The following is a 72089-nucleotide window of genomic DNA, read 5'->3' on the forward strand; positions in this document are numbered from 1 at the left end:
GAATGCAGGAAAAAAAAGCTCTATGTGGTCTTGTGATAGTTTATATGTTAGAAAATACTTCAGAGGAGATTCAACATTGTGCCGTTGGCCCGCATCTCGTGGTCGTGCGGTAGCGTTCTCGCTTCCCATGCCCGGGTTCCCGGGTTCGATTCCCGACAGGGTCAGGGATTTTCTCTGCCTCGTGATGGCTGGGTGTTGTGTGCTGTTCTTAGGTTAGTTAGGTTTAAGTAGTTCTAAGTTCTAGGGGACTTATGACCACAGCAGTTGAGTCCCATAGTGCTCAGAGCCATTTGAACCATTTTTGAGATTCAACACAAAGCATACTTGCCAGAGCTATGTGCCTGACTGATTGCATATTGAAAATTATCCCAAAAGCACACTGTCTGAGAAAAAATTGCAAGTTTCGGTCGCCTTGTCTTCCATTTCTACTTTCGACTGTATACCACAATCAATTACTTAAGAACCAACTGCACTCTGAAATAAACAAATAATTTCGTTATATATGATTGAAATAACTCAAAGCTTGATGAAAAAATATTATAAGAAAACGTTGGGGATGTGAAAACATCCTTATACTAACGTTTTCGACACAATTCGCAGCTTCTGCATTGGATAAATGGGACATGCTTTCCACAGAAGAATTCTCATTGACAACATTCTCCACGCAATCAGTAGCTTCTGCAGTGGGCAAATCGAGCACGGATTCCAGGACAGAACGCTAAAAACAAAAATATGGACCTGTATTACAACACTGCTTAGACCTATGTAGCCCATTTGTGTCCGTAAGAAATAAATTCACAAAAGTCAAAAAGCATACACATAGCAAGGAAATTCATTAGCTACCTCAAATGGAGAAGCATCGTTGTCACTCAAAATCCTAACAACATGTCGTCGTGGCTGTTTATTTGGTGGCATCAAATGTGCCGGAAAGTCAAAAACTGATGGCACTGCTTCGGGTCTGAAACGTTTCTTCCATGTTCCAGGGCTCACTACGTAATCATCTTGCGGAAAAGGTTTCCGCAAAGAAAACTGCAAGACGTAGGATTAAAATCTTTCCACTTCATGGAAGTAATCCACTTCTTTAGCGGCTCTGCGTGCTTCTGAGGAAACCTGTTCAAAAACATCGAATTTGCAAACGCACTAAGTCTGTATTGTTATCGTATTGTATCGGTAGTCCTATTACCTGTGAAATGGTAAGTCACTTTCCTTACTCCATCGTTTCGTACAATTGAAAGCGGAACAAGAAATCACCATTTCGATAATCCTTAATTCCTTATACACCGTACAGACCGAGAGAAACTTCTTGGCAAATTCGAATATGGCGGGCAATACAGACGACAGTAATCAGCTGGTAGAGCCATCTATCGGTAGGTCCGGTAGTTGAGCATCCCTCATTTCGCTAGCTTTAGACGCCTGTTGTATGACGATGCAAAGATATTACGTGACACAATAGTTCGGGCGTGTTTGCGGTGGAGAAGTGGGTACATTGAAGTGTGGATGATGTTGTTTGTGGTTTTAGGATATAGCGGTGAGACGGTAGCAACATGAAGTGCATCACAACAAAAATGAAAAATAAGTATGGTGTGTAATGCGTTGTTTACAACCACATAATTGAAAGTTCTATAATACACGAGCCTGTAGTGTCAGTAATTTAGTGATATGCTGTCTGCGATGTATATTAAAACAAAGTAGTCTGATTTCATTATTTAGTTGCAGTAAAAACGATGTATTTGAATATGTGCTGTTAATTATTTATAGACTTCTAGAAACCTAGGTTTCAGCCCAACTTTTCATACACAAAGCAGAAGACTGAACTGATGGTCAAGAATAAGTGTGACGCATACAAAATGTGACAATGTCTCACCTTTATTTATTTCGTGTTGCTTTATTCGGCTTGTAATATCGTCACGAGATGGCAGAGACCTGTGCCCATGTAATTTTTTTCCTACGATATTTGTTGTCACTGCTCACACGACAATAACACGAAGAAACACATCGATTATTAAGGGGGAAAACCTACCTAGTAAGTAATAGGCGTAGTCTCTTCAAATTGCTGAAACGTCAAGATCATTTAGTACAAAGGAATGAGACAACATGCATGATAACGAATTTCTGCTCAACAGAGTTTTAAATAAAGTTCTAAAGATATGACTTAGAAATAGCATGACTGGAAGTGTGTTAAAAAAACTCGAATTTTTATGTGAGATCGAGACAAGGTGCAAGTGGTTTTTGGTTACAGGTATGCAGAAAATGGAACTACACATTCAGTTGGTCACATGCCGTTGGCAGTGAAACGCATTAGAAAGAAACTGGTACTTTAGGCTTTAGTGTGAAACGTACATAACAATCGAAGTGCTTATTTATAAAATGAATGAGGTTCGAAGCTATGTATATTTTGAGTTAAAAACGAACACTGTGGTAGTATATACATAATTGGTAATGCATAAACACAAACGTAAACTCATATGCTGAAGAAAGTTTACGTAAACCTCAATTTACGAATGTCACTTTGAACAAAACAAGTTGCTCTGGCGAAAATGGGTACTTTAAACATTAGACAAATCAATGGGGGCCTTCAGTACATATTTATAGTTCTTAAAGTGTTTATTAAAAACAGCAAATAATGTTAGTAAATAGTCCCTATTCTTACAGTACACGGTTTATATGGGTGTCATTTATTTAAAAATATGATGATTGTGATTTACACTAATTATTCTAGGGAGTCATAATTATAAACAATGTAAAGACTTGTTAAGGAATTAGTTATTAACGTTCATGAACAGACATTCAGCTTCCAGACAACCTTTATAGACATAAATCCATTTGCTTTATGGAACTATGCCCTTTATATAGTCATTCATATACAATGTATCCACAATTGGTATAACTGATTTGGTACTGGTGGACTACATTTTGCTTTGTAATTATATGCATGTATGCAACTCTATTTCATGAATATATTACAGGCAAGATGTTGGGCTCATGGAAGAAACATGGAATGATAAGAAACATTTATTTTATAATGCTACTTTTTTTGCATGATAAATATTTTTCCAAGAGGTATGTCCTAAAGGGAAATCCAGTTAGTGGCTACTGGGTGCCAGCCTGGTTAGTGCACACATTTGAGTGTTACTTTCTGACAGACTTTACTAAGAAAGCAAATGTATTGTTCTGTACAAGCTGCTCAGTGTATTGATTTCCTTTTTTCTCATCAGACATGTGTGACAATGGTATATGGCCATGAACATGTCAATATACACTTTGAATTTTTGTGTGAAGGAAAGTCGAGTTGAAATATAAAATACCACTGTGGAAGTAAATATGATGCCTGTGATAACAAAAAAGCTGTTTAAAAATATACTTCTTTTGCAAAATTCAATAAAGGACACGGAATCAAGAATGTATCTACCGTGGCCTGTGACTAGGAACTGATGTGAAGTTTGGCTTAAACGATTTGAGAAAACCAGAGTGACAAATCAGATACATAATCCTGAATTGTCTTCACATGAACAGTTTTCCCTGCAGTTTAATTGTTTTTTTATTGAGTTTCATTTACCATAATGGAATTAAATCAGCCAGAATTATTTCCACATATGTTTGAAGGGGGCTTGATTTAATAACTTTTTGTTTGTTTGTACCACCCTGCTGATACATAACCTGTTGTCTAGTTACATTTCAAGAAATTTTAGGGTTATCCTTTTATATTAAATCGTGCAGTCCAAAACACAGTTAAGTAAGTGTATCTGATTTACTTTATACATGTTTGAGTGTGCTTCAGTCAGTATGTTTTACAACAAAGAGATAAAGTTTCAGTCGTAAATCTTTAAGGCAAATGCAAGACGCAAATGATTGCCTGCTCAATCCAAGCTTGAACTCTGTATTTGTAATGACCACACCAAGTACAGTATGTTAGACCCTAATTTTTCCTTCATTTTTCTTCACACAATTCAAATGCTACAATACAAAACCTTATTACATATCACTATTGCTGCTATATACATTAGATTTAGCAAAGTTCTGTTGAACTGCACCTCACAGAAGATATTGTAATAGGTGGAAAAATTGGTTGCATGATACCGAGCATGGTGGTGCAGTGGTTAGCTCACTGGACATCCATTCAGTAGGATTATGGCTCAAATCCCTGTCCAGCCATCCAAATTTAGGTTTCCGACGATTTCCCTAAATTGCTCCAGGCAAATGTTGAGATGATTCCCTCGAAAAGGCTTAGCTTATTTCCTTCTCCATCCTTGAAACTACTCAAGCATGTTCTCCCTTTCTAACGACCTGGAAGTCGATGGGACATTAAACCCTAATCTTCTTTCTTCCCCCTCCACCGTGTTTCTTTTTCTTTCTTTTTTTCTCAATAGTTTGGTGCTGTTGTGTGGCAACAGCAGAAGTGCATCATCATTGAAATTACCTGTCCAAATGCAAATAATACTCATATGGAAAAATGATCATATGGCGTTGTTGGCCGGGAGACCCCATTCGGGTAGTTCGGCCGCCGTATTGCAAGTCCTTTTTAGCTGACGCCACTTTGGCGACTTGCGAGTCAATGATGAAGGAGGACACACAATATTCAGTCCCCTGTCGCGAATAGAACCCGGTCCCCCTCCGTGGTAGGCGGTAATGCTACCGCTATGCTACGGAGGCGGACAATACTCATATAAATTGTATTTGATCATGCAGTGGCTATCAAGGTAATGAGCGTTGTGGCAAAAATTATTTATTCTTGGCCTTCTCTCCAGCTGAGTATTATTTCACCACCCAACATTAGTAGTTTACAGTTATGTTTAACATGAGCCATAGGATAACTGCACTCTACTCCTCATTCATTCATACTTACTTTTTTCATGGTCACTTTTGTGTTCCAACAAAATATACATCACAATAGGAACATGTTGTGAGAGAGAGAGGGGGGGGGGGGGGGGGGGGGGGGAGGGAGGGAGAGAGAGAGAGAGAGAGAGAGAGAGCGCTACTGGATGGATTATGGCGTACATTGAATCTTGATTCACTTAAGTGTGATTTTTAAAGTTATTTTGATTAAAATTTATCACAATTTCAATCATATTTTTAGTATTTCAGAACTGTGGATAAGTAACTTTGTCTAATTTTTAGAAAATCATTGTAATTTTTGAAGTATACTGTGTGAAAACATATTTCATTTATTTATCTGATGGGTGTGAACCCTATAATTCTCATCTGAGAACAGTTACCTATTTAGTATTCATACAAATCTTGAAGTAGAGGAATAAGGCATTACACACTTAAATATCTCCAATTAAAACTGTTGCAGATCACCTCACTGGGTTCAGAGGTTGGTATACCCCAGAAGACATGGTCGTCTGTCAACGTGACTTCGTACATGCACACACCTTTGGTGGTTTTGTAAATTGTTAGAGCTGCAATTCTCTATACAGGTAGAATGGCCACTGGACTGCGTTAGTGTCATTCATGTCTAGTGATGTTACTAGGCTTGGTAGGGTGTATGAAATGTCAGACGTTGAGTGATTACTGTGAAGGACAAGGAAGTGCCACATACTTGGCTGGGATAGTGTTACCAGCACCTGACAGAGTTTTAAAGGGGCCTCATTGTGGGACTCTATTTGGCTGGCTGGTTGAATCATGCAGTATCCAGTTTTGTGGGGCATTCGTATGTGATAATAGCCCCATGTTAGACAGGCGTATTTGTCATCAAGGCTCTGCTCAACCGTGTCTGACTACAGAACGGAGATAGCCGTATTGTGCACCAAGCATATTATAGCTTCTTCACATCTCTGCCTCCCATCAAAGAATGAGTAGTGGAGTCTCTGAACATTCTGTTTCACTCCACATCATTGATCGAAGACTAGCAACAGCCAGACCAGGGGAGTTACTGCCCCAGGCAAAGGCTGCTGTTAACACAACACAAATGACTGTATTTGGAGTGGTGCTATGACCGCGAAACATGGATTGCTGATTAATGGCGTTGCATTGTGTTCAGCAGTGAATTGTGGTTCTATACTACCCTGTAAAACCTCCGTCAGTAAGTAAGACACCATTCTTACAACATTTTGGAGAGTTACAGCAGTGTTACTCCCAGTAAAACGGCCATCAGGTATGAATTAAGGTAACGACTGGTAATGATTGAAGGGAATCTGACGGCACCATGATATGTCGCAGACATCCTGTGCCCTCATGTATTACCTCTCATATAACAGTATCATTGTCCCTGTTTTTCAACAGGACAGTGCTCGTCCCCACAGGGCACATGGCTCCATGAACTGTCTGCATGATGAGCTATTTTCATGGCCAGCAAGACTCCCAGCTCTGTCCCCGATAGAACAAGTGAGAGAGTAACTAGGATGTCAACTCCATCCCAGTGCTAGTATCCAGAATGCTGAGGAATACTTACACAGTGGTGGGCCAGATTGCCTCAAGATAGGATATACTGGCTTTATGAGACACTTCCCAAACACATTAGTGCATGCTTCTTGGCCACAGAGGGTGCAATGTCATATTGATAAGTGGGCTCATACTGCCAAGTTATTAATAAACTTCAGTCAATTTTATAATCACTGAAATAACATCACATACCCCTTTAACACATGTGGTTTCATTTTGTTTCCTCCTCCCCATCTGAGTGCTTTACTTTTTTTCTTTCAGGCAGTGTGTGTTGATATATTGATTTGTTTGGTTGTGAGACTAGTTCTTAATATTTTTGTAATATTGTAATCAAGCTCAGTTACCATATATTTGTTCAGTATGAGGCTTCTAAGCATGGGGATTCCATATTTATGTCTTCAGAGGCAAGAAGACAGAATTCAACTGAAATCCTTGAATAACACAAAAGATAATAAATTTAATTCATGGGAGAAATGGAAGTATGCAGCACATGAAGCAGGCACTAGATAATACAGATAGTAAAATATGAGACTGGTAGAAAGTAGGAATGACAGGGTAATAAATGCAAAGCTGTTAAACCATCCTTGTCTAAAAGAAAAATATATGCTGTGTGTAGGAAAATCAAAGAATCCTTTGGCGATAAGAAAAGCAGCTGCACCAGCAGTGTCGTGCTAGTACTGAGAAAAAGAAGAGAAGCCTAAAATACAGGATCTAGGAGGGCCATGTGAAGACAATATTATGGAAGTGGATGAAGAGATGGATAAGTGGAAACTGCAAGAAGAATATGACAGTACGTAAATGTCTGGGTCTAAACAAGGCACATGCTGTAGGTGAAATTTACACAAAATTATTAAGATCTTTGAGAGAACCGACCATTTATCTTGACTGTAGCCTTGTACGGAAGTGAAACAGTATAGACAAGAAGATAATAAAGTTTTGAAGTGTGCTACTATAGAAGAATGCTGAAGAATCTGATATGGGTAGATCATATAACTACTGAGGTGGTATTGAATAGAATTGTGTGTGGGGGGGGGGGGGGGGGAGATTTGTGGCACAGCTTGACTAGAAGAAGGGATTGGTTGTCAAAAGCATGTAGATTGCAGTATTTATTCGGAGATAAAGAGGCTTGCACAGGATAGAGTAGCAGGGAGAGCTATATCAAAACATTCTTCGCACTGAAGACAGCAGCAGCAACTGTAATGAACACAGTAAATCCACTTCGTAATTTATAATGAAATGAGTGGAAACAAATTCCCTTAATATAGCTAAGAATGAGGCATTACGTATTTATATGACTTCTTCATCTAACAGGAGGATTTGTACTTGATATGTGGGGCAACCACAGCTCTAGTATTGCATTTCAAATGATAATACCACAACAGCTATTGCAGTTTAATCAGTTGAAATGTAACTGAGTGTGTTTTATTTTGTAGTGGGAAGTCATACCTTTGTTACAGCAAATGTTATGTGAATATGTGATGGCCTCTGAGCTGGTGCTAAACAGGTATAGTGGAACTTTTAGTGATAAAATGAAAAGGGTTGACACCCATGATGTATTCGGCCTTGATGTGCAACTAATCATGCTACTTTTCTCTGTATCTTCTTAATACTCTTATTTGTAAGCATATCATTTGTGGACTGTGTTCTTAAAACTGGGATGCTCAAAGTGTTTGCTTGAGAGCCGAAGTGTTATTCTTCAGAAATTTGACAGAAAATCTCTGGACTATCACCATTGCAATGTGACTCTTAGTTAAAATACTGTCTTACCAATGATACACATCATTGTCAATTCTAGTCCATATTTCCCAGTTTTTCATTGCTAAATCTCTTGATCTGATTTTTTTAATGGTCACATGGCAGCCATATTCAATCATGAAATGGTGATTTTGATGACTCCTTGGTGTTGTTTTGCTTATATTGCAGTATAGTATATTGGTTTGTGTTTATACGGTATTGCATAGAAGATTTAAGATACACGTTTGAGGTAATCATGCCAGCTTTATGCTTCATAATTAATATTAACATTCATAATTCATTAATATTTACAATTTTGTACATAAATACTCATCAGCCATGAATTATTCTTCCCACAAACATTTCATTTTTAAATAGTTTTTATGCTTTGTGCAAGGGACCTTTTTTATAGTTGACAGGAGTGATGTGGTTGGAAAAACAAATGTCAAAAATGTATCTCATGCAAGTGTTCATCGCCAATTCCATTTACCTAGAGCTCTCATATGAAAGTCCTTGATGATTAGCATCACCATGGTTGATTCTGTAAGTTTCTGTTTAAGTTCAGTGTATGAGTAATTAATGCTAGTGACTTCTGTTTCAAAATAACTGTTTCCATTTGCCTATATTTACCTCATGTTACTCCCCTTCGGGATCAAATTAAGTGATGTCATTCATATTTCACGATGACACACTGTGACTGTCTTTAACAAAGTGCTACAGACAGGTAATTTGCTGTGAACAACAGCAATTCTGAGATGCTTTGTAGTATTTTCTCCTGTAGCAATTTGTCAATTATGTAGCTGAGGATAAAACTGCCTTATCAATTTTTAACACCAGAAACACTCCTTGAGATATGTGAGAGATTTCTCCCATGTCATCATCTTGTCAGTTTGAAAGAACTAAGTGGTTGTGCTTCACCAATCAGTTCAGGTAACTAAATAATGAACATCACAGAAGGTTTACGGTATAAACATATGGTGTGTTCTTATGCAACCACTGAATTAATTATTTGTTCGTTCTGCCGGCCGAAGTGGCCGTGCGGTTAAAGGCGCTGCAGTCTGGAACCGCAAGACCGCTACGGTCGCAGGTTCGAATCCTGCCTCGGGCATGGATGTTTGTGTTGTCCTTAGGTTAGTTAGGTTTAACTAGTTCTAAGTTCTAGGGGACTAATGACCTCAGAAGTTGAGTCCCATAGTGCTCAGAGCCATTTGAACCATTTGTTCGTTCTAAGTGTAGTGATTTATTTTTACAAGGATCATGTCACCTTAATACAAGGAAAATGCAAATGGTATGTACAGGATGATTGTAATTAGTCTTTTACTATTTTAGAGCCCCCCCCCCCCCCCCCCCCCCCCATCCATGACAAATGAATGATTGTAGGACAATGAAACTTTGTGGAAACATTTGTAATGACATACAGAAGAGAAATAATGAATAAACCATTGAAATAAACAAATTTTAACTTCCACATGAGAGGATTACATTTGTTAATTGCATATCATGATTACATTCCAGGTTACAAACGCTGCTCAGTGTGATGACCATCTACATCCATGATAGTGTGGAAACACACTAGAGATACCATTTCACAGTTACTCACAGCACTGTTTGAATGCTGAACCATGGAATGTTCAGCTATTGTGACACAGCATGTGCACTGCTTAAAGATCACATGCGTCAATCATTCTCAGCCAGGGGAACACTAACTTTTTCAACAGTTAGTGGCACTCCCAGAAGCTATTCTCAAATTTCCAGTTAATTTGAACTTCCAAATCACGTTGTTCAACCCCGGTGCAGAAAGACGACCTTTCTGTTTTCCTCCTGGGAAAGCAGCAGCACTATAGCTGTTGTTTTGATGAAGCAGCTTTACGAGTAAAGCCTTGACCCCCTTGCCCAGACCACTGTTGACCATCTGCAACTATAATTAACACTTATGCTTGTCCTTCAACCCTTTGTCACCATACCAGTACCAGTGCCTAGTGGCAAGTCATGACACTAATATTACTAAGAAGAGACAGCCTGCAAAATGCAGGCTGGGCGTCATTCCTATAACGTTGGGTACCCATACAATGAATAGTTTTCTGCCTACACTGGCTCAAGTAGTAAAATTTTAATTATAACCACATATATATTCATACACACACATTTAATGAGCAGAATACAGATAGTTAGATGTGGGCTTCTTGAGGGAATCATCCTGGAATTGCTTGAAGTGATTTGGGGAAACCTGAATCAAGATGACGGGACAGAGCATGAGTCTCCCTCCTCAATCTGAGGTTAGTGTCTTAACAAATACCCTACCTCATTCAGTTATATGTAACACACAGTTGTCCTTTTTTTGTTCACACTTGGATTAAATTATCTTAGTTACATGAAAACTTATAATACACTATTCACTTTGTATCTCCACACTGAACACACCACAAGCAGCTGCAGATGACTTTAGGACCATGACTGTGCAGTTGCACCTTTGATATGTCTCCATGTCTTCCCTTCTGCCAATCTAAAAGACTAACCAATATCACTTCATGATAGGTTGAGATGCTGAACTCAGAAAAATGGTGAGAAATTAGTATTAACAGCAGCATCCACTTTTTGCTAATAATAATACTCTGTTACTTTATTATTATTATTATTATTATTATTATTATTATTATTATTATTATGTATTAACATCCCTGCTTATTCTTTAATTGTGTTGTATGCATTATTTAAGTGGTATGGTTTGACTGCCAATTTAACTAAATGACATTAAGTATCTCATCTCTTTGGGTAAATTATTATGCAATTTTAATACCTGATAGAAAATGCTGTGTAGTTCCTCCTCCTCATCCTCCTCCCCCCCCTTTTTTTGATAAATGTAGATCCAAACTGACTCTAGTTCCTTAATTGTGTACAGAACTATTTGTGAAAATTTTCTAATATATTTGCTGATGCCTACAACAGATTGGTAGTTGAACTGACTTAGCAAGTAACAATGCCATCTTTTAAAACTATTTTCTTACAGTGACTCCAAATACTATTTTTTGTAGTCTTCTGTTATGAACCTTTTCTGGTGTTTGAAAATTGTGCTATCATCTGTGCATCTGGTCCCTAGAAAAGAATCCTGTAGTTAAGAACTGAGTGTTCGTAGGAATAGTATATAATGACTGAAAGTCTATGTCTGGTACCTTCATCAGTTCTCCATCCTATATTACTTCTTATTTTTATTATTCATTCCTTAATCCAACTGTCTTTTGTCCATAAGTAACTGCTGAAAGTATTTTTTATGTAGTACATATGTAACAGGCATATATGATTTTAATTTCCAATTTTTACAGCAATAATCTGTGTTTTGCAGCCTTATATTACTCTTGTCACTTTTCTACTTCATCTGCATGCCTGTGTCTTCTGTTCCTTATATCTTTCTCATACTCCGGATTGTCCACTCTTCACCTGTAATTTTTAGTCACTGTTTCTCCTGGCAGCCTCTAACCTTTTCCCGGTCCCTGCCTTTCTGCCTTGTTGCCAGCAACCTCTCCTGCCTATTCCTGCATGGTCACACCATCACAGTCTTTTGTAACCGCCTTCCTATCTGCTGCCCCCCCCCCCCCCCTTTTCCACATGCGCTCTCTCTCTCTCTCTCTCTCTCTCTCTCTCTCACACCACTATTTTCTTGCCTCCACCATGGCCAAGATTGCTTCAGTACATATGATTTTAACGACATTTATTTGTCTGTGTTTATCTCTTACCTAATGTTAAAAGGTGTTACATGCCCTATCTCTGGAGCTTGCTAGTAATTGTTTTCTCTCCATATTCACACTGTGATTTATTCTTACTTTTCTATATACACAACTACTCTGTAGCAGCAGAATTTCGTACTATCCTTCATTTATAAGAATGTGTAGCATAGTTTCTGAATCGATGTGGAAGTAGGATACTCTGTCTGCTCTGTAGCATTAAGCAACTTAGCAGTAAAACTTAAGGGGCCAGGAATTGCATCCTACTGGGAATTATTTTAATCCTGTATAAAGTTATACAGGTCAGTATCTAAAGTATGCAAGAATTATGTTCCTACTAAAGAAAGATAATGCAGAAAATACGATAACTGCAGCCCATTTCCTGTACTCTCATCTGTCTAGAAAGTAATAGAATCAAGTATGAAAGACAGACTAATTAGTTACTGCAATAAATGCAATGTTTTTAATGAAAAGGAGTTTGGCTACCGGTCTAGCAGAAGTAGGATTGGCTATGACACAGTTTACAAATGTACAAGAATTTATGAAAGTAGAGCTTGAAGCTTTCAGCTGGGATGACTGGTTACAGTTACATTTTTAGATCTAACCAAGGCTTTTGACTGTATTGAGCATAAAATAATAAACAAACTGAGGTACTAGAAAGAAGAGAATAGCCAATGAGTGGTTCTAGTCATACTTGCGAAATACGGTGCAAAAGATTGTCTCTTTAAACGTAAATAATAAATCTACAAACTGTCTAGCAAAGGCAGGAATGGATATTGATTGTTAGGTTATATGGATTTAACAAACAGGATACTACTGAAGAATATGTCATCAATATGTTATGTCCTTAGGGCCCATTCATCATCGTGTAACAGCCACTGGCTTGTAGTGATGTGGAATTCCTAACTAGACTCAATTCTTATCTATGGGATTCTGTTCTTGGGATCAAATACATAAAAGTGGAACACAGTTTTCAAACTGCATAGAAGAATAATAACTAAAAGTAGTAGTCAGGCTCATTGGAAGGATTTGAAAGAAAAAAAAATTAAAAACATCATTTTCTGTCGTAGATTATGATTGTATAAGTATTTTCCCAAGGAAATGAAAAAGAGACCTAAAATGCATTCATTTAGAAAGGAATTCAGAACAGTTGCATACTACACTGATAAGGCTTACTTATTAATTCCAAGTAGAGCTTAATAATAAAATAAAAGATGGTTACTAGCACGTAACTCTAATATCTATCCTTTTTATCCAACATCTCACTCATCAATAGCAGGTGCTGACTCAGTTTGTCAGACTGGTGTAAGGGGAGACATGGAGATGTAATAGAGCTATGGTCCTAAAGTCAACTGCAAGTATGTGAAGTTGTGTGCAGTGAAAAGTTTTAAAAGACAAAATGACAGTGCATTTGTTAAAACATTGGCCTCGGAGTCTTTTGAGAGGTTGGAGGTTCTTACTCTGCCTGGCCATCATTGTTTAGTTTCTCTATAGTTTTCCTAAATCATTTAATATAAATGCCAGGCTAGATCCTTCATCGAGGCCATATTTCTGTCTATATGGCTTGTGTTTTTCGTATATTCAGCTGACACAGCCTGTATCATTGTAAAATAATCCGTGGACAAACAAGTTAATCATATTGACACTGAGTGGTATAAGTTACACAACTCTACAGACAGGAATAAACATTTAAGTTAAATGAAAGTTCTGCTTTTACACTCATAGTGTGCTGCATATGTGATGTTGCAGTGTTTTGTAAGTGTATGCCAGAGACACCCCTCTTAACAAGCATTCTGGCCAGAAAATGTTGTGGTATAGCTAGTAGTGGCCTCCTCCAGTTAATATTTTTCAGTTTTCTGTAATTTCTGTTGTTTAACCCTTTCAGTTACAAATTCATTTTTTTTCTAAAAAAAATGCCTTTGCTATCCTGCTATCCAGTTCTTTGAATTAAATTATGATTTTTCAGATTTGTAAAATATTTGAAGATGCCCCCCAAGAGGGGATCAATGCATCCCCAAATGAGGACATTGTGTTCGAGTGGGTGAAGACTAAGGCAAAAAGTCAAAGTATTTTATTTGATGAAAATACATAAATTACACTAAGCTTACTTAATGATTATACAAATAAACTATGATTTAACTTGTGAAGAATGATAGTGAAAGAAACATTTTTTTTTTCTATACAGAGGGAAGTTAATGTTACATTTTACACAATAACATTTGGTTTTGCCTTTGCAATCCAGTTTCTTCCACGTGTCAAATGATTTTTTGTCACTGACCACTGGAAGATGCCCAGTGTTGTCCAAACAAACATCACCTTCTGGACAAACTTCCGTATTGGCTCGTTTTGATGTACTTGCAGATGGCATTGGACTCTCACTAGTGGGACACCCCTTTATCCTGGCAGCTGGCTTATCTATTTTTGTCAGTACTTTGGCCATGCTTGCCCTAAAGTGAAGCAAATCAAGGGTCTTATTTTTAGGAACACCTAACTGTGATGCATTTTTCTTGTACTCAATCCATGCATTTACACATGCGATACCATTGCATGGGTAGACATGCAAATTGTCCACTTTCATGATCCGATGAATGTGCAGCAAATTGTGATCAGAATATCCATCTTGTTGACCCCTCCCATATGTTGATTGTAAATGTCAATAACTTATGGCCGGTCAATTGTAACATATTTCTTTTCAGTTTTATCCCATCTTTTACACACACATTTGTTTCCAGTTCCCACAAACTTCGGTGCCATTACCAATGGCTTGTTGTCTTACCATTGTTTTACTATAACTTATGTACCCGCAGCTCCCAGTAATATCTAATCCTGGGGTATCTCAAATTTCCCATCAGAACGTGAATTCCTATAAGCAAAAGAATTCTTTTTCTGTCGTAGGAGCAAAATTACCTACACTTCTGTAAACTACGGAAATATTTGCACATTCCACACATTTGTGCACAAGAACATTAGTGACATTTTTGTTAAAAAAATTGGTAGGGACTCTCAAGGTTATTCACTGCCTCAGAATAACATTTGTACCATTCGATAAAAGGAGATATATAAGTGACTCCTCTTTTCCTCCACCGAATATCTTTATTAGGTGTTAATTGTCCAAAATTATGATGCCACTCTAGATCAACAATGTCCATCACTGCATAATATCTATTTCAGGGTGGTCTTGTTCATTGTCATTGTTTTACGCTCCAATGATAAGGGATCTCCAGAACCTATAATGAAAAATGCTATTACAAAAGTAAAAACTCATAAAAAAGCTTACATCTGAGTAGCCCAGATGAAAAGGCAGTTAAATTCATTATATGTTGATATTGAGGTGGACACACGGTCATATAGATTTTTTGAGCACCTACATGATGGCCGTTTGGATGGGACTAGTGTTTTGTTATTATCTCAGTGTCACTTATCAGTCAGTTAGCAGGCTTTGCGTCTAGGCTACTGAGCTTACAATATACAGTATGATATAAAATGTGTAACACTATCTCCATCATTGTCCTCTTATTCAAAATTATCGCCAGGATCGTCGGATAGATCATCAATTTCAGGTGAATTGAGCTCGATAACTACTTCTTCCGTAAGTGGCCTTCATCTATGTTGGACTCGGGGCAATGTCCTAAATTTCTATGGTATTACAACCTTCCAATCACAGTGTCCTTATTTGGAGACATTTATAAAGCTATAAATATGTCACTTACCTTTCATTCTGAAAGACACCTTTAGTTTTCACCTTCAAGAATGCACCTTTCTACGCACAAATAATTTTTTTACCTAAACTCAGAAGATATGAACTGGCTGATTGGAGGCACAAAGATTACTGGAAGTGGCCGTATGACTGTGCACATTCATTTTTGTTTTGTAGTACCACACACAGACAGGAGACATTGACATTGTTCTCAAATAAACTCTCTGCTTGTGACAATATGAGGACAACAGCCACAAATGATAAAATTTAACAAATTTTTATACACTAAGCATTTATTTAGTATGTCCTTATATGAGGACACCATGACCGAAAGGTTTAATGAAATGCTGAACTGTGTTGTTGTTAAGGTCTTCAGTCCAAAGACTGATGACATACATCTCTATGAACAAAAATAAATAAATAAATAAAATAAATAATTACCAGTAGAGAAGATCAAAAATTTTTGGCCAAACTTACAGTCAAAAATACATTTACTGCAGCTGTGATTTTTGCACATTCTATTTGAGATACTGTTGTTAATCACAGTTTGTAATTAACAGGAAATAAAGTATGAAACTTCCAGGTAGATTAAAACTGTGTGCCAGATCAGGACTTGAACCTGGGACCTTTGCCTTTTTCGGGCGAGTGTTCTACTGATTGAGCTATCTGAGCATGACTTATTAGCTGCCCTCACTGCTCTACTTCTGCCAGTACCTCATCTCTTACATTCCAAACTTACGGAAGTTGCTCTGCATAGCTTGTGGGACTAGCATTCCAATAAGAAGGGATATTGCAGAAACATAACTTAGCCAAAGCCTGGGGGGATTGTTTCCAGAAGAAATTTGTCTCTCCAGCATAGTGTGTGCTTATTTGGAAGTTCCTGTCAGATTAAAACTGTACCAGACCGGATTTGAACCTTGGCGTATCATGGGCAAGTGCTCAACCAAGTGAGCTATCCAAGCATGACTCTCAACCCACAGTCACAGCTTTAATTCCAGTTGCACCTCATCTATCTTTGAAACTTCACAGAAGGTGTCCTGCAGATCATGAGACACTAACACACCCAGATGAAAGGAACTTCTGCAAAGTTTGGAATGTAGGAGATGAGGTATTGGTGGAAGTAAAGCTGTGAGAGGTTGAGTTATGTGGGGATTGCTCAGTTGGTAGCAAACTTTCCCATGAAAGGCAAAGGTGCCAGGTGCTAGTCCCAGTCCAGCATGCAGTTTTAATTTGCCAGGCAGTTTCAAATGAGCGCGCACTCCACTGCAGAGCGAACATTCACTCTGGGTGTAGAATATGGTTCGTAGGTATTGCTTTGAATAGTCAACAGTATATTGTGTTATGTGTAATTTTCATGAATAAATAAATCGAATATGAAAACACAAAAATGAGCTGATATTGTGTGACAGTATAAAATTTTGGTACTATTGTATGAGAGGCTGCAGTTTGGTTCACTCAATCATTAAACAATGTGCAGTAAATTGTCTAGATTTTGTAATGTCAACAAACTACTATGATGAAATTATAAGACAGAATTACTGGCCAGTACTTACTTTCAGCAGGTAAAATAATCAGTACTGCCGGGAGACACACATAAAAGTGTAGTAAATTATCCAACTATATAACAGCATTGGCTTACTGTCTAAATATAGTCATCTCATTCTAGGGTTGCCTAAATATTCCTGCTACACTGTGTTTGTGTCAGAGTTTCTGAGCTTTTTTCTCTCATTGAACCATCAACCTCCAGCAGTGGTAGTCAACCTGGGCCCTACTGCCCTCTAGTCGGTTTCCATCTTTCATGGTAGGCAGTAGGGGTTTCAAAAACATTTTCATTAGATTAAAAAAAAAAAAAAAAACTGACTTAAGTGTCTGGTAAGTAACATTATTATAGGCTTTAACTTGCTGGAACTCTACTTTATAATTTTTAGAAAGTAAAGTTACTTGCTTACTTTATAAATCACCAATACTGTGAAGCCAGTCAGCAGTTAGCAAATTTTAGTATTAACAGAGATACAAAAGTGAGCAGTAGGTAAAAAAGATTGACTACCCCTGGTCTACAGTGATGAACGAGATAGTGGTTAATTTTCTGCTTATAGTAATGATCAGCTTGGGAAAAAAATCCAGGTGTTAATTTGTGAGATCCTGTTACTAAACATGATTAGATATTTTCCTCGTCCTCCCTTTTTAATAGTAATTTTTTTCACTAGGTATTCTTGCTGGGAAATGACAACAGCATAAGTAGCCATGAACTGGCATATCTAATGTGTGACATGCTGTCTGATGAGGAAGCTGCTATTGAATGATGGCACCATTTCCATTGTTACTTGCAGTATGGCTATATGCACAACTGGAACTGCCAAGCAGTGTACTGTGTGCTGGTAAGTAATATTCAGCCGAAATTGGTTAATTAAGAGACTAAATGGAATTCAGTGTAATTGTGTCACAAAATTCCTAAAGCTTGTTTGTTGCCATCTCGTAGTCAGCACTCATAGTAATTATCTACTGCCAATATATTGTGAGGCTAAGTTGCTTACAGACATTGAAGAAGGAAATTGACAGTTGTTAATTTTTAGAGTCACATGAATTTTTTCTCATGAGAAATAATTGGATTTTTTAAAAGTGTCTGAGTAAATTACATGTATCACAACCTGTATTTAAGTCCCAACACTTGGATTTTTTTGCTGTTTTTTTTTAAATCATCTCATGCTAGTTGTCATCATTGCAGTACTGGTGTTTCTTATAAAAGGTTAATCCCTCTGACATCAAACATCATTGTCTATGTTGTTCTTTCAGTGCACTACAGTGGTCTGCTGGACTGGGGCTCTCAGTATGGATTTCTTGTCTGTTGCTACCCTGTCTCCCTGTACATTCACATTATGAGATGGCACTGGACTCATTTGGGAGGATCAGGGCTCAAATCATATCCAATCATCTAGATTTAGGTTTTCTCTGGTTTCCTTAGTCAGTTAAGACAAATGCTGGATAACAGAGACACAGTAGATTTCATTCACCATCATGTCTGATTAAGCTCTTGCTCAATCTTTAATGATACCATTGTCTGTGGGACTTTAAACCCCAGTCTTTCCTCTTTCCTCCCATTTTCAGTCCCTTTCTCTTTCAAGCAGCAAAGGGAAATATAAGGGATTAAACCTGTGTTTTATTGGTCAGGAATGACTACCACATTCCCTATCAATTTTGTAAGTGTTGTGATTTTTTCTACCTTTACTAGTATTAGAAACATGGGTATTTACAGAAAACTAAATAGACTTCACTTGACAGAACAAAATGAATGAAGGCAGCCCACCTCTCTGATGAAGAAGCAACTTTGAGGGTGTGTGGTTTCATAAAAAGTAGTGACGAGTGTCACTCAACTTTCACACTTCTGTACTTACTTCTAAGAGGCCACAGTCAGCACATCTACATCTACACAATTATTCTGTTTGGCAGAGGGTTCATAGAACCACTTTCTCTACCTTTCTACTTCCAAATAGTACAGGGAAAAATGAATACCAAATCTTTCCATTCAAACTCTGATTTCTATATTTTATTAAGATCCTCATTTCTTCTTTTGTAGGGGAGAGTCAATAAAATAATTTTATATTTGGAGGACAAAACACGCCACCTCGATTATCATATCTGTGACACTCTTTCTCTGATTTTGCTATAACACAGGATGAGCTGTTCTTCTTTACTCTTATTTGATGTCCTCTGTGTTAAGGATTCCATGTCATGCAGCTATACTCCAGAAGAGGATGAAAAAGTGTATTGTAGGCAGTCTCCATAATAGATTTACTGCACCTTGTAAGTGTTCTGCCAATAAAGCAGTCTATGGTTCACTTTTGCAACAACATTTTTTGTGTGATGGTTTCAGTTCAAGTTGTTAGCAGTTATAATCCCTAGGTATGTATATGAATCAACAACTTTAAAATTCATGAGATTTATTGTATAATGGAAGTGTAACAAATTTTTTTATTGCATTTGGTGTGGAGTACCTAACACGCACTGTTGCTCATATCATCATCAGCAGTAGCAGAAGCATAATACACTCCTGGAAATGGAAAAAAGAACACATTGACACCGGTGTGTCAGACCCACCATACTTGCTCCGGACACTGCGAGAGGGCTGTACAAGCAATGATCACACGCACGGCGCAGCGGACACACCAGGAACCGCGGTGTTGGCCGTCGAATGGCGCTAGCTGCGCAGCATTTGTGCACCGCCGCCGTCAGTGTCAGCCAGTTTGCCGTGGCATACGGAGCTCCATCGCAGTCTTTAACACTGGTAGCATGCCGCGACAGCGTGGACGTGAACCGTATGTGCAGTTGACGGACTTTGAGCGAGGGCGTATAGTGGGCATGCGGGAGGCCGGGTGGACGTACCGCCGAATTGCTCAACACGTGGGGCGTGAGGTCTCCACAGTACATCGATGTTGTCGCCAGTGGTCGGCGGAAGGTGCACGTGCCCCTCGACCTGGGACCGGACCGCAGCGACGCACGGATGCACGCCAAGACCGTAGGATCCTACGCAGTGCCGTAGGGGACCGCACCGCCACTTCCCAGCAAATTAGGGACACTGTTGCTCCTGGGGTATCGGCGAGGACCATTCGCAACCGTCTCCATGAAGCTGGGCTACGGTCCCGCACACCGTTAGGCCGTCTTCCGCTCACGCCCTAACATCGTGCAGCCCGCCTCCAGTGGTGTCGCGACAGGCGTGAATGGAGGGACGAATGGAGACGTGTCGTCTTCAGCGATGAGAGTCGCTTCTGCCTTGGTGCCAATGATGGTCGTATGCGTGTTTGGCGCCGTGCAGGTGAGCGCCACAATCAGGACTGCATACGACCGAGGCACACAGGGCCAACACCCGGCATCATGGTGTGGGGAGCGATCTCCTACACTGGCCGTACACCACTGGTGATCGTCGAGGGGACACTGAATAGTGCACGGTACATCCAAACCGTCATCGAACCCATCGTTCTACCATTCCTAGACCGGCAAGGGAACTTTCTGTTCCAACAGGACAATGCACGTCCGCATGTATCCTGTGCCACCCAACGTGCTCTAGAAGGTGTAAGTCAACTACCCTGGCCAGCAAGATCTCCGGATCTGTCCCCCATTGAGCATGTTTGGGACTGGATGAAGCGTCGTCTCACGCGGTCTGCACGTCCAGCACGAACGCTGGTCCAACTGAGGCACCAGGTGGAAATGGCATGGCAAGCCGTTCCACAGGACTACATCCAGCATCTCTATGATCGTCTCCATGGGAGAATAGCAGCCTGCATTGCTGCGAAAGGTGGATATACACTGTACTAGTGCCGACATTGTGCATGCTCTGTTGCCTGTGTTTATGTGCCTGTGGTTCTGTCAGTGTGATCATGTGATGTATCTGACCCCTGGAATGTGTCAATAAAGTTTCCCCTTCCTGGGACAATGAATTCACGGTGTTCTTATTTCAATTTCCAGGAGTGTATTTGCTATTTGTAAGTGTATGTTTTATTGTTTATTGTCTTTTCTTTTAATAATATCTGTGTAAGTTAAGAGTGTATTTTACCAGGTTGTGGCACTGACAAAAGTATCTGACTGAATAAAAATTGAATAAATAACATTGGTTAGTTCACTAAAATTGTGAAAATTGCAAGTCTGGCCAAGGATTGTGTGAATGAATCTGAATTCAGAAGCTGTGCAGAGCACAGTAAGTGACAAAGATTGCAAATACAGTGGCCCAGCAGCATCTCCCTCTTGTGACACTGGAAAGGTCATTCTTACCCCAAGGTCATTGGTAGAAGCACCATCGTACAAGGTGGGAATGTGAAAGCAAGTAGCATTATACATTGGCCATGTCAAATAGTGCACTATCAGTTTGTGACTGAGTTTGCACAAGGCAGAATTATGGTTTTCTGGAGAATTTGTTTGTCATAGCATGATATTTTGGCTTGTAAAGGGCATTTTTCTTTTCTTTTTAATAAGGTCTGTGTAAGTTAACAAATTTTACAAGGCTGTGTAACTGACAGAAATGTCTGATTGAATAAAAAATAAATCACTTTGGTCAATTCACTAAAATTGTGAAAATTGCAATCCCACCAAGGACTCTGTGCTGAGCATTTGGAACCTGTGTCATACAGAGTGACAACCAACTGCAACTTAAGCATGAGATAATTGTGTTCTTGTGGAGTTATCATAAGAGACCATGCAGCTTTGTTCATAGTGATCACTGAATTGTGGAGCACAGCAGTGGCAATCTGGCCTGCTGTGTCGAAAGTTTGACAATGCTTCGAGTGAGTTGAACTTCTAGCACACCTACTGTTGGGCTGGCCTCCATTGTCTAGAAACCATAAGTGCTTTGACTGCAGTTGGCATGTAAATGTTGTTGATTTTCTTCTGAGTGGCAGAAGTTTTCAGATGAGTCCCACTTCTTACTGTCTTACATTAATGGTCACATAATGTGTCGAGTGCTACCATGATGACTACATTCTAACAGTCTACACTGTTGACAAACGTAGCAGACAGTGTCGGATTTGACGTTCAATCTAGATACTTATTACTTGAGAGCACTCTAAACGGAGACTATTTTAGGACAGATTTAAAACGAACAGTAGTACCCTTCTTCCAGTCAACTTAACATGCCGTCTTTCAAAATGAGAATGTCAGACCAGATGTGTCGAGTAATATGCCAACCATCTCCTGCTTTGTTGACCTGCACATTTTCCTGGAATTTCACCCATCAAACGTGTCGGGGGTATCTCCGGTCAACAGGTTGTTCAACAAGATTGTCTGCTGTTGGTGTTTTTGTGGAGTCACATAGAGACTGTGTTCTCATATTTTCTTGTAAATACAAAATTTGTTTTAATTCTGAAAACTAACATAAGACATGTAGTGGGATGTGTAGGCTAAGATCTGCAACCCTTAACAAATATTTAGATACCGTGTGATGTCCATATTAAAATAATAGGTGTTTACTTTGATGGTGATGCATTTTATTTCAGCACTTTCTTGGTGGAAATTATTTTCATAAGAGCTCGGCACTCTTCCAAACTTCTTCATTTAATAGACTGGATTTCTCACATGACACTTTTCAGTGTTGCTATTTATATTTGGTATTGAGCAATGTGGCACACCGGTTATGACACTGGCCTTGCATTTGAGAGGTCCATCGCTTAAATCCATCTCTGGCCATCCAGATGTAGCTTTCCCGTGGTTTCCCTTAGTTGCTTAAGGCAAATGTTATGATGTTTTCTTTGAAAAGGACACAGCCAATTTCCTTCCACGTCATTATCCATTCTGAGCGTGTGATCCTGTTACTTGTACTCTTTAATGATTTCATTGTTGTTGGGATATTAAATGCTAATATTTTTCTCTGTTCCACTATGTTTAGCTTTTAAATGCACACCATCCACAGTAAACGAATGAATTCTAAATTTTCTTGTTGCTCTTCAGTGTTGAAACTAGTTCCTCTCATGTAAATGAATTAAAAAATGGTTGTAAATACGGGTTTCAAATTTATCTTCTGAGGAAGTTGAGTGTTACCTTCAGTCATACTTACTATGTTTCAAAGTTGAAGAGTAGCAGTATGATTTGATTAGGTCTCCAGTCTCTAATAGGATGGCAGGATGATTTGTCTGCCATGTTGTAAGAGAGTAAGAGTCCTCAACAATTAAAGATAATGAAGTGTTTGAATGTTAAGGCCAATATCTGCAGTTACATTGTTCATTATGAACAGATTATAACTGCTGCAAGTCCCTTGCTCACATCCAATCAAGTGGTAGACAAATTCCTGTGGTAACTGGTAGGGTGAACACTTGCACTTTTTTAGGATGAAGTCAGTTAAGAGGTATGCCTGCACAAGTAAGGTTCTGTTATTGGTGGAAGTTGATTCAGTGTTAGGGGAATGTTTAGCAAAAGACTAAGTGAGCTGTTCAATCAAAATATGAGAAGAATTACTTTTTCCTAAGATTAGTGTGTGAAGCTCAGTCCATTAATGTATTGTATTACCATCTCTTTTGCAGTTGTTATTTTCCATATCAAATACAAATTCATTAGGGAAAACCCACATTACAAAGAAGCTATATGGCTGGCTAGTAATTACCTCCAGGGAGCAAAATTCCAGTGCTGCTGACAGACACACAATAATGGTAGAAAAAATTTATACCTAATTTTTGGAACTTCATTTGGTAAGGAGGAAAGAGGGATAGGTTTCAAAGGGTTGGGAAGGAGGTGCATGTCAGCAAGACTCCAGGATGAGAGGAACCCACATGATGTGAGGACAAGAGGAGACAAAGATGAAGGAAGAGGAGTCAGAGCGAGTTGGAGGTCAATGATGATACACTAGTAAGCAGTGCACCAGCTTTTGTCAAGGGTTAATAGAACAACAGGATGACAAGAAGAATTATTGCAAGGAATAGAAATAAGACATGGAATGAATAGTGTGGTATGAACAGTGTGATTAAGAACCAAGAGGAAAGTGTTGCCCAGAGGGGAGGGGGGATAGTTTGTGATAGGTTGCAGAGTGTGCAGGTGCAAAGTACTTCCTTTACTCACAAATACACCTTGTGATTCCATTCTTATTCCAGTTGATGCAATTAAGATCATCAGCTAAGAGGAGTGTTATCATTTTATTTTTCTGGAGTTAGCTGTGACATTTTGATGCGATGACCAAACAACGGGCACTTGAATACCAAATGTAATACTTTTCTACATAACTTCAGCTTCCTTCCATTAAAATACTCCTAATAGAAATACAGTAGTGATAGTCAACCCATATGGATGACTTGTGGCATAATGTGTTGGAAATGTTACTTGCATTATAAGATGAAGTGCAGTCACAGTCGATTTTCTGCATTTCCCTGCAGGTAATCTTAGTGTTGAAGAAGATCAGGCCATAACCATGCATGAAATAAAAGTGACTTGTGGGGAGGGGACTGGGGCTCTCGCAACGAAATTTAACACTCTTATGTCATGTGGAAGAAGTATCAGGGCAAACAGAAGATTCTTAAGAGATTGTGTACTTACTGCAGAAAAATGAAAAGTTAGTTATCCACTACAGGTGCACAGAACATTTAACAACTATTTCTTGACATTAGTTTCCAAGTTGAATCAAAATTTTATTGTATTGCTGGATTCTTCTGTCACTGCTTTGTAGAATAATTGTGTATAAATCAACAATAAAAGTTTATTGGTACCAGCAAGTGCACAGAACTTTCATAAGCTGGCATTTCAAGACAGTTATGCCACTAAAGCTACAGGATGCAAAAAATCAATTTTTAAATCATTGCATTGTATAAAGAAATATCTACTCATTTGAAGATAAGTACATAATACACCATTGCTGTAGAAAGTGATCTGTTGATTTGTCTTGAAGGCATGTTCAGTTTCCATACAAATAAAAATACTTTTTAGTAAAGCCATGTGATTTTCTTACTGCCATTGCATTTGAAAGCTTTTGAGAAGCTACATACGTATTATTGCCAAACTTACAAGTTAGACATCTGGAAAACATCAATGAAAAAAGTTAGTTATTATGTAATATATGAGAGCAGTTGCAGTACTAAGTGAAAAATTGAGAACACTATGTGTATTTTTTTGACCAAGTAAAAGTATTTGTGTGGTCAGACCACACCATACACATACATAATTTGTAATATTATGCAATTAGGATAAAAGTTCAATACTGTTTCCTTTCACATCTAGAAAGTAATTTTTCAAAGTAAGAAACAGGAATCAAATTTTAATATGATCAGGGTGATGTAAAAAGACAAGGGGCAGGCTACTACATGAACCTGTCTCTTGTCCACAGCAGTGACCTGCCTCTAAATATCACCAGACATGAAAAGTGAGAGTGATTGAAGACTTAGATTTGTTGGAAGAGTCATGGTAAAGTACAGTGCAACTGTACAGGAAACCAGTTGCAAAGTATTGTTCCATTGTTTGGATCCTCATCAAGTAGGCATGACAATAGGCATGAAAAATTCAGACACATGTTGCTGGGATCATAACATAACCCATAAAAAGTGTAAAAAAATGCTTAGAAACTTTGATGGGAATCCTTGGAAGAAAGTTGATGTAGTTCTCACAAAACCCAACTGGGTAAATTTAGAGAACCAGTATTCAAAGGATACTGTGTTACCTTTATGCTTCTATCATTGTATATCTCACAAAGGGATCATGAGAATAAAATAAGAGAAATTAAGGCATGTGCAGAGGCATGTATACACTCATTCTTCCATGACTCAGTACACAAATGGAATAGGATAGGATTCGATAATATGGGTATGAAGTAATCTGAGCCATGCAGTGTACCATAGCTTGTGGATAATACGTGATGGCATAACACAGATTTCTCAAATAGAATTTGAGGAGCTTCCTTGTAATACACACCTTTATTCTGTACAGGAGTTCTTACATCAGTTTTGAGACATTTGATGCACTCAGATGCATGTACTGTCACAACACACTTTTTTTAAATGGATTTCTTATAAAAAAAAACCTAAGAAATTAAATTAAAAGATACACATTACTCCTTAGTTAATCACTCCACAGGGCTTTGATATGGATTTATGAAGTCTAGTAAAAATAGTGTTTAATTGAGATAGAAATGGTGAAAATTAAGTCTTACTCTCATGACAGTTACTAAAGACAAACAAAGTGTCTTCAAGTTAAGTAGTAAAGCACCTAAAGTGCTGTTTTCCGTAGGCCTATTCCACTTTTTGTGTTGCAGTTTTGTAATGAATATTGGAATTTCGGATTTCGGAGTGGTCTCTCTCTCTCTCTCTCTCTCTCTCTCTCTCTCTCTCTCTCTCACACACACACACACACACACACACACACACACACACACATACACACACACACCTAAACTCTTTGGGCTACTCAGTGATTTCTACCAATGATTTTCTAAATCAGTCACCCTATAAAATTTACATTGTTCAGTATAAAACTCCAAGTAGTGATCTAGGGTAAGATTCATTTCATTGGGTTCCAGAGTGCTGTAAGCCACGCAACAGCTATGCTCAGTTGAGAAAATTGTTCATAATGTTCATGAAACTATTCTCCTATTACTAAGCCAGGGGAAGCGTCACATGGTATTTTATGGAGATCAGGTAAGTGATAAAAATACCTGATAGATTTGGACATTATGCTGTGAAAAGTGCTTTTTGTGTGGATACCATTGCTTTTAGTGTGACACTAGCAGCTTGTATACGAGTGGGAGTTGGTAATCTGTGAATTATGAGACTTTAAACTCTCCAGTGTATTACCTGCATCAAGACAATCTGTGTGAGAGATGCCCTTGTTGTGAGAGAAGCTTTGACTTATTTGGAGGTGTGTTCTCCGTTGGAATAGCAGTTTCAAGAGCTTCAACTCATACTGTCTTAGTGATGTGTTGCATTCAGCTTAAACCCTACCTCACCTCTGTAATAGAGTATATAAATATTCCCTATTCTATATTGTATTCGATGGCTGTATCTAGATCACAGCATTGTATGTTAGTTGACCCAGAGCTGTAGTTTCATCATCAACACTTGGCAAATTCTTTTCATTCCTTTGTCCTGTTATTTTGTACAGCTGAGTGAGCTTGATAGTTTCAGATCACAGTGGTATGATTTTGTAGGGCTCCTCTGAATTTCAATTATAAAGTGATGATGTAATAATTCACATCATGAGGCATGTATTTATATCATTAATGATCAGTGCCATGTTTTCTGAATACTAAGAAATGCCAATGTAGAATGTTATAAACATTCTACATCTTTATTCTACATGTCTACATATTTATCCCTCAACATTGTCACCCTGGTAATGAACATGTTTCTCCCAACAAGGGACCAGTTTGTTGATATCATCATTGTAGAATGTTAGACCCTGTTGATGGAGTCACAAACTCACTTTTGTTTAGGAAACGGATAAATCAGTTGGGGCCAAGGTGGGAAGTCCTGTATGGAGGGTGATTGATGACAGTGAACCCAAGGCATCAGATTGTTGGAGATGTTGCAGCACTCCTGTGTGTGGTCTGACATTGTCATGCTGAATATGAGGGTGCTCCTTGTGCTGATGAACTTTTCGAATTTGAAACTTTATTACAGCATGCTGTTCCCAAGCACTGACATAATTACAGTACACACTGCCATGTTACACACTACAGTTCAGAGCCTTCAAGTAGCTGAGGGTTGCAACTTGTATCAGTGGACTGGGGAAGTTGACTGAGTAATATGCAGGACATGCGACACCTGAACCAATACTGAGAAAAAAATAAAAAATTTGGAGGCATAACTTTTCACCATGCTCTTAAACATTAGAAGTAGTTTTGGATCTGACCACCTCCCCTACATATACACATATTTCAGCATGGTGCTGCATGTTTGTGAATGTTTCTGCCAGAGTACTGGGTGTGACTGCCTGTATTTCTGACAGATGTTCTCATTTAATAACTGTGAACTTGGAGGGATATAGACCTGCTTTCTTAGCAGCTCTTTGACTTGTGCTACATGTCCAGATGCCTATGATAAACAGCAAAGAGATTTCGTAGGCAACACCGACAATTGTGCCTTTACCTCACCCACACTTTCTTCCAATAACTGTTGTCAACTCCTGCTGTGCAGATCTAACAATGTTCCTTTTCTCTCCAGCTTCATCACCAAGTATTGAATGCATTGTTTAGATGGTGTATGGCGACTACAAAACATTCTCTGACATGTCTGAAGGAACCACTTATTCAATACTGTTTCACGAGAAACACACACTCTTCCACAGAGTATCGATACATCATCAGACTGAAACAACACTATCAGACTGAAACAACACTGGAAGAAGTAAGTCATGCACAATACTGTGAGCACACTGAAACATGAGCCCCACACACTGCTCATGGAACATCATTGTTGCCACATTTCACAGATGCTGTCACGGCTACAAGTTACGTTAGTTAGAACATCCACCATGAAATCCAAGCAGTTATGCCCAATACCCTGGCAGCAACATTCACAAACATGAACCACCATGTTGAACTGTGTATACAGGTAGGAGTAGGGGGAGGGGGGAGGATACGTCATTTCTCAACCATGAAAACAATGTCACGTACAAATTTGATTTCATATCCTCTTTTATTAATATCCTTGTAACACTTTTGCTGGGGCCCCTTACAAGTGGAACACTATCAGCTAGACACATCACATGCAATGAACACCATCCTCATATGTGCTAAGCCCTTACCAACACAACTTTAGCACAGTACCTCATGATCTATGAAAAGAGAAAGGTTACATCCACAGTGTCATCCTTATGAGACTTTGTGATAGAAGGAGTTGACACATATTCATACAGCACATAAGCTTTCAGTAAAGACTTAAGCTTACAGCTGAGTAAAATCTGGATCTGCAGACATTAGAATGCAAGAAAGAAAATGACAGTATGCCCTTTGGAGAGTATTGGAGCTACCAATTTCAGTTCATATCCTAGCCACATTGACACCTGGGAGTAGCTTTGGTGTCTGCATACATGCAGATGGCCCTGGTAGCGGCATTCTATTAGTAGTATTCTGATGCATCTGGAAACAACTTGACAAAAGGACAACTGTAGAGTGGACAAAGGTAGTTTCTACTTGCCAGCAACAACCACCTGATGATGTTGAGCAGTTGCCTTGAGTGAATATTGTGGAATTTATATAAAATGAGCTGGTGGCAGACCTGGAGCCATTTATTCAACATGTCCCTGGGGACTGCCTGAAGTGTCACGGCAGTAGAGCTTTATCAAAGTTTTCAACCATGAGATAATACCGTGTTATTTTTAAGGTAATTTACTAGCATCTCAGTACCATCTCCAGTAAATTGAAATTAATGCAGTTAAATCAAAGAGCACTGTTGGAATAGGAAGATACTTGGACACATTTCATCAATTTGTACCCACAGTCAAACCTATTTTTTTATTATATTAATCCTTTAATGCAGCTAGTAATAATTATGACTGAAATCCAGATATCTTTTTTTTATTGAATTAGTTGTTTAATATACATTTTACCCTTTTTTCCAGGTGACGTAGGACCAGTTCTTCCACCTTCTGGCTTCTGTACTACATACAATGGGACTGTTTGCAAGAAATATCTTAGTGGCTCAGTTTGGTACAATCAGTCAAATGATAACATGGGAAACTGGTTAAATGAGCATATTGTGCAGGGTTTGTGGCAGGAAATGATTGAAGGCTTTAAAGAACCTTGCAGAAGTGCTGCTGAGGTAAGATTCTTAGGACATATATCAGATGTCCATAAGTTTATGTATGTACAACTAGTTTTTTGTCCACTGCCTCACCCGTGTACACATATGTTAAATATATTTCATGCACGTATAACATATTTCACACATAAACACGTAATTTCATCTGTATCTGTTGCAAATTTCCCTCTGCAGTTTCTTCAGAATTCTGAAGAAACTTGTAATTCTGCCAAGAAACACTGCTGTCGGTAGTGACTGTCAGATTATCTGCTGTTTTACTGCATGCAGTGGGAGAGGATGTTAAATGTATCTTCGATATTTAGCTGTGTGGCATAAAGTTTGGCCTCAAAAGGGTGGCAATGTTTTTTACTATGTTCAGTGTTTGTTCTCACTATGTGGTTGATGCAGTGAACAACCAAATAAGAGAGATAGCACTTCATAGTTTTAAAGTATTCCAAGTCAACTAATTGCAGAAAAAAATTACAATAGATTGTTTTTTGCATGTTTCTACATGTCAGCCCTCCTCATTACCACCCCCTCCCCTTGCTACCTCTATGGTAGAAGGGGCATTTACTCTCACAATATTTTCATTCTAACAAGAAGTCAGCTATTTACCAAATTTGGTTGAAATTTCTCCAGATGTTCATGAGGTATGCTTTTTTTTGTCACCCCTCTCCACGCAAACCCTCAGCCATAGGAGTGTTTGGGAGGGGGGGAAGGGTGCTAGCCAAATATCGAAGGTAAACATTGGCTGATTGTTGTGACAAGTGAGGCCATGGTGGTCCGTGACAGGCCTTAAATCTGCTGCAAGTGTTTTGCCACCTGACCTGGCACTGGCGTTGTATCCTTGTGTGCTGCACCTAGTCACCTTGCTGGACATATGGGCAATTATATTTATTGATTTATGCATACAGTGATACTTCGAGATCCCTGCCCCCCCCCCCCCCCTCCCCCCCTATTTGAATCAGTCCGTAGGGGAGAATCATCCTGGCTGTTGTGTGGGAGAATGAGGTGTATGTGGCACATCCTGCAGGGAAGTCATGGATGTGGTTTGGTATGCTGCTACTGGTAGAGTAATAGAGTAGTGGCTCCTGCTTCTGGTGCTGGAGGGGCAGGAGATCAGCAGTGGTTTGAATTCACAACTTACTGCTGGTTCCGAAGAAGGCTGTGGGTCTGACATCAGACCAGGCACAGACTGTGGGGTTTCCTACGCATTGTCCAGACCCATAGAAGTGGTTAACAATGGCTGGAGAATTGGAAATGCCAGGTGCCCATTGCCTCGTATATTGCTCTGGAGCTGGAACTTACATCTGCTGTTGTTGGTCTTTGGTGTGGGGAAAGTGGGCCCTAGTGGGACTGGTGCAGGAGTCACAATGTATGAGAACCTCCAGAATCATCTCTTGACACTGACGGTCATCTCAGTTCAATAACAGATCACTTTTGAAAAGATGAAAGGTATGGCATCATGAAAAGAAACAATGCAATTCAACAGAGGCTGCCAAATGAAGGACCTGTGGCCAGCCGGTTTATATGAACTGACATACCTGTCTGAAGATTGGATCCTGACATGTGGCTGCTGTGACATATCTGGAAGTGATGGGAAGCTCTTCCACAGACTGTTCAAATTGTGAATTAATGTGAAAGCAGACAGCTTGTTGTTTATCAAATTCCTCATCAGCACCCCTAAGGAATGGTGGTAGTGCATCTTCATTTGCATGCTGGGCTGATGTATCATCATGAGTAGTGGGAATTTAATAAGAAAAGAGCCTGGGATTCTAACCTCATAGATGTCCAGTCAAGCAGTTTTGACTGTGGACCAAATACAGACAATGGCTTATAATCTGTGACCGGATGAAATTGTTTGCCATACAGGAAAATGTTTAACTTCTGTATACCAAAGATAATTGTGAGTGTCTCCTTCTGTATCTCAGAAAAGTTTTCTTGTGTTATAGTGGGTATATTGGAGGTGAACATAATATATGCCAAACAATGCAGCTGGTAATTATGCAATAAAATGACCCTGACACCATGTGGTGATGTATCCATGACCTACACAAGAGGTAAATGTGGCTGATACAGTGTCAGGCAAGAAGTGGTGTGGAAACATTGCTACAACTTACAAAATATGATCTATGATGCCTAACTGTGTGATTTTTCCATACAATATTGAGGGAACACTAAATGAGCAGACACCACATGAATTTTTGTATTAAAATGTTCATGTACAAGCAAGTGATGGGTGGTGAGGGGCAGTGTTAATGATCTTGTAAGGGAGCCAGTTTTTGCACAAGATAATAGAGCTGTAGGTTTGTAAATAATAGAAATTCTTACTATTGCTCAGGGCACTTAATGTCACTTGCTTGGAAATAGAGTGGTAAACAGTCTTGTTACACTTCCCAGTCCTCTTGAGCTTCATTGAGTGGCTGAGAAGTAGGGATTGCTGGAAACAATTGTGACATGTCAGATCCATCAACTTCTGCTCAAGATCATGCTGCTGCTCGAGCTGCTGTTTCCAAAGTTTGAAAAACTGCTGGTGCATCGTGATCGAAACACTCAGCAGAACTGTCTGGCAAGTCCAATTGCAACACGTTTGGTTGCAGTATTAAAAGATCCCTGTGACCACTCTTGTAAGCATGCTTCAACAACACATATTTTACTAAGCACAAATTATCTTCAAATAAACCATAGTCAGTAATAGTTACTAACTTCTAGAAATACACAAAATGAATAAAACTTATGTATATGGATAGGCCACTACCTCTCGACCAATGCGGTAGTTTGTGAATGGAAGTTTGTGAATCACTCGTACATTAGTGCAGGAGAATGTTGTTTGTGGGGTTTGCCTGGGAAGCACTCAAATCCAAACAAGCTCTTAGTTCATTCACTGAAAACACAGTTGCCAGTTGAATGATGTGCAGAAACAGTACTGCAGCACTAATAAAATATTGATGATGATGTAGTTACATATGTTATCTGTATTACTAAATTGGTACCCTAGAACCCAGTATGAGTTGCAGATTGCCTGTATAATGGCTCCCAGAGACAACAAAAATTGGGTTATCACTATTTCACGTGATTATTGACTGAATTTAAAAAATTAAAATGCCGTAATAATCCATTCATTAAGAGGTATAATCTTACATTAATAGTTTAACACAATAAGGTATCATAGTTAGAAACTGTTTGTCTCCGGGTAGCACAACTAACTGCAGAACACCTGAATTATATTCATCCGATATTTGAGAATGAGAGCACTAAATAACTTCCAACAAACTTGGCAATAACATCAAACCTTCATGAAACTTTTTCTTGCTGAGACACCCTCCCCCCTACACACACACACACACACACACACACACACACACACACAAAAACAAAATTATGAATGGCAGAAACTTTTATCACTTGGTACATTTTCGATGTTGCTGCAGTCAGACTTCAGCATCAGCCATGGCATTTTAATTTATAAATTATTTACTACCAACTTTTATGAGAAACAGATTTTCCTGACAGTATCCACCTATGCCACGTAATGTACCTGCAAAATTATGTCATTGTACAATACATAGTACACAAGACAGTGTCATAAACATTGAGATGCCTGAAAAACTAGCTTTCGCTTAAAATGGAGTGCAAATTACCCAGACTGTATTCATCCAGTGTGCCAGTGGCCTTGCCACAGTAGTAACAGCAGTTCCTGTCAGATCACCAGAGTTAAGCCTGTCAAGTTTGGCTAGCACTTGGATGGGTGACTGTCCAGTCTGCCAAGTGCTGCTGGCAATTGGGGTGGACTCAGTCCCTGTGAGACAAAGTGAGGAGCTACTTGATTGAGAAGTAGAAACTCTGGTCTTGTAAACTGACTACGTCCTGCCAGTCAGTCAGTACCATTGTGCCTTCCAAGGCCTGCGCGGACCAGGTTTAGTTAGTTTTAGTATTCATTCAGTGTCTTGTAATGAGCGCACGTCACAACTTCCAACAAACTTGAAGAATAATTTCAAACCTTTCCTAAACATTTTCTCACTTAGCTTTTTTGTAATGTAATCAGCTATTTGAAGCAGTCTTTATGCATGGAAGTTCAAGTCTTGAAAGAATATGGGTTTTTTTTCGTGTTATAATAAGATAGTATTGTAATAGGATATAGTGTAGTGCTTTTCCTAAGCTAATTAACTATTGTACTACCCATTGACCCCCCCCCCCCCCCCCCCCCACCGCTGTCCCCCACACACCTGTCTCTGGAAATGCCCAGCACCTCTAGAAAAATAAGCTGTTTTGTAGTTGACAGTATTTTCTGTTCAGGATAAAATTTTCACTCTGGAGCGAAGTGTGAGCTGATGCAGAACTTTGTATGAGTGCTAGCCTTGCAAGGTACACAGGAGAGCTTATGTGAATTTGGGAAGATAGGAGAAGAGACTGATGGAAGTAAAGCTGTGAGAACGATTTGTAAGTCATGCTTGGGTAGGCAGAGCACTTGCCATCAAAAGGCAAAGGTTCCGAGCTCAAGTCTGTCCAGCACACAATTTTAATCTGCCAGGAAGTTTCGATGTTTTTTGTAGTTTACAATGTTTTCTGTTTCTGATAAGCTTAGGATGCCATTTTTTATCTCCATTTGTAGGAATAATTATCTGAAACTTGGTATTTAACCTGACATTAATCAAGAATGCACTTTATAGGTTTCATTTGTGTTTATATACTGTGTGTAAATTTTCCATGATTGATTCTTCAAATAGTCGCGCATTACTAGATGATGATGCACTGCATTCAATACTGGTAAGGTCATTACGGTGTTGTGTATAGATTGCTTTCATGTTTAGATGCAGTGTCGGGTACATATAGGGTACATGACAAAGATCTAATCCAGTGATTACCAAGCTACTGGGTATGGCGTGCATAGTGGTTACCTTCTATTAAAACAAAACAAAAAAATTAGTAACAAACAATTACATTTATCTTTTCTTTCAAACAAAGAAGATACCGTTGATCTGGATTGAATTTCGCCCAATGTTGGTGTTACGCCAGATGTGGTTGATGACAGTGAAACTGCAGTCATATTTGTAGCATTTTGTGAAATGATCAGGTGAGCTGAATGACATCAGCCATAGACAAAATAACCCTTTGTTGCTGCACTGTGATTGTATCCTTAACTATCATATGCAGAGTAAGCCTTGGCTCGTGTATCTCGACACCTCCTTTACAGTCTCTCAGACTTCACAAGATATACTTGGCTGCAGTATGAAGTGGTTCCTGGTTAGTGACAGACATGAATGCACCAGTGGTCCATCAACTGGCAGAGGGGAGGCAGATACTCCAAAGGCAAAAATGAGAAGGTATAGTGAGAACTATTTATTGCTAGGTGTGACGAAAACTACTATCAATAATGAAGAACGTCTGCAGTATGTAATATGTTTAAACATTTTATTTGTTGATAGTATGAAGCCTATGTCTTGAAGCCAAACAGCCTGAATTAATGGGAAAACTGAAAGAATTTTTTTATCAGGAAACTAAATGTTTTTTATTGTCTACCCAGAAAAACTTTGCTAAAACAGTGAATGTGACAAGTCTCTCTTAGCCTCTTACCAGATTTTGCAGAGAATTGCTAAGTGCAAGGAACTATTCACAGCTGCAGAAAATCTGGTTTTACCAGTAGTGATTGATACAGTGTCAACAACATTTGATCACTCATTTGCTCCTATTTCTAATGACACAGTGCATAGAATAATTTTTGACATTTGGCTAGTTACTTGAGCAGTTAATCAATAAATTGCAGAACAACAAGTGGTTGAAGTGACGTGATATTCATAAAGATACTCCTTTGATTGCTTATGTTCGTTTCATTAATGAGTTAACATTCGGGAGGTATTGCTTTTCTGTCAACCAGTACTGAAAACACCTACAGTTCAAAGCCTTTTTGACATTATCAATATTGTTTTTAATCAAAATGGGATATCATGGAACACGTGAATAGGAGTATGTACAGATGGAGCTCTCTCAGTGTCTGGAACTCATGGTAGATTCCAAACAAAAGTTAAATCTGTGGCTCTTGATGGAGAATGGACTCACTGCATTATACTTTTTATGGTGCTTTTTAAAGTGCTGTGTGAGGAGATGGGTGCTGAACAACACACTCAGTTGCTCTCTCTCTCTGTCTCTCTCTCTCTCTCTCTCTCTCTCTCTCTCTCTCTCTCTCTTTCTTTCTTTTCCTTTTTTTTAAGTAATAGTTAATGGCTTTCAAGAGGTAAAGAACTACACAGAACGTTTGAACTGAGGAATGAGGTAGCCTGTTTCTTAAAGGAGAAAAGTCACTCTCTGGCAGACTGTTTCAGCAACGGAGATTTTCTATTGAAAATGGCTTACCTCACTGACATTTTTTGAGAAACTAGATATTCTGAAGGCAATCAGGCAACTGCAGTGTCTTGGAATGAAAAAGTGAAGGCATTCATAAGGAAATTAGCACTGTGGCAAAACTGAATGGAAAGTGGCATGCTAGACATGTTCTCCACTGTAGTGTCGCTCTTAAAGGACACAGATAATCCCATACTTCCATTGGAGATAAAAGCCTGACTACTTCGTCATCTTGCTACACGAAAAGTTCACTTCAAAAAGTATTTCAGTGGTGACTTTGATAAATTTAATTGGATTAAAAATCCATTCAAAAATGCTCTTGGACCAGTGTCTAAATATAAAAGAGCAAGAACAATGTATTGATCTCACTTTTGATATTTCACTAAAGAGTAATTTAATGAAGTTGGAGTTTTGGATACATATTAGCAAGGAATTCCCAACACGAAGCCAAAATTCAGTGAAGATCCTGACTCCATTTGCAACAATGTACTTGCACGAGACTGGCCGTTCAGCTTTGGTGGCTGTGAAATCAAATTACCATTCAAAGCTAAATACAAGCAACGAACTTTGATTGGTTGTTTCTGCTATTACACCCGTTTTGAGAAACTTCCTTGTCAAAAGCAAGTTCATCCATCACATTGAACTTCGTGATTTAAATTTTTAATGCTCTTGTAGTCCTTGTTTGCTGAATTGTAGATATTGTTCATTTCATAGTTTTTGAATACGTGAAAATGTGAAGAAGATAAAAAAAAACTTCATATTTTTGTTATAATAATTTGTGTAGTTTTGGTTTCTGTTGCATAAAATCCTTCTACATTGAATTTGGTAAAACAAGGAATAAATATTAAAATGATTATTTTTTGTTAATAATATAGACTGGAGGGGGGTGGGTCAGATACTATTTTTTCTTCATAATGGGGACCCAGAGGAAAAAAGTTTGAGAACCACTGATCCAGAGTGAAATCTACTGAGTTTCAGTCATATTATAATTCTTATTATTAATGTATTTCTGTGACCATCTTAAGATGGTTAATTTCAAAAATTATCTTTGTAGATTTGAAAGAATTATTCCAAGTCATTAAAACAGCCTCTCTCATTCAAAGAGAAGAAGAGCATGAAAAGTTCAATGCAGTGGTGGCCACTGTCTCTTTCTGCTGCATATTGGGTATTTTGTGCTAGTTTATTTGGCGTATATGCAGTTGGCTAAAGTTTACTGTGTCCGTTTCTGTATTCAAGTGTGGTTGTTGTTGTTGTTGTTGTTGTTGTTGTTCTTGTTGTGGTGGTGGTGGTGGTCTTCAGTCCAGAGACTGGTTTGATGGAGTTCTACATGCTACTCTATCCTGTGCAAGCTTCTTCATCTCCCAGTACCTACTGCAATCTACATTCTTCTGAATCTGTTTAGTATATTCATCTCTTGGTCTCCCTCTACGAGTTTTACCCTCCACTCTGCCCTCCAATACTAAATTGGCGATCCCTTGATGCGTCAGAATATGTCCTACCACCCATTTTTATTTAGAGTACTATCTGAGTACATGGCATTGCCCAGGAATGTTTATTTCTTCCAATCTTCTATTAGTCCATCTTCTCCCTCCCTCTCTCTGTGTCCATTTCCTCCTTCCCTTCCTCTGTCAATTTCTTCTGCTCCCCTCCTCCCCCCCCCCCTCCCCTCTGGCCATCTGCTCCTCCCCAGTCTTTGTCCATCTCCTCTCTCTCTCTCTCTCTCTCTCTCTCTCTCTCTCTCTCTCTCTCTCTCTTTCTCTCATCCTCTCCCCTTCTCTGTTTCAACATTACCACCCCCACCCCAATAGGAGGTGGGTGGTTTCTACCCCTGCAGTGTTTCTTTCAAGATTGTAACTAATATAAGAATCAAATTTAGTTGAAATTATTCCAGGGGCTTAAGACAAACATTTTATCCATGGTTATGCTTGTGTACACACTGTCAAATATATTTCACATACATTTAACATATTTCACTCATATTTCAACTGTATCTCTAGTGAATTTCGCTCTGTAGTTCATTTTCATGTAGCTCAGTATTTTATGACATTGTATCTCTTCAGCTATTTCATACAATGGCATAATTGTGCAAGTATATCCAGTAGTATATGTGGCTACTCGCTGCCAAATGTATTGTGAATAGAGTAAAGAAGTAATAAGAAGTCTGTTCAAAAAATTTTGACACTTTTCCACAGTTTTTCTATGCTTACCTTTTGCGTACTGTGCATGGTATCCTTCGAAATACTTTCCTCTGCAATTGATACACCACTCCCAACACTGTTTACACTTCCAGAAGCAGTCTTGGTATGCCTATTGCTGGATAGCATGAAGTGCTGTTTGCAGATTTTCTTTTATGTTGTGTATCATTGCAAATCTAGAGATGAGGCAGCACAGTGATTTCATTTTTTATACAATAGTCACACACACCAAGAAGGATGAATGTGCAGGTGCATTATCGTGATGCAAGAGACACATTTCAGGCCATTTCCGTCTCACTTTGTCTCACAACATGTCCCGATAGTACCATCGATTAACAGTTTGTCCTTGAGCCACGAATTCATGATGAACCAATCCTTCAAAGTCAAAGAAAACCATCAGCGTGACTTTGACATTTAATTTCACGAGCTTTTGTTGGTCTTGGAGAACCTTTCCAGACCCATTGTGAAGAACCTTGGTCTCAACATCATAACCGTAGAGCCACGTATCATTACCAGTTATGATTCTCTTAAGGAACATCTCATTCTCATTTGTGCAATCCAAAATCTCTTCACAGATTGTAAAGTAACGGTCTTTCTGGTCTTGAGTCATGAGCCATTGGGCGAACTTGGCAGCAACACAATGCATTCCAAGATGCTGTGTCAGGATTTCATGACATGATCCAACTGAAATGTTACACTCTTCTGCAATCTTTCGGACAGTCAGTCTTCGACTGGCATGCACAATTTCATTGACAATGCTGACATGAGCATTGTCGGTAGAAGTCCAAGGGTGTCCTGAATGAGGGTTATCTTTAAATTCCATCCAGCCATTTTTAAACCATGTGAACCATTCGTAACACAGAGTATGGCTTAAGCACTCATCACCATTGGCTTCCTGCATCATTTGATGTGTCCCTGTAAATGTTTTCTTGAGTTTCACGCAAAATATAATGCAGATGCATTGCTCCTCTAACTATGTCATCTCGTAATTCTTAAACTGTATGACACAACATTCTACTCAATAAAACTCTGAAGAATAACTAACAGACATACAACAATGAAACTTCCAGCAGTTACACATTAAGCACAGGTGTGTGCAGGGATACCAACCGCATTTTAAGCCAACTTACCATTGGCATGAAACTACGAACGTTCCCGAATTTTTTGAACAGACCTCAGAAATTAAAATGTTGTGCACAATGTGGCAGATTTCACATATCTCAGTGTTTATGACGTCGTCGTACAATAATATATTTTTGTAGGTACTTTCAGTGGCATATGTAGATACTGTTGGCGAAATGTGTCACAAAAGCAATTAGTTGTAAAGAAGTAATAAAGTAAAATGTCATGCTTCATGCAGCAGCTTTACTGCATGAACATTGAAAAATGTAGTAAGTCATAATCTTTTTTCCTTTCACATTTTTATGGGGATTATCAATGAGAAAACATTTCGTAAAGGTTTGAAATTATGTGTAACGTTTCTCTTGTTCTCTAATACTGGATGAATAAACTATGGGTATTCACATGCCATGGGATAAAGTAATTTTTTCAGCCCCATCCCTTTACATGTGTACCAAGTTTGGTGGAAATCAGCCCAGTGGTTTAGGAGGAGATATGGTACATACATACATACATACTTACATCCATTTTTATAATATATGGTGATTACAAAATTTGGCTCAGACAGTGCTGTGAGATCCACTTTGAATGCAAAAAAATGCCTGTAATACTTAAATAAATCTGTCATTCACATGCTAAACAAGAATGTGTATACAAGTAAACAGCAGAATGTGTTAGATCAAGGAGCACACTGCAAAGAAATGAAGTGGCTAATAGCTGAATAATTGGTGGAACATTGAAACACTATCAATTTAAAATTCCACCATCTCGTCTTCCCCTTGTCACAAAACTGCATGCGTGCCCCCCCCACACACACACACACTCTCTCTTACTTTCTGTCACTGTGTGTGTGTGTGTGTGTATGTGTGTGTGTGTGTGTGTGTGTGTGTGTGCGTGTGTGCGTGCGTACGTGCGTGCGTGGGTGTGTGTTGTCTATATCTATCTGCTGTTCAGTATTTTATAGATTTTTCATCGATTTTTGTTATAATAATGGCTTCAGTGAAGTTACGACTTCTTACAGGTAACACAATTTTAGATCAGTCCTTCGAATTTAGTTGCATTAAACAGTATGCCGGCCGGTGTGGCCTTGTGGTTCCAAGTGCTTCAGTCTGGAACCGCGCGACCGCTACGGTCGCAGGTTTGAATCCTGCCTTGGGCATGGATGTGTGTGATGTTCTTAGGTTAGTTAGGTTTAAGTAGTTCTAAGTTCTAGGTGACTGATGACCTCAGATGTTTAGTCCCATAGTGCTCAGAGCCATTTGAACCATTTTGAACCAAACAGTACTGAACATCTGAGAACAGCAAAACTATTTATAAACTGTGCTTTTGTTTGACCTGTATTTGAGATTCTTACTGTTGCTTGTTACTGTCTTCAGAAATTGCTGTGTACATACGCATTCCCACAATGTGGGTTGCGGGATGGGTATCCAGTGACACTTCCTCTGTGTCAAGAAGATTGCGTGGCTGTGCGGCAACTCTTCTGCTACAATGAGTGGGCACTTATCGAAGATATGAAACAGCGAGGCATCTATTTCAAGTCACGTAGACATTTCACACTGCCAGACTGTGAAGCATTACCAGTGTACAAGAACTCGACCACACCTGTATGTTCCTATGCACACCTCACAGAAATGAAGACTGATGAAATTACTTGTAAGCAAATAATTTTTAATTCAGTGATAAGTAATAATCTGTTTCCAAACTGAAGTAACAGTGGTTCTGTCATTGCAGTTTGGTGACAAGTTGTTATAAGCAGAGTGAGCAATTACTAATCTACAGGTCATCTTCAAGCTTGTGTACTGTTTCTTAATTATATTTCTCACAAAAAGCCCTGCAGCATGAGCAGATGATTTGTTTTTACACTTGGAATAATGAGTCTGTAGTGAATGGACTGAGTTCCTAAACATTTTTTAAGGAACAGTTGTAGGGAGAATTACCAGGTTTTCATATCATATATGCGCAATATTTCGATAACCCAGTGAGTTGTCGTCATCAGGTGCGTTGATGGACTGATGCTAGGAGGCTGGAACCGAAGAATCACTTCGTACACTTGTGTTATTGTGTATTAAAAATCCCATGACTTTGCACACACAGGCCAAAGATCCTACTGTAAAATAAACCTATAATCAATTGATTACAAAGTTACAACTATTTTAGTCACTGTTTTTAAGATAATCACTATTTTTTAAAAGTAATCAATGAAGTTGACATTGCTGGCTAAGTTGTGATTAATTTTCAGCTCAGATCCAATCTGAAGCGCACAAATTATGGTTGATTTTTATTTTTATCTGGTATGCTGTTGATTGTAGTGATAAAAAGTGTATCCATTTATGCTCTGATGTCATGTGATGGATGTAAGTTAATGCAATAAATCTTGATAGACCTAGCAATTCTGCCAGCTGTGATGGTGCAGGTTCTGCTATATTTCAGAGTTAACTGGTTATCAGCTTTGGGAAGTTGACCTCTGTTCATTAAGTAACTGATGGTATAGAACTTGAACAAAATTTGGTTCTGTATTTAGAATACAGACATAACCAGGACAGGCATTTACTCTATACTGCTGCTGTACAGAGAGGGATGCTACAGTTCTTTGTTAGTTCTGATGTGCTGTGAACAAGCTTTGTCCAATACTTACAGTGATTTTTGCATTGCAAGTGTAAAGCCCCGTGCTTTTTGAGAAGAAAGCCAGTGTCCTTGATAGAGGCACTCACTAATGAACATTTTTTTAAAGAAAGAAATCAGAATATGTCTACATCTACATCTACATCTACATTGATACTCCGCAAGCCACCCAACGGTGTGTGGCGGAGGGCACTTTACGTGCCACTGTCATTACCTCCCTTTCCTGTTCCAGTCGCGTATGGTTCGCGGGAAGAACGACTGTCTGAAAGCCTCCGTGCGCGCTCTAATCTCTCTAATTTTACATTCGTGATCTCCTCGGGAGGTATAAGTAGGGGGAAGCAATATATTCGATACCTCATCCAGAAACGCACCACCGAGCGAGGTGGCGCAGTGGTTAGCACACTGGACTCGCATTCGGGAGGACGACGGTTCAATCCCGTCTCCAGCCATCCTGATTTAGGTTTTCCGTGATTTCCCTAAATCGTTTCAGGCAAATGCCGGGATGGTTCCTGTGAAAGGGCACGGCCGATTTCCTTCCCAATCCTTCCCTAACCCGAGCTTGCGCTCCGTCTCTAATGACCTCGTTGTCGACGGGACGTTAAACACTAACAACCAACCAACCAGAAACGCACCCTCTCGAAACCTGGACAGCAAGCTACACCGCGATGCAGAGCGCCTCTCTTGCAGAGTCTGCCACTTGAGTTTATTAAACATCTCCGTAACGCTATCACGGTTACCAAATAATATGAAGAAACAGAGGAGAATATCTCAGTTCTCTTTCATTACATTTAATGTCACATAATTAGAAAATGTTCAGTTATCACTTAATTTTCTCAGTAACAGAGATTCAGATTGAGTGCAGCACATCTAAAAGCAGAAGTGTTGAGTTGTCAATACATGTATGCTGAAAGAAAGATCTAGAGTAAAAACACACATACTGTATTTTGGCTGGTGGATTGGTTGGGGGGGGGGGGGGGAATGGAGTGTCAGATGGCATGGCTTGAAGGAGAGGGGCTGGGGATGGGTGGCTAGCGGCTCCGAGGGAGGCAGCCAGTTTGCTGGCTAGGAATGCAAGAGCTAGAGGTGGCGGGTATATGAGCTACACATTATTTGATTGTAGAGGTCAGTGGGGAGTGGCACATAAGACTACATGGGGATGTGAACCGAGAGACGGTGACAGGACGGAGGAGGGGGAACTGTTGGGTGGAGGGTGCGGGGCAGTGGGTTAACCGAGACTGAAGTCATGATGATTGCGGGAGCGGAGGAAAGTGGTGGTGGTTGGAAGGTTCCAGATAGCCTAGGTTGTGAAGCAGCTGCAGGAGCATTCCAGACACAACATCCATAAATTGTCCAACCTTTTGACAACTCACTTCTGCCTTGGGGCACCACTATCCATCAACACCCATTCTATTCACAGTGAACACCCCATTAACCCCTTACAGCCATACCCTGCCTAGCTCACATCTTCAATTTACCATTTCCTCCGAGACTCACAACACCCCACAAAACCCAGAATCCAAGCAAACCCAAAACGCTGTTGTTAACCTTTCCACTAAAACTTCAGCCCCACAGTAGTTCAGTCCTGTCCAAACATCCCACTTTTAGCTCCACAACCACTTTTAACCGTGTCAGAGTTGTCTAAGACCTACTCTCCTTTTCCTGATCCCTAAAGTGAAAACAAAACACTTCTTTGCCACCAATTCCTCCAATCAAAGCCAACCTAATCCTAACACTGAATAATCACCCTCTGGTCACCTTGCAGGAATTCCTTACCTTAACCTTGGCCTTACAATTCTTCCCCAGGTTCCTACCTGAGAACACTAACCGTTCATCAGAAAAAGGACTGCCCTATGCAGCCTTGAAAGCAGATCGTGACCTAAGCATTCTCCCTGCAGACAAAGGCTTCACCACTGTTGTGATGAGTCGCAGTGACCACTTAACGGAACGTATTCGCCAACTGTGTGACCTCTCCACCTACGAGCTCTGCCATTCCAGAAGTCCACCACAACCTCCAGTCCTTACTGAAATCCGTAGGCCCTTCCAAGAACTTCTCCCGAGTCCATCTCCTTCCTCACCCTAACAATACACCACGCACCCGTGTTCTACGTGCTCTCCCCAAAATTCGGAAACCCAACAATACTGGATGCCCTATGTAACTGGCCATTGGGTTCTCACTGAAAGAATTTCTGTTGTCATTGACCAGCACCTCCATCCAATTGCCTGAAGCCTAGCCTCCCACACCAAAGGTACTAACCACTTCCTTCACAGACGTTCTACCATCCCCCACCCCTTTACCTCCTGGGTCCCTTCTCATCACTGTTTCAATCCCCACTCATCACTGTTGAATGCAACCTCCCTATACACCAAAATCCCTCATGCCTATAATCTTGTCACTATTGAACACTACCTCTCCCAATGTCCTTCAGACTCCAAACCCACCACCTCATTCCTTATACACTTTACTAACTATATCCTGACTCACAACTACTTTTCCTGTGAAGAGAAGGTGTACAAAGCCACAGCACAGCCATGGGCACCTGCATGGCACCCTTCAGTGCCAACCTGTTTATGGACCATCTAGAGGAAACACTCCCAGGCCCTTAGTCTGGTTCAGGTTCATTGATTATATCTTCATGATCTTGACTCAGAGCCAAGACACCCTATCCACATTCCTTCACAACCTCAACACTTTCTCTTCCATTCGCTTCACCTGGTCCTCTTCTACCCAGGGCGCCATCCGAACCTCTGCCCACATTAAATCTATTAACACCAACAGTACTTGCATCTCAACAGTTGCCATACCTTCCACACCAAAAAATTTCTGCCCCACAGCCCAGTCACACGTGGATGCCTTTCACATAGAGAGAGTATCCCCCGAAACCTAGTCCACAGACAGATTTCCCATGCCATATCCTTACACACCCCAAATCCTTCCACCACCCCCAAGAATAAGCTACAAAGGAGTAAGGAGTGTCCCCTCATCATCCAGTATCACCGTGGACTGTAACAACTGAACCATATCCTTCTCCCACCTCCCTCTCACTCTACCCACCCCACGCAACACTTAACCCTGCCACTAACAGTCCACCCGCCAAAATACAGCAATGGCACTGTTAATCCAGACAGTATTCTGTTGGGGGCATAGGTGCTCGTGCATGCATGTGTGTGTGGGTGTGGGGGGGGGGGGGGGTGTGGAGTAATTACTCTAAAAGAACTTTCCTACAACACAAATATGGTACATCCGATTAACAGAGAATTTTTCACATGCACACAAGCTCTGTAGACACAGTTATTAGTTTTAGGTTGTCTTGTATAGATTACAGCAGAGCTGTCATTTATTTTAGATGATGATATACACATCAAGTTATGTGTTTTGAGAATGATATTCTTGAAGGTTTTTTATGAAGTAGTTCTTTCAAAAGCAAGAGGTCACATTTAATAGGTCTCCCTCTGTTCCTCACAGCTGATTAACAGGCTTGTTAATAGGATGCAACAACTAAACTGCTCATGTAGTCCCTATTGCCTTTTTCACCACAACCTAATCTGAAAGTAAGAATGCACATGATGTGTCTTATCATTTCACGTACAAATTACAAACTAGTGTGGATGACTATATTTATAATGACCACTTTACAGTTTGCCATCAGACACATTTAAAGGGCAAATATGCATGTCTGACAATACCAGACTAGCTATCAGTAAACAGAAACAAGTTCATGTTCATTCTTCTTTGACTTCATTGTTGTAAATAAGTATTTTCACAGTACTGGATATTTAGTTCATGTAAAAAGTCCTGAAAGTTAGTTTAACATGTAAACAGTCTTATGTGTTGCACAAATATAATTATGATGCTTATACTGTACCTATGCTGAGTGCAAATCTTGTTACAGATGACTGTATACGTGGAAGAGGACGTTTCTATCAGGGAACTGTGAATGTTACAAAGGATGGCCTAGCTTGTCAAAGGTGGGACTCTCAAGTACCACACACACATAACAGGCCTCCTGATGTTTTTCCAGAGGTTCAGAATGCAGAAAATTACTGCCGCAATGCTGGTGGAGAGGAACCGTCACCGTGGTGTTACACAATGAACCAGACGGTCCGCTGGCAGCGTTGTGAAATACCTGTCTGTGGTTAGTTTCTTTCTGAAATGTACATTTTAGTTGTAAACTCAAAAACTTCATCCAAATGTTGGTACATGTGAAAGGGCAGTAACCATTAGCAGATAACGTATTGTGAACTTACCATTTATGTGGAAAAGGAAAAGGGAGAAAAGTTTATATGCTATACAGTGAGCCACTAAATGTTAGAGGTTTGAGTCAAAAGTGCTCACTGCCAGCACATTATTAGGAACTTAACATGACACGGTTGTAAAACAGTGGATTTCCGATTTTATATCTTGACGCAACTGTTCTTGTTGAGGTTTTCACTGGTTAAGTACAAATAAAGGAATGATTCATAACACCATACTTATGAGGTTCATTGAACTTCAGTTATAATTTCTTGTTACTATGATTTAGATTCCACATTACACTTTAAATTCGCCTATAACAGGCTGGATATGTCAGTTCACAGGTTGAAGGGAGCCAAGGAAATACTATCGCCAGCAGGATTACGATAAATAGAGCATTTTGGTGTTTAAACCAATGTTCAGACTGAGGACAACTTTACTTTCTGTTCCTTCCAGAAATGTGGAGTGACTGAATTTATGCCTCTGTATGAACTGTGATAAATGTAATCTATATCATCACTTATAAGTAAGAGAGAGTTACAGATTATGGCAATCAACTATTTTGTGGGAGAAACAGAGCATGATTCCCAGCCTGGCTACCCAATAGCCCTATAGTAAGTATTCTGTGAATTCTTTACATAAATTCTGGGAAATGCTGAAATTGATCCCTCAAGGAGGTGATGGCCAATTCCTCCTAAAACTGTGTCCAGCTGAGCTAATGCTTAGCCCTTAATGACTTTGAGGATGCTGTGGCATTAAATTTCATCCTGCTTTTCCCGTTAAGTTTTTCCGTGGTCAGTATTGGAGTTGTGTGTATGTGTCTAAAAACTTCATTCCTCAATCAAACTGTAATTTTGTAAGTAGATTCTTGTAAGATAATCTGTTGCTTATTTTGAGCATTTTTTTTACTATAAATCCTGATTTCTATGATAATATGTACTCTCAGTATATTATTGTGCGCCCAAATTATTCTGTCATTGTCACCCAGTTCCTCCTCTAGTTGTTCTGTACAGCATTAGCAGTTTTCTACAAAACAAGATGAATATTGCAAATAAATGAAATTTATTAATGCCATGTGGTGTTTGCTGATTTCAGATAATGACACAGTAAGAGAAGAGATCGACGACGAACCTGCCATTGTGGTAATGGAAGAATTCTTCACACCTGTCTTCATTCTTTTGTTGTCGGCAGTGGGTTTAGTTGGACTGATTATTATTCTGCTACTTTTTCTGCTCTGTCATCGCCTTTACAAGCACCGTGTTGGTTACAATCCTACAGCAACTCGAGATGTGAGATATGTCTTTACATAATTAAATTTCTTTTGATGTCATTTCTTTATACACTGCCAGAAAAAAAAAATAGTGCACCTGAAAAGACTATGTCGATTTTGATCCGATGACGACATATGCCACCTGGGGGATAGTAGGTTTACCGATAATGGTTTCAACATTGTCTGCCAACAGGTAGCTCAGTGGCATAGTTACCAGAGCACAGTCTGTGTCGATTCTTTAATAGGGAATGCTCACAGCCAGAAGGCTCAGTGTGGTGCAAACATGTGGAACAAGCAGGCAACCACACTATAGAGACGCACTCATGTGTCTTATGGCCAACTTAACAAGTTTGAAAGGGGTCAGCTTGTCACCTTTCAAGTGGCAGGATGGTACTTTCAGAGAAGTGCCACACGTGTTGGACATGTTGCGTCAGTTGTGCAACGATGCTGGTATCAGTGGTCGCATAATCATTCTCACATCTGTAGACAAGGTTCTGGACATTCATGCAGTACAACCACTTGCCATGGTTGTCATAATGTATGGGCAGCAGTGGCAGATTGTACAGGTACCACAGCACAAGTAAGAGGGCTTGTTAGTCCAGATGTGTCAACACGAACTGTTGCTAACCTTTATTAGCAATGGAATTACAGGCGCACACACACTTCTAGCCCATCTTCCACTCACACCACAGCATCGACATGTACGGCTTGACTGGTGCTGTCAGAGAATCACTTGGAAGATGGAATGGCACGCCGTGGTCTTCAGTGATGAAAGCAGATTGTACCCGACGGCTTGACTGGTGCTGTCAGAGAATCACTTGGAAGATGGAATGGCACGCCGTGGTCTTCAGTGATGAAAGCAGATTGTACCTGCACGTGAGTGTTGGTCGTTCGTGTTTACAACATAGACTGGTGAGTGCATCTCCTAGAATATGTTCGTCACAAGACACACTGGTTCCAGCCCCAGGACTTGTGTTATATGCTACAACTCTTGTTTGCCTTTGGTGTTCCTGGAGGGGCAATAACCAGTGTTTGGTAGGTTCAGAGTGTTGTTTGACCTATTCTTTTGCCGTTCTTGTAACAGGAAGGTGTGTGTCATTCCAACAGAATAATGCTCTTCACACTGCCTGTGAAACTCAACATGCTCTGCAAGATGTGCAGCAAGATCCCTGGCCAGCACAATCTCCAGATTTGTCTTCAATCAAGCACATGCAAGATAGGATGTGATGAGAAGTGACTCGTCAACCCACAACCCTTATAGAACTACATGAACAGGTCAAGCAGGCATGGCATAATGTATATCAGGACAGTATTTGCCACCTGTACGATTGACTGGGTGCCTATATGTCAACACCTGCATTGCTGCCCATGGAGGCTTCACCATCCACTAATACGGGTGTTTCAGCATGGGTTGATGTCTGATACCTCATAACTGCTTGTGCTATTGATCTGTAAATGTAATTGTTTCATGTACTTTTGTACTGTTGCAACAATAAATCTTGAGTGATTTTATTTTTCTGGCAGTGTATATTCTGTGCCAGTGCTTATAATCATCATGTCTTTTACAATACCTTCTACACTTATTATTTATTATTATGATTATTACCTAAAACAGAATTTCAAAAATTTTAAACTAGCTTTTTTAGTGGAAGATGCAGTCAGGAAGTACAGACTGCATGGTGTATGGAAGTATGTTGAACATATTATGAAATATTTTTCAGCAGTGGGTGTATACTTATCAATGTATTTGTTATGAGTGCTATTCACAAAGTAACATCCATTTTGTGTAGCATGGGAAGTATGGATTGGGGGGGGGGGGGGGGCGGCGGGCAAAACAGTCACTATGCTGACTTATGCAGTGTGTTGTAGAGCTGTTATGGTGAGAAAGCCACATGTGCTTCTCATTTGCCTACGGTAACCATTCAAAATTAGAGCTACAATGCAAAATCTCCGAAATGTTAAATCAGTTCTGTAATTTGGTTTTCAGTGGCAGAAAATTTCATAGCAGTTGCGCAAAATCTGAGGCTTTAATGCGTTGTATGTTACGGGTGTAGTTTATTTAAGAGTGGAAGGACGAATGATGAGGATGATGTACGGCCACACTTTTCTCAGCTAACATGAAAATTGTTGCATCAAGTCAAACACAACATTTTTGAACATCTGCCATACAGCCTAGACATGGTTCTAAGTTATTTTTGCATGAAAAAGTGGCTGGGCTTCCAACACTTTGTCTCCGCCGAAGAACATTAAGTTGATGTGATAGTCTGGTTACAATCTAAGGCAGCAGACTTCTGTTTTATCAACTTGTTAAGGGATGCAATAAATGTTTGACTCTGGATGGTGACTGTGTAGAGATTCCTTTGTGAGATGTGATCAAATCAAACTTTCCTAAAATTGGTGTTGTGTTGCAGGAAGTGAACATAGATCTGGACAAGTTACCTAGCAACATGGCATATCATAGAACAGGAGCACAACTCAACCCAAAACTGGAGAAACTGGAATTCTCGAGAAACGATATAATTTACATAAGAGATTTAGGCCAGGGAGCATTTGGAAGAGTTTTTCAGGTAATCATATTTTTCTGAGACATTCACTATTACAGTCTAATCCTCGTAGCTGAAGAAACAATTGGAACTTGACAGAACTTATTCTACTGTGTGCACCCATTTCATGTAGTTCTTGACTCCTTGTAATTTGTGAGTTTTCTGTAGCTTCTGGAGCACATTATTTTATTTGCATTGCATTACATCAGAATAAATGAAGATCTGAGATGCTAAGCTCTTGAAGATATGCATATACATGTTGTCAGCACCTGATAATAGATGCAAAACATGTTTCATTTCTTCTGTTGGTAGTTCTCTGTTAGCAAGGTGAGGCTACCATCTCTTGTTTCCTGTGTAGTCACTCCAAATGGCCAACAGAAAATGTCCACAGATGTTATAGTTAATCTCTCAATGACATTATCGTAGTTATCTTAATATGTATGTGTAATACAAAAGTTGTGGCTATGTTAGTTTTTTTAAATGAATTTACGTTGCATAAATATGTGGACTCCATCTGTGGCCATCCCTTCGTGCATCACAGATATTATAAAGTAATACTTTCTTTAGATTTTTGTATAGCTATCAGCACATGATTACCCCTGTTAAGATCATTCTGCTGTATGATAGTAAGAGTAAAAAATATTAGTCATGCAGCAGGAAATTATTCTAGCAGATTTACACTGTTTCTTGTGGAGGTAGTAACAATGCTTCTCTCATATGATGTTTCAGGCCAAAGCTCCAGGGTTGGTGAAAGGAGAAGAATTCACATTAGTTGCAGTGAAGATGCTCAAAGATGAGGCATCTGAAGATTTACAAGTAGACTTTGAGCGTGAGGCGTGCTTGTTGGCAGAATTTGACCATCCAAACATAGTTAAGCTCCTCGGAGTGTGTGCCATCGGACGTCCTATGTGTCTTTTATTTGAGTACATGGGTCGTGGAGACTTGAATGAGTTTTTGCGTTCATGTTCTCCTAGTAATTACATTGTCAGAAGTTCTGAAGGTGATGGGGATATGTTTAGAGATGTGCAACTGACTCACGTTGACTTAGTCAATATTGCTCGACAAGTGGCAGCTGGAATGGTTTACCTTTCAGATCGAAAATTTGTGCACCGAGATCTCGCCACACGTAACTGTCTTATAGATGACAGCATGGTGGTGAAAATTGCAGACTTTGGATTGTCTCAAAAAATTTACTTACAAGACTACTATAAAGGTGATGAACACGATGCTATTCCTGTACGGTGGATGCCACTTGAAAGTATCCTTTACAATAAATACACAGTTGAGTCAGATGTTTGGGCATTTGGAGTTTGTCTGTGGGAGATATTTTCATTTGCCCTTCAACCATACTACGGAATGACACATGAAGAGGTAGTGAAGTACATTAAAGAAGGTAATGTGTTACAGTGTCCAGACAACACACCAAAGTCCGTGTATGAACTTATGAAACTCTGCTGGAATCGCAAACCACCAGCGAGACCTGGTTTCCGGACGATCTATCAAACTTTGGAAACTATTCAAGACGAAGTGGAAAGGGCACAGAATTGTCGGACAAGTTCGTTTCCACAGAGAGTCCATGTCTGATGGTTCCTTCAGAATGCAAGGAGGCATTTTTCAGTCTTTCAGTGTTTGGACTTCTTCTGTGGCCTCTGCTCTTGTAGTGAGACAGTCTGCTGAATGTGTGTTAAGTATTTGGCAGATATGTTGAATTTTGCATAGTTTTATTTAAATGTGCTCATATCAGTTGTATGTCCTCTAGTCACTCTGACCTGTTTACCATTAACTTAAAAAGGTAAGCACTTGTTTATATGTGGTGGTGTTTGTAACAATTTGTGTCATGTATCTGCATGGTGAAGTTTTGAATGGCTTTTTTATACACTGTATTTATTCCACAATCATGCATTTGTAAAATGTTTGTGTACATACTTAAGAGGGCAAATGTGATTGTAAGGTACTAAAAGTTGCAGAAATGTATTGATTTATAAATTTTTTATTCTTAATAGAATTGTGTACATTTTTAATTTAATATTTTTGTATGTCATGTAGTGCAAGTTTTAAATACATTTGGTTTAGAGACACTCTTAAACTTGAGTAACATGTAATAGCTCTCTTCTCTTGTTGCTTTCCTTCTGCTGATTGCACTTAGTAATCAGAAGAGTGTTGTGAAGGAAAAAGCAATAGTTGCCAGTTTTATCACATCAACTGCGTAACTTACATATCCTCACAGAATGCAGGATTTACAGTCGACACTGTTTTAGTAATTAAAAAACACATACCTAGTGTTTGAGGTAATGTAATGGTAAAACAATGATTATTCTAATCAGCTTAGCTGTGAAATTGGTTTCAACTCCCTATGCATATATTTTATTTCCCATAATTGTGTCTGATGGAAGCCAGATTGTTTTGCAAACCAGTAGTGCAGATGATACTTTTACAGATAAGATTTTCATGCATTGTCAGCAAATTTGATTGTTTCAGAGCTGTGTTACAGCCTATAATATTTTCACCACAAATAACCAAGCATTGTAAAGCTGCAAGCCTCAGCAAATGCTTCTCTATAGGGAACTTCCTGTTGGTATTGTGTGAAAGAAAATAACTTATGGGATTTCGGTCACGTAGTGTCAGATGTATGTATTTATGTAGGTGGTTTCTGTATTGTGCATGTATGTTAGTTAGTCTTTGTTCTGTCCTCCCCTATTGTACACAGTCTGGGTTGCTGTTTGATCAACAATTTAATGTTTATAATGGTGACATCATAACTCAGATTTTCAAGCATTGTCAGCAAATTTATGATTGTTTCAGAGCTGTGTTATAGCCTATAATATTTTTACCACAAATAACCAGGCATTGTAAAGCTGCAAGTAAAGGTACCTGAGGTATGGTGCCCCTCCAGTAACAGCATCATATAGAGCACTGAATCTTGCTTAATATTGTGTAGTACTGACAATATGTGGATGCAGGCTGAGCTGCAAAGCCGGAAACTGTAGAATGTGTATCTGAGAGACTGTGTGCTGTCCGTTAGGTTTACTGTCACGATAAGGATCTTCTAGTGACACACACATGCATGTTTCTGAGTGATAAATGCCTTTTAGTTTAGAAAAAAACTGATTAGGCCACAGATATTGACAAAATGAGATGTTGGCGACAATGCTTGACAAATTAAGTCAAGTAAATACTTGAAATTTGTTTTGAATGATGCTGAAAGACACATATAGGGGAATCTATGAGTAACAGTGTTGGAATGGGCAGTGTAAGTTGTCTGTGTTGTGATATGTTACAAACGACTGGTTTGGTGGAACTGAAAGCACAAGCTGGCAAATTGATACAGACTACACCTGGTAATTGATTAGCTGAACATAAGTGGAAGAGAGGAAAGCACTTTAATGGTTAGCTTCTTTTCAGGTAAGACTTCAGTTAGAACTATTTGATGTGATCTGTTCTGCCATGACTGTCAACTAGAGGGGAGGGGGGAGAGAGAGAGAGAGAGAGAGAGAGAGAGAGAGAGAGAGAGAGAAGGGGAGAGTGAGTGAGTTTAAGTCCAGTCTATATTCCACGCTGATGCCATATGCCTGTTGGAGACAGTCACGGCAAAGCAACTCATGACATAATGCTCTCGGAGATCATGAGCCACTGCCATCAGTTATACAGTAAATTACAGTAGTGCATACAACTGAAATCCATTTTGCCAGAGGCATGTTTCAAAGCTGGAGCGAATGAACTAATGTTCTTATGTGACATTTTTAAATGGGCAAGAAAGGTGTTCTTGCTGAATAGATGAAGGACATTTACCAATGCAATTGCAATACCACCAGATATTCTTATGAAAGTGCACAGCAATGTGGTACAGGAAAATCAGTGGGTCAACATTCCATTGCTAAAAACTTCCTAGAAATATTTGGGACAAACTTTGCATTAGGACTTGCATATTAGAGAGCATTGCACTAGGCAGATACGTTTATTCTTCAACTTGGATCAAAGAGACATTCTGTTGAAAATTGATGAGCAATGTCTGCATACAAAAATCTAAAGCTGTGAAAGCTATGGACAGAACTGGATACTCAGCACCAAAAAAAGAATCAAGATCGGATCTGTCATCAAGAAATATTGTGACCTTCTATTTTAAGATGTTCAAGGATTTTGTTTGTTGAATGAGATTTTCACTCTGCAGTGGAGTGTGCACTGATATGAAACTTCCTGGCAGATTAAAACTGTGTGCCGTACCGAGACTCGAAGGCATGGGTCACGAGTTCGAGGCTCGGTACGGCACACAGTTTTAATCTGCCAGGAAGTTTCATTTTGTTTGTTGATTAGCATTAAAAGGCAAGTCAACAACAAGAAAATATTTTTTTGGTCTCTTGGGCACATTAGCTGCTAAAAGTCATAATAAGAGACATAGAATGCGCAAGTATCGGTCCACAAAATTAATTTGATAATGATAAATATAAGGAATCGGGATTACGAAGACATTTGTGTACTTTTATATCTTCCCCAAACTCAAACTGAAATTACATTTTGAAGCTTTCGTAGCCAGTCCAAGAACTCTACAGATAATCTCATTTCAAGAAGTGAGGTGAGATTGTAAGGTACCTAGTTGGTTGCAGAAATGACCAAGTTGTTAGAACACACTGTGTTCACATCACTACAAGAGTCATCATAGGTTGATCATCATCTTCATTGCAAGCTCCTATCACTTAGTATTGCCATGTGAGCAACACTGTTCTAGAATGAGGCAGTGCCACTTACTTATGGACTGACCCAGATAAAACACTGTGCTAGGTCCTCTTAATTGCGTTGTGCCAATGTTTCCCCTAAAAGGGTTCGAGGTAAGCCACAAAATACGACAGATACAGTCTGCCCATGAGGGGAGTGGCAGCCACATTCACCTCTGAAACAGTGTGGTTGTCATTTGCAGATTCACTGATGGAAATACAAAATGTTGCACTGTGAAGCACCAGTACAATATTTATAATAATATGTCTATTGCAGACAAATAGCCATACAAGTTCAAAGAACTATTGAAGTAATACACGAAATTATAAATTTTACATATTGTGGTTTGCATAGTTAGTTATTTATTATGTCCTTTTGGTATAGAGTTCTATATGGTAACGTTTGCACATTCGATGACTCAGTTTACACTCGCACATTGTGTTGGTTCATGATATGACGTCACTGCGGATCAGGTGGTGGAAACCATGAATTGCCATTCTTGCGATCATGTGTGTCGTCTTGAAGTTTTCCTTTGCCCATGTTTGGTTCTTCTTTCTTTCCATCACAGTATTGAGCTTATGATTTGTGTCCCTATGTTGTTCTCACTTAGAGTTCCCTCTAGTTTTTTTTTGTCACTAGTTTTCTTTAAATACTACATAAAACTTTTCTCTCTCTTGAAGGTAGCCGGCCATGGCGGCCGAGCGGTTCTAGGCGCTTCAGTCCGGAACCGCGTGACTGCTACGGTCGCAGGTTCGAATCCTGCCTCGGACATAGATGTGTGTGATGTCCTTAGGTTAGTTAGGTTTAAGTAGTTGTAAGTTCTAGGGGACTGATGACCTCTGATGTTCAGTCCCAAAGTGCTCAGAGCCATTCTCGTCAAGGTACTCCCATACGCTATTTAACAGGAGCTCTTTAGCAGGAACTGCCAGATACTATGATCGTGTGTGTATGTGTGTGTGTGTGTGTGTGTGTGTGTGTGTGTGTGTGTGTGTGTGCGCGCGTGTGTGTATGTTGTCTACTTTTGACAGAGGCCTTGTTGGCCGAAAGCTAACTTTATGACAGTCTTTTTGTTGTGCCTTTCTGCGACTCAGCATCTCTGCTATAAGGTGAGTAGCAACTAACCTTTTCACTATATTGTTATCTTTGTAAATATTTTGAAAGGTAAATATTCTAATGTTATGCGTCTGTATTTGTTAGGGTTCTTGAGGTCTCATTTCCTTTTATGTAGCATTTTATTAATTGTCACCACTGTTCTGAAATGGAGGCTGCTTTTATGCACTCATTCTAGAGTTTCGTCCACATTGACATTAGAATTTGGGCTGTGTCTTTTAAATATTCACTATACAGTCTGTCAGGGCCTGCAACTTTTTTGTTCTTGGTGCTGTTAATGGCATCGTTGACTTTTTCTGTGGCCGACAGTACTCATTCCGTAGTTGTATGTGGCAATGTCTCCTGTTTGCCATTTAGTCCTTCCTTGTACATTATGTTGTCAGATAGTGCCTCCCACTTTTTCATATTGATGTAGTGTTTTTTGTATCTTTTCTAGGGCATATATGTGTTGAGTCCTCATTGCCAAATGTGGGGTCTTGCCCACTAGTCGCGCATAGGTTGCCTAAAGGATGCTGCATTCTCGGAATGCTATACAACAATGGAAGCAAATAACGTTAATAGCTTTATTTCAATAAAGCTGATTGGCAATACTTAACTTTGTATTTAGAACAAGTGTCACAAGCGATGGGCGAGGTGCAAATAGTAATGTTTTCCGCTATACACAAAGTCCAAACAAGCCATGGACATGGGTCACTAATAACTGATATTGTAGCACTCTCGGCTAGGCCGTGCTAATACTCCACCAACGTCTGGCCGAGGCTGGCAGGAGCAGTGCTTATATTCACTTCTTGCAGAGGTCGCTCCTGTCATCGTGTGATCCTTGTCAGCAGGCTATCGGCTGACATCGCATCACCACCTTCTCTGGTCTTGCATTCTTCCTCTTCGTTCCGGCACTTGTGGTTACGCCAGAATAATATGGGACTCTTGTGGCTTCCCAGAATGTTCACTTCTCTTCTTTACTTTTATAGTTTTCCTATAGATATATAGTTTTTTGGCAGAAGTCCAGAGGAATGTAAAGTTCTCTGTGCACCGTTTCAGTTGGTGTACGCGTTCTAGTACATCTTTTTTTAGCCTGTAATTTTTTTGCTCTTCTTTTGTTCCTGGGACTGCTGGTTTGTCTTAGAAATTTTCCTAACACTTATGTTGTTTCCTCTAATTGCGTGTTGTCTATTAGCATTTTAATTTCTTTTATATTATCTGATTTTGCTTCCATTTTCCCAATGTCTGTTGTTCTCAAAGGTGCTTTTTACTCCATTTCTTGTGTTTTGTTTTCCTATTCTCGTTGGATATGTTTCCGAAGTGGTGTGTGATTTGCTGTCCTGAGAGGTGCTCCATTATCACTGATTGTTCCTCTTATGGATGCCTTGTGTATTGTGCTTTTACCGTTGTGGGAGATACATTTTGGAATTGTTTAATAGGATAAAGACTTCTTCCTACAAATTCTCCACTACTGTTTTTTGCTTTGGAGTTTTGTATAACCATTCTGCAGTTTAATAATTAATAGTTTATCGTGTTTACCCAGAGCGATCAGTTGGACTATTTCATCTATTATATCGATGGCTGTTGTTTTATTGGTGTTAATTCCGGCTTCATGAGGACAGTTATTTCTCCTATGGGTCTTCCTCTGTTGCCTTGTTTTCCTTGAAGATGAGTGCAATAAAATTACGGTCGTTGCCAGTATTTGGTTAGAAATGTTTGTGTTAGGATTGCTATGTCATATCCCAGTATAAAGTCTCAGGGAGCCATGTCCATTGTACTTTTTAGGCCTTCTGTATTCCAGAGGAGGTTTTTTAAGGGTCCTACTACTTCCACTTTTTTTTACATTTTTTTGGGCAGTATGTTGAAGGGATACCCTCTGTTTTCTTTGGCAGGGAAGTGTGGGGGGCGGGGGGTGGAGAAAAGCAAAAGCAACTGATAGTGATCCCTGCTGGCTAGAATTCACCTTTATTCACCAGTTCTAAGGTTTGAAAGGGGATTTCTACTTTAAAAGACATGTTATTGTTGTTGTTTGCCAGTTGTTCACATTTCACATCTTATTTCATTCTCTTCTTATTGGAAAACTGTTTTATTGAATCTGGTGTTATCTCGGGTTTCAGCCGCGTCATTTGGTCCAGCACCAGTCAAGGTCTCATGCTGCTTAGCTGGTATCCTCCATATTCTACGGGTAATTGTAGTTCAGTGTTTTTCGTTTACATTTGTTTCTGTTTCTTGATCGTGTGTCATATCTCTTGTTGTAGGTGCTTCATCTTCATTCATGTGAAACACACTTTCTCTTTCCCTCTCCATGGTGTTGCGTCTTTGTCGTAGTTTTGACGTTTTTCGTATTTTCAATTTCGTCCTTTATCTTTACACGGTGAAATCCCTCATCATGATGCCTATGTTTTGCGTGAATTTTTCTATAATTTTTGCTTGTGATACTGTGTTGTGGTCAAGAGGCCAGTTGTCGTAGGTGTAGGTTTTCCAGCTAGGAGTCAGGATTTGATGGTCGCTACTCTCAGTTTCTCGTATTGAATCAACAGATCATGCCACTTGTCCCACAACGCTGTAGTCCTCTCCCTCTCTTTGTGGGTTGCTAACCTCACTTTTTAAGATTGCATTGTCTATTCTTTGCACTTTTTCTACTCACATCCAGTTTTATTATATTGAAGCATTCCTTCAAGGTACTCACTGCTTTTAAGTTGTCGTCTTTCATCTCTTACTTGAAGTACCGTCTGATACCCACTATATTTATCAAACTTCGTAGGGGACATTTAACATGTTTGTCTGCTTCATCCGCTTCAAATTTTTGGACATGTTTATCACAAGTGAGTGTTAGATGATTTAACTTTCATTACATTTGGAACTGATAGCGCTCATCAACCTCAGTATGAATTGTGAGGCCCTTGGACCTAAATACACCTCTGTATCCATTGTGGTATGGAAGCAAATGGCCTCCGAATATCATCTTGACGAATTCTTGATATCTTACTATCACATCCCAGACATGATCTATGGGTGACAAAGCAAGCGACTGGCCGGGCCAGTCGAGCCTCTGTACATTCCTCGAAATGTTTGTGATATGAATTGCAGTATGAGGGTCTTGTATTAGCCTACTGCTATATGCCATTTATACACTTGTCATGAAAGGGGAAAAGGGGTGGGGGGTCTTACCATTCTTGCCCCATCCTGCCAAGCAATCACCCTCCTTTCAACAATTACCAAATCATTTATGTTGTCATATCCAGTGGCTCCCCCCACCATGATTTCAGGAGTTGAAAAGATATATGTCTCAAGAATTGCTGCTTCCTGAGACTTTTCAACACGTCATGTGTGGACATTTTATCATCGAACTGATGCCAACAAACAGGAGGAATACTCATAGCTGAACATCATAGACTGTCACTCTCTGTCTCAGTTGACAGTGGTTCCATCCCATGCAGGTCAGCAGTAAACAACTGGTGGCTACTTAAGATCTCAATCCAGTTTCCAGTAACCAGTTCCAAAAAGTTTGTGGTGATACTCTGTCTGGATTTCAGTTGTTTTCTATTCATCAGACCTAGTCAAACAAAGCTACAATCTTCTCATGGTGTGGTCCTGGAAGGTCCTATGCCTACTCTTCTTGGCTCACTGTTACCCAGAGTGCATCTATCACCAGTTGTTCTGCAGTCATTGCACTATAACCAATCGTCTGCGCAATCTATTTGTATGGTGCTTCTATCTACATCTACATCTACATCTACATGTATGCTAACGATTTGACCCTTCCCAGTGTCTGGAAGATGGTGATATGATGCAAGTGCACATTCTCTGTGCCTGTTGTGTTGCCATCTCCACCTGAAACATTACAGTTTTAATCAACACATCCCACAGGCATGGAAATATTGAAGTAGTCATTTGGTAGCATTCAGTCAAGGTGTTCATGATGTGTCCCCTCCCTCCCTTTCTTTTCATTTCAGTCAGTATATTTTGCAGTGGATTGTTATCACTTGTGAATGCTTCACTTTCCATATTTCTTCGTGTAAGCATTATACAGGCATAATATATACAGAGTGAATCCAAACTCCTTCAACAGAATTGCAGAGGTTGTTAATGGATATCTTCTGATTATTCTGGCATAAGGTCTCTGTGTATCATTACTTAATAATTGTGTTTTGTTTAATTTTTTATTCCCACTTGTCTTTTTATCTGTACTGCACTGAAAATAACTGCACAGCAGTGCAAGTGTTGGTGGTATATGCTTGTGTTTAGTTTGAACAATGTCATTTAGGACAGTTTGTTTCTTATTTAGTGCAACTTCTCCTGTTCTTTGTTAAGCAAGCCTGGTTACATCCTTTCCTACATCATATCTACAACAGTTCTGGATAAGGTAGTCCTTGACTTTCCTTTTTATTAATAAAAGAAATATCTCACTTAGGGCTGGTACAGTGGCAATGTTTTAACCCTCTGCATTTTTAAGGGAAACACAGCTTATTTAGTAGTTTTATTTCCTTATTCACTGGTATTGTTGGATGTGTTCCACACTTACATGTGTAGTATGCAAGTCACTTATGGTGTGTGACAGAGGATAAATTATACAATGTTATCATTATTCTTTCTTCCTTTGAATTCATTGGTAGTGCATATACATTTCCGTATGAGCCTCAAACACTAATTTCATTGCAGTAGCCAGTAACTGGTTTGTTATTTTACAACTACTTGTATTCTTTTTCAATGTTATGTTCACTCGTGTTAGAAATTCAAAGGCATGTCTTTCATAATGTGCAATGCTTTTGATTCAGTGCCTTTCATTAGAGGTAGCAGAATATACCTGTGGTATTCTCACTGTGATCAACCAAAACTGTGATCATCTTACTATATTACCTTTATTTAATCTTTGGATTAACATCCAATCTTTGTATCAAATGTTGGTTATTTGAGTCACAGGCCTGCTTGGTTGGTGACAGCTCAAGTAGAATCGTCAGGACTGATCTTGCCAAGGGTCATACTAGTGCGTGGCCTCACTGTCAGCTGGTGAAGGACTTATATCCAGTGTGCATGTGTGCTCATAGTGGGATTGATGTTCTTTAGAATTATGAAAAAAGTATAAGAAAATGTTGGCTATCAGAGAGCTGTTGCTGTTTTCTCTGGTTTTTGTACAATAAACAAACTCTACTATCACTCTGTTTTTATTGCAATTTATTATGAGAGAGAGGTTGTTAATCTACGGAAACACACTTTATAGCTGTTTTTCATATAACTATCAGTGAAAGTATTTGGCTGATCATCCTCTGAATGGTCACCCAAAGATGGCCAACTAATCTCAAGGCAGATAAAGGCATTGGTAAGCGTTTACGCAGATGACCATCTCTGCCAGATATGGCTGACTACTGGATCAATTTCAATGAAATGGGATCAGTTGGACATAGTCGATCTAACTGTATGTGGAGGCATGAGTGAGTGGTCAGGATGTGGGCATCCAGTTCAGGGTAGTCATATGAGTAATACAAAAGAACCCCGAAGGGTTTATTTCAGGAAAAGGGGTGCCTAGTGAAGTGGTCGCTGAGATCAAAATGTAGCATATGGCTCGGGAGAGTGGGAGAGGAACATGTTTGCTGTTCAGGCGCCAGCAAGCAAGTCTACTGTGAACTCATGTCCGAGGCACCGTATGACCCTCTTATTCTACCCACTGACCAAGGAGGATTAACAGAGTCCACGGAAGGGTCCCTTGTTCAGTGTTCCTTACTGTGAGAACATTAATGGATCAGTGTCTCACACTGACGGCGTGAGAGACTGGACAGTCAGCCTAGCATCCATACTTGTAGCAAATAATTATGAAGTATGAATAAAAAATTTTAAAAAATCTACTGTCTTTACCCTCTCCAGGTTTGTTGTCGCCATACACAAACGCACCTGTTCCTGTCTTTCTTTCATATCTGATGAGTTATTAGGGATGCTGAGAATCTTACAAGTTCTGAGAATGAGAATGGGCTGTGGTGATACAAGCATGACAAGGGGTATTGCCACCATGACATGTAAAGGAAATAATTGTAAAAACTTGAAAAAACATAGGAATGGAAGGTAAGTGAAGTTAGTTTGCAAGTTAGTAAGAAACATAGTGTAGTATGATCAGCAAACATAATATAAAGTGTGAAACTTCCTGGCAGATTAAAACTGTGTGCCCGACCGAGACTCGAACTCGGGACCTTTGCCTTTCGCGGGCAAGTGCTCTACCAACTGAGCTACCGAAGCACGACTCACGTCCGGTACTCACAGCTTTACTTCTGCCAGTACCTCGTCTCCTACCTTCCAAACTTTACAGAAGCTCTCCTGCGAAACATGCAGAACTAGCACTCCTGAAAGAAAGGATATTGCGGAGACATGGCTTAGCCACAGCCTGGGGGATGTTTCCAGAATGAGAAACATCCCCCAGGCTGTGGCTAAGCCATGTCTCCGCAATATCCTTTCTTTCAGGAGTGCTAGTTCTGCATGTTTCGCAGGAGAGCTTCTGTAAAGTTTGGAAGGTAGGAGACGAGGTACTGGCAGAAGTAAAGCTGTGAGTACCGGACGTGAGTCGTGCTTCGGTAGCTCAGTTGGTAGAGCACTTGCCCGCGAAAGGCAAAGGTCCCGAGTTCGAGTCTCGGTCGGGCACACAGTTTTAATCTGCCAGGAAGTTTCATATCAGCGCACACTCCGCTGCAGAGTGAAAATCTCATTCTATAATATAAAGTGTGTTTGTAGGACTGTCAAAAAGATTTCTAGTAATTGTACTCGAATACAAACTTGAGAAGAACTTCAAGAATGTGACCACGCAGTGTAATCCTAGTAATTTTCTGTGGCCCAAAGTTTATATGACACTGGGAAGAACTTCATCAGCAAACTCTTTAGGCTGCAGCTTTTATCATCTATGAGAAAATTAAGTGTCGTTATAATTGTTCTTGGGATAGTGTAACACTGTTCAATATCTTGGGTGAACAGTAATATAATCAGTGTATTAATAATTCTCTCAAGGTCACTATTTCTAGGTTTTGCTTGTGACTAAGACAAATGGAACATTTACATATCAATCGCACTTCATAACAAGGCTAGATGTGGAAAAATGCCGCCCTCACTCCCTTTACCATGATCCCCAATGTGTGTTGCTAGAAATCTATAGTCAGTTCATAAAATATTTTGTAGCTAAACAAGTGTGCAACTTGATTCCAGTGTTAAAAACAGACCAGGATGGTACTGTTTCTCCAAAATCCTATCATTTCATAATTGCCTGCTGAACAGCAAGACTAAATTGTCCACGGTTTAAGCATAACTTTTTCCATCAGTTGCACCATTTCTCTGCAAGCATTCTTTCTTGTGACTTCTCTCGTTATTTATGTAAGAAAAGGTAGTTCTTGCCTTCTTATGGGACTACTTCTTCCACTGGTATATTGGTTTCCCAATGCACTATTAATATTTTCTTGATTAACACTGAGGAAATGGGACAAGTTTTGAGGGAGGAAGAAGTACGCATCAGGATGTATTATATAACAAATCAGTGAGGTCAGATATTTAAGACCAAATCCCAACAATACTCACGTTTGTGAGTTTCAGTTATGATACGAGGAGCTCGGCGCGAATTGGACGCCACATTATTAGGTAAATGACTTCAACATTATTCAACACCTGTATACCTGGGTGTCACTCTCAACTGTACAATGTCCTTCAAGAAATATTGCCATAACACCAGGCTGAAGGTCAGTGGAAGGAAGAATACTTTGAGAAAGATCACAGACACTACAGGGGATGCTAGTCCTCACCGTTGAGAACCTATGCTCTTGCTTTGTTTGTGTCTGCTGCATAGTACACCTTCTGTGTAGAGTGCATCTGCTCACACCAAGCAGGCAACGAGGCTGGTTGAATCTTGTCAGGATGTATGAAGCCAACTCCAGTCGACAAACTCTTCTCGATTGTTGGAATAGCTCCTCAGACTGTCAGAAGAGTTGATATGGAGGGGACAAAACAGATCACAATACCCATCATCCACTGCATGATTAAGCAGTAGTCTGTCAATTGAAATCTAGAAACAGCTTCATTGCTAGGACTCAACCACTGGAGGGAAAACCTAAGTCTAAGTATGTCACCAGATGGAAGAGTAAGGTGTCACTGGATATGTCTTCAAAGGAATGGCTAGGCTCAGGAAATGATCTACCTTATCCTTTTCAGAGATCACTCATTTGTTGTAGTGTGGAAATCCCTGTTGCAAGACCAACATGGAAAAAATGGGACATCCTTTCAGCTAATGGAAACGTGTCCTGCGATAGTTAAACACCACAAGATCCAGGTCACTTGCTCATATGCCCTCTACTAGAACAACCTTGCACAACACAGGACTTGATCAAAGCAAACAACAAGGCCATCAGAATTAATGCATTCTATAAATGCTGACCAGAACAGAAATGAATGAACAATGTTATGTATGGAAGATGGATAAAAGCTAAATAATTAAATCAAAGTAGTTTCTGTCTTTTCATTTGTGAAGGTCAAAGAAGCTTGAGATCCTCTTCCCAGTTCACTATTCCAGTTACTACTTGTAGGGACTTTAGTCCTGCTGAATTACGTCACTCGACAAGTGAATTGTTTTCAAGAAATGAGGAAAAACATTTTTCGCCGTTTTTGCACTGAGCGTATTTCTGAGCAAAATTTGAGGTAAAAAAGTTGATTTTTGTTATCAGCATACCAAGAAAATGCAAATGATCAGATTTTCAGATATTCTCCAAAGCTTTCCACTGACATCACAGACTGTCAGTACCATTTCATACAGTGCGCTGTATCTTCAATCATGAATGGGCCAATAGAGCTTGTGTGCACTGTTCAGCCTGTCGACATTGCGTCAAAGGGTTATTTCAAGTTCAGAATGTGCATGCCCTGTCATTTTATAGCTGGAAATGCTATCATCATGGGAAATTGGCCACTGAATTGGCATAAACCATAACATCACATAAACATTCAGCTTAAAGAGAGACAAAACATAGAATATCTCCCTGATTATGGTGAACTACTGTTAACAACACCAGCTTTTAACCAATATGTACAAATTAATGGTATGTAAGTGCCCTGCAGGGAATACCACAGAATTGTGCGCATACTTTTTGGAGGCAACTGGAAGGGCTGTTTCAATCCAGACAGTATGCAATCATCTCCACACAATCAGTTGGACCTCTAGGCAAATAGTGGATCAAGACAGGTTCTGTGACAAAGGGTCCATTGTTTCACTCTATGTAAGCAAACAGATCACTTGGGCCTATTTTGTTTAGGATGTAATTAATGGGCAATAACTGTCATTATAATTCTAATTAATGGTCAGTAACTGTCATTATGATTACCATAGTCCATAGGCAAGATGATGGCAGAGTGATGCAGTTGTATTCAAATTTACCTAGGTTTTAGTTAATGATCAAATGGTTTTAGTGTAAAGTGATAACTGTCATCATAAAGATGATAATTTGTGACCCAAAAATGCCACCTCCCCACCCCCACTGGTGCAATGTGCTCCTATAAAGAGCAGCAACAGCAGCACAAAATTCAGGTGATATTCGCAAATTCGCAGCAGAGTATGGCACCCAATGTTATTTGCTTCGTTCCCACAAATTCCCCGCTTAGTATCATACCCAAAGGTATTTTCTCCAACATACACCCTGTGTACTGTTTCATGGCTAATTTTACAGATTTTTCAAGAAGACACACACAAATACTCTTATTATGAAGACACACTTAAATATGGGGTTGCAAATACCACCGCCATACATGCACTGCAGGCACCTCAGTGTATGTCACTATTTATAGTTTTGGGGTAATTTTACCAATTTTTCAAAATGACACACGTAAACACTTTACTGTGAATGTTAAAAAATTTATCCAAAGTACCTTTGGTAAGTACACCACTGCTAGGTACTGTTTTACTGATTTCCCCCCCCCCCCCCCCCAGTATTCCACAAATAGCAAATTTTCTCATGAAGTCATATGTAAAAAAATCGGGATCAAACCGGCACCTCATCATGATAATTTAAGAAAGTATGCAGATTTACAGCATTAAACAGTTTTTATTTAAATACAAATATGAACAAGGCATATATTTTGTTTAAATGAACTTATTGCCCATACATTTAGTGCGTGGCATAACTGTCAGGTCCCAAACACTCTATAATTATACCGGACTCGTAAAAATTAATGGTGGACTCACCTTTACGCACAAAGGTATACACACCGCTAATATCCTGCACTTGCGAAGCTCGCACTTGGCTGGGGGGTATGTCATGTTTCTGCACCACTCTGCAGGCACCTAGTGTGTAGACATCACTTCCAGCTCAGAACTGCTGCACGTTTCTGCCCTAGCTCCACATTTTTAAGGGCAAGCAAATTGCCAGAATGGTATGTGAACGATTGCAAAGTCTATATTGAAACATGCCAACACAGCGCAGTTCCCCAGAACACATCGATGAGTACTGCAGTTGTGCTGGTTATAGCTTCTGCCATGCATCCAGATTGTCCAGAAGTTCTAAAACATAACACCTCAGGAAACGCACCTGAAATAACAGAACCAAAAAATCTTCCTTCTGGCAGAATCACACATGCGTGACAGTGCCTGAGACAACAGCCCTCTGTGTGTAAGTGGCCTCCCACTGCCGAATTGCAAAACTAAATCACGCATGTGCAACCTATATTCTACAGACTGTATGTGATCAAATTTTCGTGGACACATGATGATGATGATGATGATGATGATGATAACAACACCAAAACTATTGTAGCATTGTAGAAACAAGCTCCTATTCCTAAGAGTGGCACATGTTATTGACATACTCTTTCCCGTAGCTAGGACAACAAATATTTTCCAGTCTCATGGTATCTGCTGTTTACAATAGTAACGATGAACAAATAAGTGTTGCTGCTACATCTGTGTTGTAATGGATCTCTCCATCTGTTTATAGCCAATAAGTTGCATTATATTCAGAGACAACTGCCAGTCCATGCACTTTTTTTATGGCAGTTAATGTTTCTGGCGATGATGAAGAGGATACATGGTCTTGTTTTAGGAGTAATACTTAACGTATATTTACATTCAGGTCTACTTCCAGCCCATGTACCGATCACACCACAGGTCTTTCTGTGATCGGCTATAAACTACTTATAGACAAATGCATCATCCCACATCTACATCTAATCAAATACCCTGAAAACTGCGGTACACTTCATAGTGGAGAGTACAACATTATGGTATTATCACTCCTGTAAAATAAAGATTTAGGTCCTGTAATGCCAACTGTCTAGGGCATGGGTTTCCAACAATGGTGTTTGCTGTGTTTTCCTCACTGATTAAATATATCTTTTGTCACCCTCCCCCAAAGGTTTGGAAAAGGTTATTATTTCTTTGTGAAAGACTCTTTCACATTAGCTCCAAATTCTAGGTGGAGTTACTTCATGGAACATATGTGGTAAGAAGTAATATATTGCTCACGACTGAAGAACTAGTTCCTACATCAATCATCTATCCTATGTAAGTCTTCCTGTAAATCACTACTGGTGCTGCAGCCATCCTATATAGATAAGAGCCTACATCCAAACACACATTCCACTAGCCGCTGTACAATGGACGGAGGGTCTACGTGATTGCAATATTATCGATCACTGTTTAATAAATGGTAGGTGGGATGTACACTGTGTGTATCTGGTATGCATACTGTCCACCAGAGAGATGATAGAAAATCCAGATATGGAATACCCAGGATGGTTTCATATGTCCTCACATTGTAAATGCTACTGTATGCTTTTTATGTGCTGTGTGATATTCTCAGAGATTTTTATCGTGAACAACATAATCATTCCATTAGCTACAAAACCATCTCGATCCACAACCTGTCGCTGTCTGTGTAAGACTAATATCACAGTGAGGAAAAAGTAAACTGCTAAAACCTCTGCAAATTGCTACACGCTATTATACCTAAAGACACATACACCACAAGCCACTGTACACCGCATCCTGGGAGGTACACTGTATTTAATATGATGTATAACACAATTGCCAGTGCAATGTGTATTTCACACTGAAGATGGAACTTTGATGATGCTGTGATTATCTGAAAAATGTGTTTTTTGAGCCACTCCTTCATGGATGATACTGCTTTTCCCCATATTCTTGGCTTTAACACTTCCTCAACCAAAAATTCAGCCATCAATACATAGTTGTACAATGTAACAGTATTATTGCCTCTCTTTTCTATTCCAATCTAATACATTTATTGGGAAACAAATTGATTGTCTATATGTCTCTTTAAGTACATTAATCTCCTTTATGAGCGCTACACCAGATATAGTTTCTTTGAATGACGAGGGTAAATGTTTTGTGGATTACTATTTGTCAAACAGAGATGCAATAATTACTGTAAAGGATGCTGCAAATATTAAACCTCAATCCGATCTTCAGAAATCAGCAGCAGAACACTGTGTTACTGTGGGAGCTTCCGACAATGTTCAATGTGAAATCTTCTTCCAGAAAGAAATGGGACTACCATTTCTTCCATGCAGAGATATTGCTGCTTGCATTAAATGTGGACCTTCCCTTCCCTCCCCTCATGTGCTAGAGACCTGTTTCCGCTAAACTAAGAACATTTTTGATGAAAACTGATTTTGTAGGTAATACTATTATTTTATTATATATTTCTTTACACATTATTAATATGCACTGTAGAAAATAAACCACTGTAAGTAAATTTTTTTTCCTGTGGCAACCACACTTAGGTCTGCTCATAATGTGGTATACCTCATTACACCATGATCTTACCACTGTTTGTCTATGTATGCAGTCTTTCATGGTGTTAAAAATCATCATTTTATCCCCACCAGAGTACTGTCATTAAGATCTGTGCTACACATTTCCATATCATTAGGTAACAAGTGTTTTGTGATGTGAGAATAGTACATCATCAGACTAGCTTTCAGTTTGGTAGCCTCCCAACCCAACCCCCCCCCCCCCCCCTCCCTCCCCTTATTCCAGGCTGATGAAGACTACCATGATTGATAGACAGCAGCTATGGTAGGGAGGGACTGCATGTATGTAATCCCATCAGTTCACCTAGTCGTCAGTGCAATGTTGCTGTTCACAAGAATGTTTTATTTGACCATGTGCGGTTTCCAGCATATCAGTCTTGGCATTTCATCAGATATTGAGTCAGATGGTAATTGAGATAGAGAATGTATTGCATCGTAGGAAGGTTCAGCTGACAGAAGTAGAGTGGACAAGCTTGCATGACAGATCATATATTGGGAGCCAACTAATCAACAAGTAAATGACGGACCAATTCAATGTCGATGTTTTCTCCAGCAGAACCAACACCACCAGCAATGGCAGCCATCTTTGTGCCCCAACTGTAACTGTGTTTGGTGGCACAGCACTTGAGCTCTTGGATCAGATGATGATGATGATGATGATGATGATGATGATGATGATGATGCGTAAATAAAGGGGGTTGGAGAGATATAGTCATAAGCCATGCTCAAATAGTTTTAAGATACAGCAACTTTAAAGTTTCACAGAAGTATAAAAATCTTGAAGACAAAATAGACACTTCCTTTTTGCATTTAATTATACTTTAATGCATTGGAAACCTTGTGTAAAATACACAATTTTCTTTCTGTTACATAATATTAATTTGAGAGTCATTTTAATTATGATTTGGTCGAAAATGGCTTACGACTGTGTCACCCTGACAATAATTTAGAACAAAAATACGTTTTTAAGGTTTTATTTTGAAAATTATATAACAACTAGTAATTTTTAACAATTTTTGCACTTCAACATACACATATACATAACAGACAAGTCAGTCTAATACTTTGTTTTACACTGTAAATGTGAAATCAAGGAAGTTCTCCTACGTCGTCATTGTTCACATAATTCCCAGCACATGACCGAAGAAAGCTTTCATATGCTGCAGGAATGTATGCCATAAGAGACAGTATGTCATCAATCTTTTTCTGATTAATTTTAGGTGGCTTTGTATATTTTATTGGCAGCTGAAATAGATCTGGTTCAGCAGATCTTCCTTTCCTCTTGCTACATAGATCCATTGACGTGAAGGTTCCTATATCTCAGTAGCAGTGCTTCACACTTAGCATGAAGGGATCTTTATACTCAAACGTAAATTGAGTTGCTTCACTAAAATGAATGGGCTCTCCAATTCTGAATAGAGTGGGTATTGAGATTAATGACTTCAGATCGTCCAAGCTTCTGAAGTCTTATCTTTGCATTTTCGTCACAATGTAATTTTTTTGGACTGTAAGATTTGTCTACTTCTGCCCATTCACCATGTATATACTATTGGACATCTGTTTCTCGGATAGATTTTGATGCGACCAAAATCACGATCGCAAGGAAGGCTAGTATGATCTACCATGGGGAAATAAAGCTGCACAGATCTTTTGGTGGCAACGAGAGTCCTTTCCAGGGCAATAAGAGACCAGTTCTTTGCCTGGCCCTTACAGTTATCTGTGATTATGTGGAGAATTTTAGCTTGAGTGTTAGTTATCTCCAAGTATTTTAATAAACCGCTTCCAACTTCATCTGAACCCCTTCTTCCATTCTTCTCACTCCACAGAAACATGATCCCTTATTTGACCCCCAATTGTGGATACCATAGTTATACATCCATATTTTTCTCTTGCAGCATGCTGGGCCAACAGTTAGTTTTGGCATGGGAAACGTTTGTTGCATGTCCACTGCTGTTACGTGGTGCTCTTTCACATTCCCTTTAGCCAGAGAAGTTAAAGACACGGTCATATTTTGCCTGCTATCACCCTTTCTTAGATGCAACTCATGTAGTTTTTACCTTTGTGTAATTTCTTCTGCACATAATTCTGGGTTACTCGTTGCTGTTAGAAAGGCATCACATGTTGTAGAGGTGTTGCTTTTTGGCAGGTTGAACCCTATGTTAATTTTGGACTTAAAAATTGCCCTGAATTTGCTTTGTGATACAGTACAGACACCCTTTCCCTTTCAGTATTCAGAGTATTTGTCCCAAAATAAAGATGCAGTTGTGAGATCACATCCAAAATATACTTTGTTGGGGTTCTCCTGCCTGCTATAGTGACTGTTATATTTTGGTATGGCATTGTTGAGGAAGTCTCTGAGACCTTGCACAGCTTTGTCTTGATAGTTATGTGGATGATTGCCATGTCTGCCCAAAAGAAAAGAGCACATTAAGAGTACATTACTTTGTGTTATTATTATACTTTAACATTATTTTATTTGGTTAAAATGGATACCTTATAGTGAAATGTAATATACAAACCTCTTCCATCTTCTCTTGGAACTGCGTGACCCAACTTCATTTGCTGTTGCAAATTCCTCACTCTTCTGATTCTATATGCCATGAACCCTGAGGAAAGCTTACTTGCAAATCATGACTTCCATTTCATTTACTTTCACATTATATGAAAATGTCACAGCTCTAGATGAAATTTGCTTTGTAGTCTTTTTTGGATAGCTGTGAAAGAAAGAAATGTGAAACAAAACAAGGAAAAGTAAATTTGTGACAATTGGTCCATTTGTGTTTAAAAAAAGTGAAACGAACCTTTGCTCTTTTGGTACAATTTTCAAACAACACATTAGGTAAGTATTCTGGGCATTAAAGTTTCCTATGTCCCAAAACGAGTGGAAAATATTTTGTTCTTCTCCGAGTAGTTTCGTATAGCATTTATTTGAACAACTACGGGGACTTCCCAAAGGTGCTGTCTGAACAATCTGCTGCACCACATTACGTCGACATTTGGCCTTAGTTTTTTTTTCACTGATCAATGTTACGCTTTCTTTTTCTCGGAGAGCTTGGTTTCTGGGGTGATACTTCATTTGCACTACTTATTTCAAGCTGTAATATGAATAGAAAAATAGTCACAGAACGTCCATGAGATATAGTCACAAGCCACACAAATCATTATATGTTGCTGAAATGGCATTGATGATAAAAATATTCTTACAAGTTTGTAGCCATGAAAACTATAACATTAACACAATCATATATCAAATTATATCATTAACACAATCAGTGGTCATTACAATTAGCATCTAAAGGTTTCTCATTAACACCAAAGACGACAACCAACAGTGAAAGCAATGTTATGAGAAACAAAGTCACAAGCCATTGAACAATAATCACCAGTAAAAAATATTTCTGTATACTTAACAAAACATCTTCTGAGCTAGTACTGTTGATTGATGGACACCAAGATTCATCACCATCACTG

General features: G+C 39.4%; 1 protein-coding gene across 3 annotated transcripts; it reads left to right on the plus strand.

The window, feature by feature from the left end:
* Positions 1–1446: 1446 nt before the first annotated feature.
* Positions 1447–52042, plus strand: LOC124556467 (tyrosine-protein kinase transmembrane receptor Ror2). Of its 3 annotated transcripts, none has more exons than XM_047130417.1 (8): positions 1447–1581; positions 17739–17909; positions 29545–29744; positions 40753–41029; positions 45889–46131; positions 47325–47518; positions 49911–50066; positions 50772–52042. In XM_047130417.1, exons 2-8 carry the CDS (start codon positions 17831–17833, stop codon positions 51624–51626), a joined length of 2004 nt encoding a protein of 667 aa, XP_046986373.1. In that variant the 5' UTR covers positions 1447–1581; positions 17739–17830; the 3' UTR covers positions 51627–52042. The 3 variants fall into 3 exon arrangements, with proteins under 3 accessions (XP_046986373.1, XP_046986374.1, XP_046986375.1); XM_047130418.1 differs by lacking the exon at positions 1447–1581 and adding an exon at positions 1908–2023; XM_047130419.1 differs by lacking the exon at positions 1447–1581 and adding an exon at positions 6399–6417.
* The last annotated feature ends 20047 nt before the right edge of the window (positions 52043–72089 follow it).

Source organism: Schistocerca americana, chromosome X, assembly GCF_021461395.2.
Source record: "Schistocerca americana isolate TAMUIC-IGC-003095 chromosome X, iqSchAmer2.1, whole genome shotgun sequence".
Lineage (NCBI taxonomy): Eukaryota > Metazoa > Arthropoda > Insecta > Orthoptera > Acrididae > Schistocerca > Schistocerca americana.

Bases quoted from the DNA above. Each gene is read 5' to 3' on its own strand.
- LOC124556467 (XM_047130417.1), top strand. From the start codon at position 17,831: ATGATGGCACCATTTCCATTGTTACTTGCAGTATGGCTATATGCACAA. The intron at 29,745-40,752 runs GTAAGATTCTTA...TACTGTCTTCAG, and splicing joins CTTGCAGAAGTGCTGCTGAG to AAATTGCTGTGTACATACGC. The intron at 46,132-47,324 runs GTTAGTTTCTTT...TGCTGATTTCAG, and splicing joins TTGTGAAATACCTGTCTGTG to ATAATGACACAGTAAGAGAA.